Source organism: Carassius carassius, chromosome 48 (genome assembly GCF_963082965.1).
Source record: "Carassius carassius chromosome 48, fCarCar2.1, whole genome shotgun sequence".
NCBI classification, from domain to species: domain Eukaryota; kingdom Metazoa; phylum Chordata; class Actinopteri; order Cypriniformes; family Cyprinidae; genus Carassius; species Carassius carassius.
Window position 1 is genome coordinate 5,366,139 of NC_081802.1, and position 60,948 is coordinate 5,427,086.

General features: G+C 35.8%; 2 protein-coding genes across 2 annotated transcripts; both read right to left on the reverse strand.

Annotated features, from left to right (window-relative positions):
• Positions 1 to 24,803: 24,803 nt before the first annotated feature.
• Positions 24,804 to 26,590, reverse strand: LOC132131630 (mid1-interacting protein 1-B). Its single transcript, XM_059543692.1, has 2 exons — positions 26,434 to 26,590; positions 24,804 to 26,067 (listed from the first exon to the last, which is right to left on the reverse strand). Exon 2 carries the CDS (start codon positions 25,841 to 25,843, stop codon positions 25,400 to 25,402), a length of 444 nt encoding a protein of 147 aa, XP_059399675.1. The 5' UTR covers positions 25,844 to 26,067; positions 26,434 to 26,590; the 3' UTR covers positions 24,804 to 25,399.
• Positions 26,591 to 28,967: 2,377 nt separating this feature from the next.
• LOC132131244 (tetraspanin-7-like) lies at positions 28,968 to 60,746 on the reverse strand. Its single transcript, XM_059543266.1, has 8 exons — positions 60,591 to 60,746; positions 33,556 to 33,744; positions 33,390 to 33,464; positions 33,150 to 33,245; positions 32,606 to 32,761; positions 32,441 to 32,524; positions 30,942 to 31,024; positions 28,968 to 29,874 (listed from the first exon to the last, which is right to left on the reverse strand). The coding sequence occupies exons 1-7, from the start codon at positions 60,669 to 60,671 to the stop codon at positions 30,956 to 30,958; spliced, it is 750 nt and encodes a 249-aa protein (XP_059399249.1). The 5' UTR covers positions 60,672 to 60,746; the 3' UTR covers positions 28,968 to 29,874; positions 30,942 to 30,955.
• Between the last annotated feature and the right edge of the window lie 202 nt (positions 60,747 to 60,948).

Below are 60,948 nucleotides of genomic sequence, written 5' to 3' on the forward strand. Positions count from 1 at the left end.
CCGTATTTTGAGTATTCTGTTCAATTTAACCCCAAGCCCATTAAATAAAATAAACAGAAGTATTAAAAAAATGAATATTAGAATATTGTGAAAATGTTGTGTAACAAATATTTTGACCATGCTGATATTTTTTTTTATTAAAATTACAATTTTATTGAAATTAAATTAAAATGTTAATATTACTTAACATAATTATTTAACATAAATATAAGAACATTATAAAGATGTTATTTAATAAATACTTTATGCATTCAGGTCACTCAACTATGGCCGACAAGCCCATGAAAAAAACTTAAATATATGTATGTATGTATGTGTGTATATATATGTGTATATATATACACACACACACACACACACATACATATATATATACATATATATATATATATATATATATATACATATATATATATATATATATATATATATATAGTTAAAATAAATAGAATATTATGACAATTTAATTCATTTTAATTTGTCAATTAATAAAGCTCATAAAGTAAAATAAAATATTAATTAAAAGAATAATCCCCTCAGAGGACCCCAGATGATGCTAACCCTGAATCAACAAACAGAACTAAAAAATTTTGCATTAATTTTTCTTGTATTAATTTTTCTGAAAAATCCTGTCATACGCACACAAACTGACAGTGACCACTTATAAGCTAATACTAAATATTGTAGAAACGTAATTTTCTGTAAAGTTGCTTTGTAATGATTTGTATTGTAAAAAGTGCCATACAAATTAACTTGAATTGAATTAATCCGTAGTTTCAACCAAGCTCAAAAAGTAATATGAAATCAAGTAGAAATAAAACATTATTCAGATTTATATATTCATAACAAATGTTAGAATATTATAAAAATGTAATTTATCAAATATTTGGAGCATATTCAGGTCACTTAATTTGGCCACAAACCATAAAGCAGAAATAAAGCAAAAATGTAAAATAAAGCAGAAGTAAAATAATTTGTGAAAGGGCTACTTTGATTTACACCTTTAAGAAGCCACCTAGCAACTGCTCCTAATACCCTAGCAACCAGATAGCACAATCTTGGCAGCATCCTATCGTCGAGGCACTTTTGCACAAGCAGAGATCTAGTGTTAATGATCTCTCTTGCGTTGTGTCAGTCTCATTTCTCTCCTCTCGTGTGTTCTCATGGTGTCATTCACACCAGCTCTGCACACACAGATGACACATCTGTACACACACACCGTACAAAACCCCACAGATCTGTGTGTGTTTATGTCAGATCACAATGTTTAATCAGCAATCCAACATGACACATTAAAGTGTGGTGCAAATCTGAGTTTATGTCCTGATCAATGGTATTTACAAAAGAGACAATATTTCCAACTGTTATATATATATATATATATATATATATATATATATACACACACATTTGACATGAAATGTTGCATAGACAATGACAAAACTTGCTTCAGATGAATGCGATACCTTACAACCATGATGTTATGTGACAGACAGAGAGGTGGATTCAGAGACGGAGAGAGGCTGAAGTTTCCTCCAGACTCCTGGATCATGCTCTATTCCTGTGCTGTCTGCGTGTGGGCTCTTGGCGCAGAGGATCAGAGCGTGTCGTGCTGTGGCTCCTGCGAACAGGCAGACAAATAAACAACTGACAAGATCTGGTGTGTGTGTGTGTGTGTGTGAGCACCTGGCAGGACACGCTGCTCGTCCATACCATTAAAGCCTTTCATTTCCTTCCACCCGTGAAGCTCAACATGAAAAAAACCGACCTACTCTCTCCATAAACACCAGATCTGTGTCACTGAATCTATCTAGCCATCTCTACTTACCTGTGTAACTCACTTTTCTGACTGTGTTCATCTATTCACAGGAGAGGCCTAAACTGACTTTAAATGAGAATCTTTCTTTCTTTCTTTCTTTTCTAATCAAGGGCCCCTCGAGTTGACAGACAGCAAGACGGTGTTCGGCTGCTTCCTTTCCTCTGCCTCTGTAGCGCACGAAATCAAAGACATCAGACTTACAAGCAGTGAAAAACTTCCTCAAGGGAAATACCAGGCTTGCGTGTGTCTACTACTGCCGACGAGCACACGTACACACACACACATGCCGCGGTAAACCACACTGGCAAGTGTTATACCAAATTTCATGCAGTACTGGTCTAGAGTTCAACTGACCGAGTTCAACACACAAACAGACTGAGAGAGAGAGACTTTAACTGGACCTGTCGGGCACTTTTGTTCTTCTTTAATGTTCCATCTCCTGATAAAATTAAAAGGCTAATCTCAAACACACAGTGGTGCACTCTTCAGGCAGGAGAGATATAACTCCTCGTGACCGTTCACTACTTGGAATAGCATGCTAGCATATTACTTGTACTATTTTTGCAGTATAATGTGCACAGTCTAGAGATTTATTGAATATCAAGTTGACCCTGCATGTAACCCTGAATTTAGAATGGCATACTACATTAATATTTCTTCCATATAAAGTAGTGTGCTATTATGCCATTCCAAAATAAAAATAAATTAATAATTAAATTACATTTTACTACTAAGTGTGCCGTGTACACTATTTAAATATAATGGTATTAATTAATATGTGAAAGATGCATCATTCTATGCATTATTCTTTGATTTTAAACTGTAGTATGCTGTATACTACATTACACATTTATTTCAGCATGTAGTGTCCAGCATAGAAAAGTCTGCCCAATCAGGTCAAATAGCACGTTAATGATCACTGTTGTTTTTACTGTACTATAACCAGTGTGCTTTGTTGTGTAATGGACGTTTTGGCATTTCTATGCATACAGGAAATTTGCATAATGTGCATAGCAGAATGTTAGTATGCTTTTTTCAAATGAGCGTAGGTCATGTGACAACATTATAGCATACTGTACTTCTGCTTGAAATGTTCGAAGTTACTTAATGCATACGCTTTCAAATACTATATATATAAAAAAAAGAAAATAAAAAAAGTAGTATGCACACTTTTTAAATTTAAAGATTTCAAAAAGGGTTTTGCAGGGATGTCATAAAAGCCATTTTTGAATGCTTCAGTGAACAGTTCTTAAGAGAACCATAATGTGAAGAAAATCTAAAAGACATTTTTCACAATAAAGAACATTTTGTGGAACGGAAAAGCTTTATGAATTTTCAAGATTATTAATTGAACCATTAATGTCAAAAAAATAACCTTTATTTTAAAAAAAGCGTAGTACACAGTATATACTGAACAGAAAGTAGTGCCCATGCAGCCTGTGTTTGTGTGTGGCATAAGGAGATCAGTTCCATTGGCTGGCCAAATTTGACTGACAGGCCAACTCTCCAATAGTGTTTTAGAGTCTAAGTGCCTGCTGTTAGCCTTTAAATGTCAACTAGAGATCAGCACCAGACAGAACGAGAGGGGCACTTATGTGCATTCCAGCACAGAGTGCCATCTGAATTCATATAAACACACACACACACACACACACACACAGTGCGCAGGAATTAAATAGAGCATGAGTGCAGTGATTATAGCATCCAAACACACACAACACAGACAGAAAGTCAGAGAGACGGTGCTGTTCAGTGGTTGATTGGGAAAAAATGCACAATGTGGCTTTTTTGTGTGTGTGTGCTTTTTGTCTATTTTATGTTTCAGACGTCATGACTCGGAAGTTTCCTGAGGAATGAGCCACATGTGCTGCTGATTACAGCGCTGAATGTTAGCGGCTGGTGCGTGTTTACAATCACTTTTTGCGTCTTTATATCCATTGGATTTCTTTTGATGCGTCACTCACAAATCTAAAAAATATGGACAAATTTGCAACAAAGCAACATTTTTAAGTTCACGCTACAACTATAATGTTAATAACAAAGAGGAAGCTGATGAATGATAAAAACATTGAACACCAACCAGAATCCACTTGAGTTTTTGTTTAGATTTAGAGACGACAAAACTGCAGTTCATGCTTTAAATGATATCATCTATTGTTGTGGGAGCTAATATAGTTATTGATTTTGCTTGGGCTTTAATTGTCAAGGATTGATAATTGCGAAATGTTTTTTGGTTTTATTTGATTTAAACTAAACGTGTTTTATAGTATGTAGTATGCTAGTAGTAAGCTAAATACTTTTACATATTAGCTGCATTTGGAATAGTGTACTAGCACACTATACAGTATATTATGGAAGTTTTTTCCTCCCACAGAATTAAAAGAAAGGTATTTGTGACTTTTTATCTCACAATTCAGATTTTTTTCACTCAATTTTAAGTTAGATTTTTTTTTTTTTTACTTTTCCCTCGCAATTAAAATAAAAGTGAGAATTGCGAGATATAAACGCAGAATTGTCAGATATAAACTCACAATTGTGAGAAAAAAGTGAGAATTGTGAAATAAAGTCAAAATTACCTTTACATTTCATGGCTGAATCAACAAAACAGAACTGCAAGATATAAACTCAGAAATTAGAAAAAAATCTGAATTGCGAGATCGGAAATTGGAAAAATTTGTATATCTTGCAATTCTGACTTTTATTCTAAGACCTGCAAGTTTACTCCTCTCAGTTCTGTGTTTCTGTCTCGCAGAAATGCAAGAAACATATTGTCCAAATTCAAAATTTTAATGTAAATAGTCACAATTAACTTTTTTATTTTTTTGCCTGAAAAAACATAGTAAGTACTACTAACAAACTATTTCGGTTGTAAGAAAGTGATGTCCACATGATATCCGCCTCCATTTAGATACTCCAGTCAGGTAGGATACTGTACAATGCTATGCTAACTAGGCTATAGCAACCAACAAAACAGCAACTTGAAAATCTTAAGCATAAAACACATAAATCATGTACAAATGTCACTTTATGTAAATTTTACTTGACATTATAAACTTGTCGTCCCATGCCTGGTTAGGAAACGTGTAGAGACAATGAACCCGCTGCCCTGGCGTGCAGCTCGCTCACAGGGCTTCTTCTGTTTTCTCGAGAACTGTATGGTCCTCTCAGTGGAGCTGCGTGAGGGGGGCCTGTCAGCCAGCGCTCTGGCTGGAGTCCCAGACCACACACACACGCACACACACCACTCTGTGACAGCAGGCAGAGTGCTTAGCACTACCCGTCAGACGGGGGCAGGTCGGAATGTCAGCGGGCGGCAATGGCTGCCACAGTAACAGATCCATCAGTGTTTGCATAGGGAGATTCCATTATCATGATGACGGGTTACATCATCCATCTCCGCTGAGGTCTTGCAGGTTCTGTTCATAAGATGGGAAATATGAACACTCCATAATATTTTACAGTGTTATGTTTTTTAATTCCATATGATAAAATGTTATGAAATATATGCAAGGTGGATGATATTACAATGTACAGATGCTTTTTCTGTGCGGTTTGGCTGTTCATCAACGCGCAAATGCAACACCAGTTCACTGAAACCGAACATTTTTGAAAACTCCTGCCAGGGTGAAGATTTTCAAAAACTCCAGTTGCAGTGTTATTGTGTAGACATAACACTTTAAAGAAATACAGTTTTTGAAGGTCAGAGTGGGCGGAGCCAGCCGTCGCCATCTTAGCAGCGCGTCATCCCCCTCACAGTTGTCATGAAGGGAAAAATTAACTATTTAGACCAAACCCAATTCTTGCACCAGGCTGTAAAAATGTATTTATTTTTCTGCTGTAAAGTTGGGCATTTTAACATGGGATGGGGAGTCTCTGGGACTGACTCCCTTTTGGAACCAGCCTCTAGTGGCCAGTCAATGAATTGCAGATTTAGTCACTTACGTGTTGGTTTCACAACCAAAAGACACTCAAATAAATACAATAAGTCGTTAAACAAACATGTACAAGCAGATAAAAACAATACACGAGGGTTAGTCTGCATCACATAAAACACAGAAGTCATTAGAGGTATAAATTATGAATATTGGAGAATAAGAGCAGCGCTGCTCTCTGCCCGGGTTGATAGATGGTTTTCCGGGAGCGTTATTATCTCGGGAAGCAGGCCGGGCAGGAGCGTGTGTTCAGGGAAAGAGCAGGAGCCTGATTGATGTGTGATTATGGGCAATGAGTGATGCAGGGAAACACACCACAATGTATTATAGACAACACTGACAGCTGTATAATTGTGTTATTATACACTCTTGAGAGCGAGCGCGAGCTCTCCGTCAGTGTGACCCTTTGATCCGATTCGACTACACGCATTAATGGTGTCATAACCAAGCGGCAACCTCCCGCTCTCTCTTGTGAAGCCAACACGGAAATGACTTAAACTGTAATTTTTTTAACTGGCTGCTGGAGGCTGGCTGCAAATCCCATAGACTCTCCATGTTAAAATGCCTAACTTTACACTAAAAATAAAAACATGTTTACAGCCTGGTGCAAAAAATTATTTCGGTCTATATAGCTAATTTTGCCCTTCATGAAAGCTGTGAGGGGGGTGAATTTTTTTTTAGAACTCATCCGTTTAAATTATATTATGCCTTAAAGTTCTGCATAATTAAGGGCGTGGCCACTTGAGTGACAGGTGGATTGCCACTGCTGACACTGCCGTCGAGCTAGGTGGGCGTGGCTTCAGCAACCAGCTCCCGCATTTTTGCCCATTTTCGATTTACCGGGAGCAACGTGGGGTGACGCGCTGCCAAGATGGTGATGGCTGGCTCCGCCCACTTTCGGCTTCAAAACGTTCTTCAGAAAACTACAGATGACGTCACGGACACTACATCCATGTTTTTATACAGTCTATGGTCATTACATGTGTCTGCTGTCAGAGCAGAATTAAAAACTGCGCAGACGCATGCTAAAAGTGCTCTAGCCGCAGACAGGGGTTTCTCTACCATCGAAATAAGTAAATGAATAAAACATAAGAATTTAATTATAATATAAACAAATATATTAAATTTGATGTACTCCCAATTACGAGTTCTGACGTCACATAGCCCGCAAAACAAAAATGGCAGCCCCTACAGATAATATTGTCTATGGATGCAGTGTTTATGCAAGTGGTACATGTAGTAGATTTTGGGAAAATATAACGTTGCAATAAAATTAATAATCTAGCTACAATGGCTTGCGCTCAGGAAGTTTGGCGTGATTTGCCTGGAACGCTACAAAGTTGTGAGTCGTGGCTTTGAAGTCGTGACTTACAGGCTCAAAAACCAGCCTGGAACACAGCATTACATATAAAATATTACTACATTATTATACGATAACCCTCCAAACTAAACTCTTTGAGAATCCATTTAGATTTTTAGTTTTTAATTCAAATATCATATAATGCACCATACCTGAATTTGAAATATTTTTCACATTCATCATTTCCGTGGGGATTAAAAATAAATAAGAAAAAGAAAAATCATTATATTAGAAATTTTGATCCAAAGCAAAAAATTTATTTTAAAAAACTAAAAATATGTAATGTAATATGTAAATTATTTTGGGAGTGAATTAACTACTCACCTCTTCGCAAATAATAATATAAATATATAACAAATAAAAATGGTAATTAGTACTATAGGTATAAATAAAAGTAATATATATCAGTAAAAATATTTAAATTTTAATTTTTTTATTTTAAAATATTGTTTTATAATTTTATTGTTTAATATTTTTATTCTTTTATATTTTATTATTACAAAATAATATCTCTAAGGATTCAGGGAATGTTTTTTCTCTCCTAAACTGTTGCACTCTGTAGTCACTTTATCATGTTTCATTATATTATTTACTTTTATATTTGTGACATTTGTTGCAAACAGCAAAACCTGAACATAACACCCACACCAAGATTCATGACTGTTTTAATTCGTTAAACATTTACTATATCATTCCTCAGAGCTGCATCAATATTCATTATTGTTTATGCTGACGTCAGATCAGTTCAATCACTGCCTGAGGCCAAAGGTTAAAGGTTACAGTCAGGCCTGTGAACCATAACCCTAATTCAGGGACTAAGAAGTGTTCAAATTTAGCTTTTAACCCAACACTCACATGCAAGGCTGAAAAAGTACCCACAATTACTTGTTTTGGGGGACATTTGATGAAATGGCGTTAATAGGTTTTTAATGTGAGTTCCATTGCAGCAACTAACCCCATATCTTGTGACAACATTCACTGTAACAAAACCATAAACGTTCAATCGACTATTTACTGGGCAATAACAGTGGAAAGTTTAATAGTTTAACAAATAAACCCACCTTGAGTTAAATTGGCTCTCACTCTCACATAAGCCATAAGTCTCTCAATCCTCCACCTTTTTTTTTAATTTTTCTTTATTTACCAACGGCCACATATTACACCAATACCACTTGCGTTTTTACAAGGAGAATAAAACATGTTTTGATGTGAAACAGTGTCGAAACTTCACACTGCTCTTGAAGCACAAGTTCATCATCCAATTCGTCAACAATTTCAAGCACCAGGAATGACTCGAGGAAGCCTATATTCCGATTGAAGAGGGATTATCCTCAGGTTAAACGCTGAGTAAAACTTTAAAAGTGGTTAAAATAACAATCTCCATACACTAGTCAGTCATGATCGGAAGATCAGTAACAAATCGTATGTTTCTTCCTCACTAAATAGTCCAATATAGCTATAAACATTACTACAGCAATAAGCCACAAGTTAGGATTTTACCAGATTTATACGGCTGCAATAAACATCTCTTACACCAGGTAATACAGTAGACCCTTTATACTTAAACTACAGCATTTTTGCAACAGATAATTTACATGTAGCTAATCCAGTCAGATTTTATAAATGGAATCGAAAATATACTCAAACATATTTTTTTATTGTACTTCAACAATATATCACATGCACAATAGCCTAATCGTCACTTTGGCTAAAAAAAAAAAAAAACAAAAGAACACATTAGCTTGTACATTAGGTATACGCTTAAAATATTTAACCATGGTGTGAAGTAGTTTTTTTTGCTTGACATTGTTTAACTATAGTAAATAAGTTTTTTTGGTTTCATTTGTAGTTAATACACGTGAGGGTTAAGATGAGGAGCCTACACTAGATGTCGTTAAAACTAAAAATAAGTACAAATGGAAAAACCACACACACAAACCATGTATATCAGTTATAAGTTGCCATATACATTTACAAATAAATCAAAAACAATTGAGCAATGGTTCTTTGAAAAGGTATAGCGCTAACACAGATGCTAACCACATGTAGGCTCAAAGTTCTGTAAAGCTGATAATGCCGTGAATGTCGTGGAAAAGTTAATTTATTTCAGTAATTCAACTCAAAATGTGAAACTTGTGTATTAAATAATTTCACTGCCCACAGACTGAAGTCTTTGGTTCTTTTAACTGTGATGATTTTGCCTCACATTTAACAAAAACCCACCAATTCACTCATCTCAACAAATTAGAATATGGTGACACGCCAATCAGCGAATCAACTCAAAACACCTGCAAAGGTTTCCTGAGCTTTCACAATGTTCTCTCAGTTTGGTTCACTAGGCTACACAATCATGAGGAAGACTGCTGATCTGACAGTTGTCCAGAAGACAATCACTGACACCCTTCACAAGGAGGGTAAGCCACAAACATTCATTGCCAATGAAGCTGGCTGTTCACAGAGTGCTGTATCCAAGCATGTTAACAGAAAGTTGAGTGGAAGGAAAAGGTGTGGAAGAAAAAGATGCACAACCAACCGAGAGAACTGCAGCTTTATGAGGATTGTCAAGCAAAATCTATTCAATAATTTGAGTGAACTTCACAAGGAATGGACTGAGGCTGTGGTCAAGGCATCAAGAGCCACCACACACAGACGTATCGAGGCATTTGCTGAACCACAGACAACGTCAGAGGCGTCTTACCTGGACTAAATAGAAGAAGAACTGGTCTGTTGCCCAGTGAAAACTGCAGGACACATAACATAAAAAAGAAGAAGAAGTTAGAGAAAAACTACAACATTTTAAAACCGACTGAATGCCAAGGAAAAAACCATAACAATCAAAGAACCAACACATTTTACAGAACAAACTACATCATTCAAGTCTAATTCAAAGACACTCAGTGTGTTTCCCTCAATGGAGAGAAATCAAATCACAACCTTGAACGAATTGAAAGTAAATCTTACAAATAAAACCATTTTATACATTTATTTTAGTTTAGCATGCAACTTTCACTGGTTATTGGCAGTTGTTCGCTTGTACACATATCTGAATGACAGCTAACCAATAATTGTTGTAATTTGCAGTAGACCTATTGTTTCTTGTACTGAAGCTGTAAAGACCTATGAGTCTGACAAACAAACACACTAAACCCAAATGAGAACAGTTGTCATATAACAAATAAACACCCACACACTCATAAATCTCAGCCACAAAGTTCTGCTTGAGTGAACTAAAAACAATGAACATTGCTGATGAATGACACACAAAAAATTATTTATTGGTAATGTATATTTGGTTTTATTTATTAATACTTTTTCAACATGTCCCTACAATGAAGTCAGATTTAGTTCACTTCTGGGAACTATTTTATCCCCAAGGTGTAGCTACTTAAACCTACACACATCATAACACTTCAACACCGCATCTTAACTGATAAATCACAGGCCAGCTCAGTCAGCAGCTAACAATAGCCGAACCTTGCAAGAATATAACAACACAAACAAAGAGGATATCCACATAGATGCACATGGTCCACACAATGTTTTCAAACTTGCCTAGAACTTGATGTTGGTCTTTGGTCCAGTGTTTGGGTATGTATAAGGTGCTAAACTGTCATATAACACTATTTACAGTGAGGACCCTCTTTTAGGGAAGTGGGAGTCCAGAAGTCAAAGATAAGCTACACTTGGCCGTAACTTAAAAAAAATAAGTATGAATAATAATAAATGAAATAATATTAAATTACACATTTGGATGGATAAACTTTTCATTTTGTTTATTAATTAATCATTTATATACATTTATAATTAAAAATAGTTTAAAAATTTTTTTTATAATTATTTGTTAAGATCTATAATTATTCCTTAACTCTTTTTTTTTAGTGAGTTCAAATAAATAAATATTTTATTTTCGTGAAAATAAATGATAATAATCTTTTAAAATTAAAGTTTTAAAATTTTAAATATATGTATTTTAAATAAATTATTCCAAATAATTAAGAAATAATTAATAAATTATTTAATAAATATGTATGCATTTAAATATTTATCATTGTATATTATACTATAGATTATAAACTGTTTTAATACATATTTATTTACTATTATTTTCTTTTCAAAAATCTTTAAAAAAATAAAAATAATTTAATAAAAGTATTTATAAAACTTTTACAATTTTGAATATATCTTGTTTATATATTTAATATATAATTGTTTATTATTTTGTTAGATTTATTCCTGTAATTATCTGTGTTAGTATTGTGTTAGCGTGTATTATTTTTCTATACTTTTTCTATATTATTTCATACTTGTTTTTTTCCCCAAACTTTTTAATATTCTTCTGTTTAGCTGTGCATATTTTAATGTGATGTAATGCCATTGTGGAATACAAAAGATTTAAATAAATCTTCTTGCACCTGCAGAGCTCAACTGATTTGATTCGCAAGTTTGTAAAATTTGTACAAGGCCTATACTTCATGTTTTCAAATAAATCGGGTGTGGGACCTCATCGCACACCCAAGATCAGGAAACAGCCTTCAAACCAAACAAAGCCACTAAATTACATTCAATAACTCACGAACTGTCCTGTAAATACCAACAGTAGCTTGAACAGGCTACAGTTCACGACTGACGAACCGAAGTCAAGCTTCTTGTTTTCAGCTCGTTCCTGTAAACACAAGCCGTGCTCCCTCTGGCATGTACAGGACCACTGTCGGATCTATTTATACACTAGACTCAGAGTGAGTCAGAAAAAACCTTGTCTCTGTCTCAGATCTTTCCGTCAGCAAGGCTGTGGAAAAGCCGCTGAGCTTCTCAACAGAGTGTGACATCAGCTCGTCCAGTCAGGGACGATCGGGGAGGGATGAGTGATGGATCAAGTGAAGAAAGGAAGTGTGGAGAGAATGAGCCAGACCACAAACCCAGAGGGAGAAAAGCACCAGGGCTCAGGGCTCGCTCTAATTGAGTTATAAAATATGAGTTTTACCCACCGCAGCCGGTTATATAAGAGCGAGAGAGACGAATGTGTATAGCTCACACCCTTACAATACTATAGTGTTTATTTTGAATGTAAGAACGGGCACAGCCATTTGAATGTGCAAGGAAGATACTGTAGCTTATTTCAATAGAAATAGACAGGTAGATAGATTTAACGTTGCTTTTTAGCCCCGCTGGTCGATTTCTGAAGTCGTATCACGAACTTTGATCTGAAACATCCCACGAACAGCCGAAGAGCAAACGGCTCAGTCACGCTGACCTTTATGTGCTCGATAAGAAACAGGCAGCGACCACACGTGTCTGATAAATGTGTGTGCGTGTGAAATTAACCTTTGCACGCTATTCAAGTCACACATTCACTGATGCATGGTCATAAAATAAGCACGAGAGATAGCGATTGCTACCGTTTTTGCAGAGATAATAAGCAGGGGTGAAATAAACTTCCCCAGTTTCCAGTAATTAGGCCGTTGACCTGGTGGCAGTAAAACCTGATTTATATTTTCAGTAAATACCCTGTTCTTGGCAATCAGTGCAGCAAGGCCCTCATGTAATTGATACAGCTGCAAAAAGGAACTAAATAATTAACAGAAATCAGCAGACCCATGAAATAGAAGAGAGACAGAGAGCTAGACAGATAGATAGGTTTTTTTAGATATAGAAAACATTTCTAATGTAAAGTCATCTGTCACTGCATCAGTATTAATAATAATTAGTGCTGTCAATGCATGAAAGTATTTTTAAAATAATCATTTGAAACAAGATAAATTGTCAGTGCTTAATTTCATCAAGTGTGAGATTTAAAAAGGTTGTGATTAATTTGATTAAAATGTCTAAACTATTGACAGCCCTGATAATAATACATTTTAATAATATTTACATTATTAACAGATAATATTATTATATTATTAAATTAATATGAATTGATTTTTAGTTTAAGTTAAGTTTAAAATTAAGTAAAAAAATATTTCAACAACTTATTTTAAATAAATTAGGTACAATGTACAGTCAGCCATCCCTGTAGTAATAAAAATAATATTAATAATACATTTGAATAATATGTACAATATTAGATTATATTAGTACATTATTCAAATAATATTACTTATAATTAAAATATTTAATTTAACAGTTTGTTATAAAGAATATTATTGTATTATTGCACAAAACGTTTATAAATTAGGCATAATGTACAATCAGCTGTCAGTGTAATAATAATAATAATAATAATTTTTAATAATATATACTTTACTAGACATATACATTATCAGATAATATTAGAACATTATAAAAATAATTTTAATTATTGAATTCTTAAATTATTTAATTCAACAGTTAATTATGAATAACATGCATTGCCATTAGATAATATTATTGTATTACCATTTAATATTATTAATCATTTATTAATAAATATATAAATATGCATTTTAACATACAAGTGGTCTTTATCACAACTGTTTTATTTATTTAACACTACTACTGTAGATGTAATTATTAATTGCATCAGTTTTATAGAGTTTTAAACTAGTCAGTACTTCATTAGCACTATACTGTTGTTTTCTAGAAGTCTCAGCTGCACAAACAGGCATACGTAAACACTCTGGGACACTTGCAATGTCTTAAAATCACACACATGCACCGTAATGATGTAAACAAGGGATCTCCTGGAGCTGAGCATGGACCTGCAACAACAGCATGTGATGGCATCAGCTGTATGCAGAAAATGCTGTTATTCGAAACTTAAGTGTGTGTGCGCGTGTTTTGCACTGCCAGTAAACAGCTTGTTTTTGTATGCTGTTTTTACCTAGGTGTATACATACAGTAGTGTGTTTTGTCTGTACAAAGACCTTTGAAGGAACAAAGACTCTTTTAACTGGCAAAATAAACACATTTCACACTTCTTAAAATGCTTAACTTATGAACACAGTTAATTCACAAATTTTTGATTAGACACATTGGAGATGTACTTGAAGTTTTGCTATTACAACTGTATTGGGAAATCTGACAAGTGATGCCATGTCATCACAATGCAGGTCAACACGCATCAAATTAATGTACTACCAGGAAACTTGGTGTGCAGTTGACAGTAATAACAGTGCCACGTTTTGACACAAAGATGTGGGTGTGTTTGGCAGTATCTCCACAGAAACCAAGATCGCAAAGAGAAAGAGCGAGAAACAACAGAGCGTTAATTGAGATGATAACATATATAAATATTAAAAATTTTAAATATTTCAAATAAAAATATTATTCACTTATTTACATATATATGCATACTGTTTTTTACTATTACAATATTTTATTGACTTCTTTTTCAATAAAAAGTAGTGTAAAAGGAGTGTATATTATCAGTCAGTGGTAATATTATACCGCTGTTTTATCTTTTGTTACTCAGGAGCCCAACGGCGTTGTTCATCAGCTAGTTTGTGTATTTTGTCTTGTTGCTCTGTTTGTTCTCAAGCTATTGTTGAGTCGTGCATTTATGTGTGCTGTCATGGTGAAGGCCATGCACGTATGTTTGTGCTGCTCATGAAAACAAATGAGAGAGAAAACAAAACAAAAGCACAGCACTTACACACCCATGGAAAAAATAATTACACTGGAAAATAAGTTCATGCGATGTGCACACGTGCATACTTTGTCTTTCACACAGACAAGCACCATGCAAACATGATGTAGGAAAATATACTCACCATCGCTCACCGTCCGTCACACACACACACACAGAGCTCTGATAACAGCGTGTGTGTGTGCACTCAGATGGGTTATTAACTATTGTGCAGTAACCACAGCGACCGGAGAGATCGACGTAACATGATCTATTAACTACTGCCAGGAGCCACAGAGGGGGAAAAAGCTTGTCTGTCGCACTCTCTGCCTTTGTGTTTACAGAACTCTGTTGCAACTTCCAAAATGCCGGTCTCTCTGCCTCTGTCTGTCTCTTTCTTACTTTGTGGACCCTGGCCTGTCTCTCTGCCTCTGTCTGTCTCTTTCTTACTTTGTGGACCCTGGCCTGTCTCTCTGCCTCTGTCTGTCTCTTTCTTACTTTGTGGACCCTGGCCTGTCTCTCTGCCTCTGTCTGTCTCTTTCTTACTTTGTGGACCCTGGCCTGTCTCTCTGCCTCTGTCTGTCTCTTTCTTACTTTGTGGACCCTGGCCTGTCTCTCTGCCTCTGTCTGTCTCTTTCTTACTTTGTGGACCCTGGCCTGTCTCTCTGCCTCTGTCTGTCTCTTTCTTACTTTGTGGACCCTGGCCGGTCTCCTCTGCCTCCATCTATCTCTTTCTTCTTTGTGGACCCTGGCCTGTCTCTCTGCCTCTGTCTGTCTCTATCTTACTTTGTGGACCCTGGCCTGTCTCTCTGCCTCGGTCTGTCTCTTTCTTACTTTGTGGACCCTGGCCTGTCTCCTCTGCCTCCATCTATCTCTTTCTTCTTTGTGGACCCTGGCCTGTCTCTCTGCCTCTGTGTCTGTCTCTTTCTTACTTTGTGGACCCTGGCCTGTCTCTCTGCCTCTGTCTGTCTGTCTCTATCTTACTTTGTGGACCCTGGCCTGTCTCCTCTGCCTCCGCCTGTCTCTTTCTTACTTTGTGGACCCTGGCCTGTCTCTCTGCCTCCATCTGTCTCTTTCTTACTTTGTGGACCCTGGCCTGTCTCTCTGCCTCTGTCTGTCTGTCTCTATCTTACTTTGTGGACCCTGGCCTGTCTCCTCTGCCTCCATCTGTCTCTTTCTTACTTTGTGGACCCTGGCCTGTCTCTCTGCCTCTGTCGGTCTCTTTCTTACTTTGTGGACCCTGGCCGGTCTCCTCTGCCTCCATCTGTCTCTTTCTTACTTTGTGGACCCTGGCCGGTCTCCTCTGCCTCCATCTGTCTCTTTCTTACTTTGTGGACCCTGGCCTGTCTCTCTGCCTCTGTGTCTGTCTCTTTCTTACTTTGTGGACCCTGGCCTGTCTCTCTGCCTCTGTCTGTCTGTCACTTTCAGCTTGTCCATCTGTCAGTCCATGCCTGTCTCGCTCTTTATTTTTTTTCTGTATCTCTCTCTGCCTGTCTGTCTCTCACATTGTGGTCTTGTGGCCTGTCTCTCTCATTGTCTGTCTGTCTGCCTGCCTCCGCCAGTGTCTCTCTATCTTTCTCTCTCTAAGCCTGTCAAATTCAGCTTCAAGAGCATGTCTTTCTGCTTAACGGACATGATGTTATATGCACTATACCCTCAGATTAGCATGCTACCAGCCTCCTTCAACCAACTCAACCATTATACACACGTACCCACAGTTTCTGTTTATTTTTACTGTTACAGATTCACAACAAGGTGAGTTATTTTATTGAGTCTATTTAGAAAAGTAAGAAATTCGCCTTTAGCATCTCCCATAGTTTATGTGCATTTATCTCATTGGTAATATCTTTAACTCTCAAGGGACAAGGTTTGTTTAGTGACCACATTTCTTACTAGAGACTTACAGTCAAATGATAAACAAATCTTTAATTGGAGTTTCATAGCATTCGTTTTTACAGTGGGACGGAGGAATACATGTACCACAGCACCAACAGATATCAGAAACATCAACATTTGAGAATGAACACCAACATTTAGACTATATACAGATGTCTGTGGGAAACACTGAACACAGGTTGCATTGGGACAGGGTAAAGGGTTAAGAACCTTAGAACAGATACCCCCTTATCTCCTCTTGTCTCATACTCCCGTCCATCTCTTCTCTGAATCAATTAGCATTTGTCCTGACATGCAGCTCTTCCGTGGAGAGCTGATAGCATGCTGATAAATGGTTGGGGAGAGAAAGGGCATTGCTCTCAAATTGACATCCTGTATTAACCAACCAATAACCACACACCGGGTTCCGGGGGGAGCCCTGCTCACCCAATCATTTGCATTGGCCAGACTGCTATAAAGGAGACAGAGAAGAGAAAGAAATCAGTTTAAGAGTTTGTACAGTGGGTGGAAGCAGAATGGTGTCATAGGCGTTAAAGATGGCGAGAAAAGAAAAGGGAGATGGAGACGTTTTTTTTCCACAGCGGTTCAGCACAGACAGAAGCACAGAAACCCAATCTAACACAAACACACACATTTATCTAGCTGTCTAAAGACGACTAACCCCAGAGTGCAGTTACTACCTAAAGACTGCCCATTGACTTCTATTGTTTTTACATGAATCCAAATATAATTACCAGTGCACTGATACACACATTTTGGCATTTTTAGAAACTAATATTAATATTTTTCAATCTTATTATTTGGTTTTTATTTCCAGGATGCCCATAAAGTTGCCTTTTAGATTTGAGAATATTTTTGGCACTAATATGATTCCACAATATATTAATATGGTAATCGTAAAAAATACTATAGTATATTTTAAAAGACCATAGTAATACGCTCTGATGTTTACTGTACCACAGCAATATTTTTTAAGGGCCCCTGCAGGAAAAATCACTTGCCATGGTGCCACATTCATGTACTGTTTATTTACTTATATTACAAAAGAAGTACTGTGGTGGATTCAATTTACGTTTGCCAAAGCATTTTTACAGGATCGCCACAGGATACCATAGTAGCCATTTCATAGGTATTGCAATAGAATTAACTTATAAAGTATTTCAAATAATAAATGTCTAAAATAGGTAGTAATACATGGTAGTACTTTTTGTATTGTTTGAGAAGACATTGTTATATTGATTAAAAAACCCACAAACACACTAATGGAGACTTACAAGAATATTCACACACAACAGGCTAATGCAAGTTTCTCGACTACTCAATATCCGTTTATAAAGCAGTCTACGAACTCTCTGTGTGCACGCCCTCGCAACAAGGACGTCTATAAGGTTAGTAACGCAGCATTGGAGCGCGGCGGGGTGTGTGTTTTGTGTGTGTCCGCAAGCAAGGACGCTTCCATTCATCTCTGCTCTAAAAAGCTGATGCTGCAGATGAGAGAAACCTAAACTCATAAACAAAGTAAAGCAAAAACTCAGGGGAGCCAAAGCTCGGGAATCCGACGGTCGTACACACGTTCCTCGTGTGCGTGCGGACGTGTGGCGGTAATGAGTCTGCGTGTGGAGGCCATCAGAATGGGCTGTGTATTCCCCTGCTTGTCGAGCTAAAGGGGTAATCAAAATTTAATTGAAATGAAAATGAAGGGCAAAATCCCACGATCCGGGATCACACAAACGACCGCTGATTGGTGGATGACAGATACTTTTTAGAGAGAGAGAGCGGGAAATTAAAGAGGTCTTATGACGTTGCTAAAAAAAATAAAAAATATGGCATAATGTAATTTTCACAGTTTAAGGTTTAAAAATTTTTAAAACATTATTTTCCAGATACTGTAGCTACATTATTGTTTGCTATGCCCCGCCTTTCTGAAACGCATGGAATTTCACAAAGCTAATTGTTCGGAAAAGCGCAGTGTGCTCTGATTGGCCAGCTATCTAACGCGTTGTGATTGGCCGAATACCTTAAACATGTGACCGAAATATTACGCCCCTTACCAGGTTCAGGAAACTTTCCCCCCTAAAATGTGCTGCACACACTCAGATATTTGGGTTGTACTGTTCTGGAACAGTGTGGTTAATAAAACTTAACCACTGATTTCTTGTTATGTCCTAGAAGGGCAAACAAAGTAGTAGTAGTTTTAATTTAAAGTATAATAAATTTAAAAACAATTATTTTAAATTGCAATAATATATCACAATATTAAATTTTTTTCTGTATTTTTGATCAAATAAATGCAGGCTTGATGAGCAGAAGAAACTTCTTTCAAAAACATTAAAAATAGTAATGTTTCCAAACTTTTGGTCTGTACTGTATATAATAAAATCTAGTTATTTACTTCAGTAAATAGTAGGATTTACTTAATATTTTGATAAATGCAATGTTCGCGTCTATATAATAATAAATAAACTTTACTTAATTTAAATAAACACAACTTTTAAATTAAAACCAATTAAGTAATATTTACTTAAAATGTAAAAAATACTTAATTAGGGTGCAATTAGATTTAGAATTATATCCTTTGTCTTTGGAGTGTTACAAGCTGTTCGTGAATAGATAAGATCCCTAAAGATGCAAAGACTAAAGTCTCAAACCCAGAGAGATATTCTACATAAAAGTTAAGACGCACTGGATAGCTGGCCAATCAGAGCACACCTCACTTTTTAGAACGATGAGCTTCGTAAAAATCGACGTGTTTCAGAGGGCGGGGCATAGAGGAGAAACAATAATGCACAGTATCAAATAATGAGGTTTTTTTTTACCTTAAACCACAAACACATTGCATTACACCAAATACACAAAATAATGTTCTTTTTTACAATGTCATATGACCCCTTTAATTTCTTCATGAATGTTAAGTTTTGTAAGTAAATTTTACTTTATAATACTTGAATGTAAGTTTGTACTTGATATTAGAGCAGTAAAACTTACTTAAAACGTGTTCGTGCAATTTGCTACGAGGATTTTTTAAGTTATTTTTTTCAGTGTATGTGGGGGCGTGTTTGAACGAGGCGTTTTAGGGGGGCATGGCTGAGCGTTAACTTTTATAAAGAATATCTCTTTGGGTTTGAGACTTTAATCTTTGCGACTTTACGGATCTTCTGTATGCACGAACAGCTTTTAACACTCCAAAGACAAAGGAAAACATGAAATCGCATCACATCATATGACCCCTTTAAATTCAAAGAAGATAGCAATCACTTCCTTCCACAGGATCTTTAACAGATGACTATGTCTGTGTCAACAACATTACTCAAAGCACATGCTCCATCTTTGCACGGACCAAGCTTCTTCAACAAAAAATTGGTTTATCCCTGCTACAAAAAGCATATGACTATGAGATAATTCCCCAGTGGTGAACACAGCACAGGTTAAAACACAGATACCCAGTTACTCCTAAAAAAAATTTGGCTACTTTTTTTTAACCTAATAATAAGTACTGGGGTTTTTCTATTGAAATCAAACTAAAACAGCATTTAACATTCAGTTTACACTGCCTCACCGTCTTGTCACAGCATCCTGCTGGCTCAGGTTGTCTGCAGAGTTTAAGAGCGTGACATGGCTTCTCCTGACCTTCAACCCTCGTTTATCGGCTGCTGCCTGCCTGGCCGTCTAACTCACTTAATGCTTGGCTCTCTGCTCTTATCAACGGCTTCACTGACAGACTATGAAGACACCGGAGAATAACTGCCTCACGTTGTCACCGACAGAACAGAGAGAGAGAGAAACAAGGAGAGGGAATTGTCGAACGTGGCAGCCTCAACACCCTACAGACTTTGATGGCCCTGAGCACTGAGATGAAATTTCAAAGCGTTGTCTTTCTCGCACTCTCTCTCCTCATCTTGAAGTCTCGCTGCAGAAGGCAATTACGAGTCCCTGGTCTCCGTGGCCACCCACCTTCCCTGCCGTCTATTCTTTGCATTCCTCTTTTTTTCTTCTTTCCTTCCTTCCTTCATTACCCACTTTCCCACTCTCTGCTTTTCTCTCTCTCTCTTCGCTGTAAGTCAGGCAAATCAGCAACGGGTTTGCATGGAACATATATTGGAAACATTCATTTTGGGGCAAATTTCAAAAAGGTAGAGAGGATGCTTTGGAAAAATGGCAGGAAGGCAGAGAGGGGCCATTTAAATGGAAAGGAAGTAGTCATAGCGGGCCATTGGAGATTAAACGCCGCAGAATCCTTTGACGACTAAATAACGACGTGCTGCACAGAGGATCCCCTTGAGCACCGATCCAAGGTCGGCTTTTCTGTATTTAATTGTTGCATGAGATCAAGCAAAACCTGATCTCAGATCAGCACCAGAGGGCACCTTGCAGCCGCTTATTTCAATAACCAAATCCACAATGACGGGGAACCTGATCTCTCGCAGAGCACAGGCCTGACCAGATCATGTTTTGCTTTCCCTGGTAATGCGAGATGGTATCTGAGGCAAGGTTTTAAGAATAAAGGTTTCAAATAGAAGCAAAATGGATTTTACAGGCACAAAGAACTTTCTAGCTTTAGAAAACAGGTACTTGTGCTTTGAAGAGCCAAGAAACAAACTGATCTGAAGAACTTTTAACATCTCAGTTTTCACTTATGAGAAACTATATCCTCTTCAATGATTTGTTGCAACAATGATCCTGAATCATTGTTGTAGAAAAATAAGTAGAAAGCAACCAATGAAACAACAAAATCTTTTTGAAAACTTCTTTATAAGTGAATGCGATGGATTCAGTATAAGTTAAGTTCTGTTGACAGTATCTGTGACAATGTCGATCACAACAGAAAATAATATTGACTTGTCTCTCAGTTCATAAAATCAAGCAAAAATCTTGTATTGTAATACACTTACAATGGAAGTTTACGGAAGCCATTTCTGCCACTAATTAAAAATTCTAATTCAGACTTTTTTCCTCGCAATTGCAAGTTTCCATATAAACAACTGCAAGTTTACACTTTGCCATTTTGACTTCTAACACACAATTGCGACTTTACATCACACAGTTTTTAACTCATAATTGTTTATTATAACCTCACAATTTTGTGAAAAAAAATTAATTGCAAGGAGAAAAAAAAGTCAGAATTGCGAGATGTAAACTGCAGTCACAAGGAAAAAATTCAGAATTGTGAGATAAAAAGTTGCAATTACCTTTTTTTTATTCAGTGGCAGAGACAGGCTTCAATAAAAGTTTATTAGGCAAGACATAATACCTGGATGAACATGAAAATATACACTATTTCTCAACATAATTGTAAGTAATTTGCTTAACTCCAAAAACTTTTTTGTTGTTGTTGCATATGATATTTAAACTCTAGAGAATGTCTTGCCCTTTAGTCTTGTACATTAGTGTAAACACAAATTTTGTTTGTTTTCACAACCTGTCAAACTTGAAATTATTTTCTATGGTGGTGCATTCTGGGATTGCAATAGTCAGCTTTGCTAAACGAAGAATTTTTGAAATGAATCTGCAACTAATAATGCGTACAGACTGGTTATGACATAAATTACCACCTCATAACACATTATACAATCCCTTGTGTGAGTTAAGGCTTATAAGTGAAAGTAGCTGTCTAATACGCACTGTTATCCTTAAATCTGCGGTTGCAAAAATAATTACCATGTCAAGATGATTTGCAATATAACTGAGCCATTTATTCGTTTTAATTACGTTTGAAGCACTGTTGCATTTGTCACGCTTAATTAAAATAATCTACTGTAACCGTAATACTTTAGCACAAAGGTGGTGCCGTAAATCATTAGCTCAGATGTTTTAAAACGAATTTTCAACACAGAAAAATCATTTAAACACACTGGAGAGTTTTTTTTTACTTTTCAACAAAAGCCTCGAGGGTGTTTAAATGTTTGGTTCCTTCGTGTTCACGTTATTAAAGTCAGTGTCCTGTAAATCAATTCCCTAACTGAATTACGCAGTGTCTTATTTTGTTACGCAGGAATCTTGTCATCTCGTCTTCATAGTAACTTCGCAACAGATTTTTGACACCCACCATTGTACAGCACTTGCACATCATTGGCTGCGCTTGTACACAGCTTGTCTTGTTATTGTCACTAGAGGAATAGGATGTCTTTCCCAACATTTCTGAAGGGTTGCATTCTGGGAAATTCCAGACTGTAACAGATGACCAAAAGCGAGACTGCTGAGGAACTTGACAAGCTGGCACTGAAATAGTTCACAGAGCGAGACGTCAAATACTCGAAAGAGCAAGAGACTGTAACAAGACAGATATTTTCTTGCGCTCAGAGACTAGACACAATCCTCTTGACAAAATGGCTTTTAGCATGTCCTGCTATTTTGTAACTCACTTTTCTACTCTTAGGCAGCCATGTTTTAAGATAACTTAAAATTAGCCGTTTGACGAATTCTGAGTAATATCAACTCTCCCAATTTCCCCTCATTTTCTGTCCTTGGAGTTTTTGCACCACAAGCTTTTTGGCCTTGATTCTCTGCAAAGGAAAGCAATTGTGTGCGCTGTTGAGTTGCACCTGATCCCAGATCTCCTTTGTGCACCCAGAGGACATGTTGCATCATACCTCATATCCTACACCAGAGGTCTTAAGATCCTCCAAAACTCCATCATACTGCCTGGAAGTTTCAGTATGTCACACCACGGGCTGGTCTTACATCAGCTAGATAGCAGACAAACAGCCGGAGTAGGAGGAATGCTAGATCAGCAAATCCAACTGATGGCCTTCTTTCCTGTGTAGTTCTCCCAGCATCCCTAATTAAGGTGCGAAAAGGAAGACAAGAGAAAAATGTCAACCGGGAGGGTTTATACTATGAATAATACAGGAAATAAAAAGGAAAGTCGACAAACGTGATACTCACCTCAAATCAACATTTATACTGTGTAATGTTTTATTGTGGCACAACTAATATGGATCCATCAGTACTAAAGGTCAGTTTGTCTAATATTCTGACTAGCACCACGACACATGACGTTCAAAGAGCAAATTGTAGATTGTTTGGATTTTAGATAACAAAGGTGAAGTGTATAAAACATTTTTTTTTACCATAAAACATTTCAGGAAATGCAAGAACTTTGCAGAACTTTGGGTCTATAATGAATTGTGTAATGCAAAGTCCATTTACCTCTGCATCCAATGCTTTAGCCAAATGGTTTAACAATAAATTTGTTTAGACTCAGTAATGACTATATTTAGAACAACTTCAGATAGCAATGAACTAGTATGTCAGCAATATTTATCATGCATTGATTTATTAAGTACATAACAACTAGGCAAGTGACCTTTCTTAGTGGTGACAGCTGCTGAGCTCAGCATGTTTCCTTAGATTATGTTTGTTTTACTTTTATGATACTTCAAAACCAAACAACGTGGAAGGTCATGTAAAAGATTTGATGTACAGTATCATGTTTTGATGTCAAAACCAGACAAAAATGTATGTAAAAATGTAAGAATCAATCTTGTGCACATGGCTGTTTATTTTGTTTAAATAACTTAAATGTATATTTGTCTCGTGTGCATGCGTTTTTACATTGTTTACACTTTACACTTAAAGATCATTATCAGTTTAAGTCAAACCTGATTTGTTTAAATTCTGATGTCAAAACATCAATTTGTCTTCTGTGCATGTTTGCTTTTTTGTTTTGTTTCACATGAATCAGTATAACAATTAACCATTAAAGCAAAATCATTTTTTATTTTACTTCAAAACATGATCAAACCTTAAGTGTAAATTTGTTTTGTCTTCAATTGCGCATGTCTGTTTCCATTTTTCATTAACAGTTTAAAACCTGATTCAATAGTGGTTTATCTTTATACCTTGAAAATCTCTAAAGAGCATTACAATTACATCTCAGTAATTTTAATTTGACAGAATGCCTGAGACAGGAATCAACAAACCAATCCTTCAGTTTATAAGGCTTGTTGTCTATTGGTATAGCGCCAGGGTTATTAAAATAGTGTCTGAGGCTTAAATTAGAGATGTCCGTCATTAAGTGCTGCTCAAGCAGCGACTCAGCAGTACGAATTGGAAAAATGCACTGCAGGTGCCTGGCTCTTTCAGATGTTGCCATGTCTTAATATAATACGCCTGCTCCCTTTGTGGACCTCAGCAGCAGCTGTGCACGTACACTAGGTGTATACTGTAAAGTGATATTTTGCAAGGACCTCCTAGAGGAAAATGATTCCTTGTTAATCAAGAGTTGAACACTATCAGTAGAGTAAAGAGTCACATCAGTGGGGTTGCATTTACAAAATGTTTATTTATTTTCCCAAACCTTCTTTGTGATAGAAAAAATACATGATAACTTTTCTTTTAGACAATGACCAACAGTAAAGTGACGTAATTTTCTGGAATCTGTCAACATCCTAAGAACCGTCATGCAATTCCCTCATCAATTGTGACGTCATAAAGTACCAGCGGCGTTTTAGTGTAGAAATGTGCATTTTATACATAAGTGTTTTTAGTTCTCAGCCCAGCCTGTTATAATCTACATGAATGCACCGCCAAAACTACAGTATCGGCCAATGATATGTCTTTTGCATATCTTTTTATTTTTATGTTGGCTTGTTTGCTTAAATAAATTGCGTTAAATTTCAAAAGCCTGTTTCCAAGCCAGCATCCAGTTTGTGCAAACAATTTCAAGGGATTTAAGCAGGGGAATTAAGGGTGCTTGTAAACTGGCATCGAGTAGTAGTCTTTTTTTCCAATCCGGGGAATTAAAGATGCACGGGAGCCGCCAGGGGCCCATTTGGCTTCAACCCCTGCTGCACCCTCTTTTGAACTTTTTTTTGCGGTCCACCAGCGATGGATGGAGCAAATTCTAGTTCTTTTCAGTTCCCACAGCCACCGATACCAATTTCTTGCTTGTACCGGTTTGTTAAAGTGTTCGCTTTTCGGGTGAGTTTCGCCAGTACCGTGTGCAGTCCGTTTAGGTGAAAATGAAACAGCTTCTCCAAATCCTCATCGTTCGGCTCGATGCAAGACATCTCCAGGGCCGTCGTCATGCCATGCTTTTCCTTGCGCCTCTCATCGGCTTGAAGCACACCCCATTCGATATCGGTTTTAATTGATTTGAGGAGCACATAAGAGCCATACATGTCTCCATCCTGGAAGGAGTTCACCTCTTTCTCCCCCTCCTGGTCTAATGGGACATCCCTCAGCAAACTAGGCACCATGATCGTCTGGTCCATGTTGTTCACAGCACCAATAAACCGGTTCATGGAATTGAAAAGGGAGTTTTTTTGGTTGTAGGAATCGCAGATTTGCATCATCATTGCTGTCCTATCCACCTGGATGTTTTTGATCAAATGTAGAACGAGAAGAAGCAATAGTCGTAGGGCTGGATGGTCCAGATAGATATAACGGAGAGTTTATCAATTATTATTTTTAGAGCGCTTCACTAAATAGAGTTTCTGAAAGCGCAGGTGGATTTAAAGCAAGGGCGTGGCTTTCACACGTCAATGGAACGTGTAACCAGGTCGTAACCGGATAATGTGACCTGAAATAACACACAACCTTGAAAGATTAATGGGGATGCACACAATATTATATAATCAAAATAAATATCAGTGTGAAATTTATAAAATGAGGTAGAGAAGGCAAGAAGTATAAAGAATATGCTACTAATCTTATTTTCTTCTTCTTTAGAATATGTACAAGCATGGCTTAAAATACATAAATATACAAATTAAGTATTTAAAGTAAAACTAAATCAGATCTAATTTAAATTTGTATTAAAAACTGTATTCTAAACGCGCATTATATGCTTCCCGACACTCCTTGATTTCATAAAGGAAAAGCCGGCCGGCAAACTAAGCGTCAATCTATCGAGCCTGACAAATAACACAGGCTTCTAAATACCCACCTTTGCTGATATAGGTCTTCCCTTAAATCCGAAAACGTCCGGCAAAGTGCAAAGAAACCGGTGATAAAGTCGCTGAAAGATAACAGACTCGTCTAGCAACCGACTGAGGGTGAGGCCGCGTGTAGCTCTATGGCGCTTATGAATATTCATGAGATGAAGCATCAGCCCACAACCGCTCAGCCGCTCTAGGCCAATCAGAAGCCAGTCGCCAGGAGGACGGCGCCTCTCGACAGCCAATCAGAGGTCAGTAAGGAATCCGGCAACGTGCCAAGGCTGCAGCTCACGGTCAAAGAGACGACAGTGAACTAGAATAGAGTACGGGGGAACTACCGGATTGATGATAGTAGCCTACATTGACAGTGCCAGAACGGTTTCTTCTTTCGATTTTATTTTCACTTCCCATTCTTAGATGTCCCCCCCCCCCCCCAAAAAAAAGAGACTAAAAACATAACACAGTAGTATATAATTTACATATAGTTATACTTTCATAAAAAAAATTAACGTTCAAAGGTTATTTCTAAAGAGAATGTATGCCAAGCCTGCACAGTTCAGTGGAATTATGCAAATTATATAAACTTGCAAATATGCAAGATATATATATATCGTAATGACATCAGGCGAACGTGTGAATGTCATAAATCAAATACAGATAGCCTACAGCCTCACCAAAATGTTTATTCACTCGAGTTGCTTTTTCAGTCATTGCTTTGAATAATAGCTTATGAAGGAAAATGCATTTTTATCATAAATACAGCACAAGAACACTTTATGCAAAACATGTCTCAAAAATGGGGTTCATTTGGGTTTTAAATGATAAAATGAGGATAATGTATCGGACACTTCACTATCTAATGTTAGTGGAACATGTCCATGTACGTAGACGCCACTTGTTTTGATGCTTCAGAGCATTTTTAATACATTGGATAGTAGGGAATTAGGCATACATTTCGAGGGGGGGCATTATATAGAGATATATGTGTGCTTTATGAGCTTCTCATTTTCAGATGACACGATTTCTTTATTAAAATCCATGTCTGCATGATTATTTGCATGGGCTTTCCCCATGTACAGAAGAGACCTCCGTTCGTTACGTTTTTCAACAACATCGTTGTGCCATCTAGCGGTCACAAAGTGAACAGCATCCTGCCTTCAAGACAGGTGAGGCAATTTTCACACATTAGGTTAACCATGTGTTCTCTTTACACCGGTCATGTCCTAAACATCATAAACATTCTATAGACATATTGCAGATGAACAAACACGAAACAATACGTCTTGCAGATGTACTAAATGCAGGCGGCACATACAGTAGATGTCTCTGTGATCTACGTGTGCAATCAAGGATAAACATCAAATAAAGACAAACCAGAAGCTGATAACGACGAAGAACCATTTTATTCATAGAGATTACGGTTGTTTACAATATCAACGTACATTTTATTGGCATGCTAGCTGGTGATGCATTTTAAAAAGTTTTCTTTTTATTAAACAAAGTATATTATTACTCCGCTCGACTATCTGGAGATGTGTAGTTCATCACGTGTGTTCAGACTATGAATTCTGGACTCTAATACTTAATGACCCATCAACACTAGGGGCAGCTGCAGAAATTATGGTTTAACATATAATAATATAACAGCTATGTGTCTTAAATTAAATTAAATGTAAAAAGAGAAATGCACATTGACATGTAAATATGAAATTCAGTTGACAGTACTTCACGATTCAAAAGAAAAAGTAAAGAAAGCCAAAGACTGCAGTGATTTCTACCACATGCAAATAAATAAACAATAAATAAACAGCAGCGGTGTCTAAAGCCTGGTTGATTTTTACCAAAAACTGTGAACCAATAAAGCGTTTTATTATGCAAAGTACAAATGATCCTAGAATTCCTCTGACCTCCAGAAAACCTGCGATTATTCCAATTCATATAGAGTCGTAAATAAACAAATTTCCAGCATTTGAACTATCCAACTGTTTTTAAGAGCGGCTAGCACAATCATATTATAGATCAATTTAACAAAGTGTTTTGACAAATGGTAACCTTTCGAGAAAAAAAAAAAACACTAACACTCTTATTTTTTCAAACAATATAGCATTCTTAGAAATATTTTTAATCATACCGAAATTATATTTATCCTTCATTTATCTCATGCATATATTCATCTGCTTGAAAACAATTGTTAAGCATGAACATCCTCAACACTGAGGTGTGATTACATTCCTACAGTAAAAAGCCACTAAATAATAGAAAATACAGAGCGTCTCAAGGTAGATATGGTGTTAAACCGTAACTACAACTCATAAAATTCATAATTACCCATTAAACAGTGTTCAGTTAGTACTCTAATATATCTGCTTGTCTTACAACAACGTAAAAGCCACTAGTTTTAAATGCTCATGTTAAGACTTCAGTCTAAATGGAAGTTCTGGCTATATGTGGCAGAAACTTGCTTGTTTTTGGCTTTCACGACAAGACTAATTGACGGTTTTGACTCTGTACGTGTATTGTGTTTAATCTTTTTTCAAACCAGCGCTGAGATGTGGAGCAAAAAATGAAATCCAAATGATATAAGACAAAAAAAAAGCAATTTCTGAGATAAACCCCTTTGCCAAAGATTTTACAACAGCAACAACAACAACAAAAACATCTTGTCATCTGCATTGTTTTTTTTCTTCATTTTTAATAGATTTCCTCTTGAAAAATCAATTAACTAACAAATCTCACTTTCTAGGGGTTAAGTAACACCGTGTCCTAAATAGCCAATAGCCAATGTCCGAAATAGCCAATCAGAACGTCTGATGTGTAATATACATCTATCTGGACCAATGAGAATTCACTGTGGGCGAAGCTATACCAACTGCAATGTGGCAAATAGAAACAAAGAAAAAACTGCTTTTAAATCTTTTTTCTTCTGAAAAAAAGGGATAAATATCTAACAGATCACACTTAAGTTGCATTCATGTCCCAAGCATTAAGTAATTTCTCTGTCTAAAAATAGAAAAAGCCTAAAAACCAAAGCTAACCTGAACATATTTGATATGCAGCTAGAGAGAGATTGTGATATCGATTGGCTTTTGTGTGACTGGATAGGACGCAGTGTTACAAAAACACTGTTGACTTTAGTTTTAGTGTGTGTTTGTGTGTGTGTAAGATGGTTTTCGCATGCAAGGTTTTTGTACAGAGTAAAGTACGCGTGCGCAGGAGTGCATCTTAAAACCATTTCCTTTTCCTCGCTAACGCTGACGTTTTGAAAGGAGAGGCTTTGGTCATGGCACAACTGCATGATTAAGGAATGACGGAAAGGAGAAAAAAGAAGAAAGGAAATACAGAATGAAAGATAAAAGGAGAGAAAGAATAAAAAAGAGATGAGAAAGAATGGATTGTGCTAGCATTTTTGGGTTGCTTTCCCTTTCCAAGGTGTTGTACGTCTTCTGTGCCTGTAGAAACGGGAAAAAGAGGTTTCAAATTTGAAGTGCATAATTCATGGATGCTTTGGAAGACAGGCCTAAGCTTGGACTCTTTTTTTTTTTTTTTTTTTTTAAATGGAATCATATAAAAATATTAAAGTATCAAAAAGTTAAAGAAGTTTAAATTTACTGTTTTATTATTTTTCAAAATATTTTTGAATCTGAAATTGCTATCAAATGAAAGCCTTATGTCTAAATAAGGTATCTTCCAAATTTGAAGTTGATATTAAAAACAATTGAGGTCCCTGAGTGTTTTTATTTAGGGCGTTATACCACAAACATCCACCGAGTGCCAACAAAACGACACTGATTTTTTAAAATGCATTTTTCTGTCACAAATGTCTAAATATCTCTGTGAATATTCAATCTATCACAAAATAGACTCAGACCTTTCTGACGAAATGTATTTTGTCAATATTATAAAAAGTTTTGATTGTAATATGACACCTGACTCAACCCACTAAGGGGAACGAAACTGCCAAAAGATATTAAAGTACCAATTTTATGTTAACCCAATGTCCGATTTCAAAATGGTTTTCACAGGATGAATTTTGAGGTTTAAAATTTTCAAACGATATGTATCATACTGCATGTGTGTTTTTGTTCAGGAGGTTTTGTACTCATTCAGAAAATGTGTAATAGCGCCTCCGAGTGTATTACAGTGAAAACACAAAAAGCCGTAAAAACTCGTGAATGAGTTAATAATAAAAAAAATGTATACTATAGTAAAAAAAAATCTATATTTATTTAATCTATATATATTTGCCTGTTCATAATGGGAACAGCAAATTAATTATGCTGCCTTTTAAAAAACACCTATTTCACTAATAGGTATACCAATAGATACCAATAGATTTAATACTTTATCAAATATTTGCATCTTTACGACATGCTAACCCCAAACTCCATTAGAACCAACTGAGAGTCGATTCTTCTGTGAGCTATTTGTGAATCATGAGTTGCAATCCATTTCAAGTGAGACGGCTAAAGCCAGTCATTAGCTAAGGTTTATAATGGACTGTGAGCGCGTGTCTCACCTGTGCACGTGTCGCTACACCATCTCGTACTGATTGGCAGTGATGAATCGCGACAGACAGCAGGCCAACAGCATCCCGATCAGCTGAAAAACACACACGCAAGTGGCCGTTACCATGGCAAACTTGTTTTCCAGGGCTTTTTTGCTTCCTCTTCCAATGTAATTGCTAATTAAATTAAATTGCTATAGTCGTTACTGCCGGCTGCTCTCTCATGGTTTACGGTTCGCTCTCTCTGCGCCAAACCAAATTCTAGTTATAATCATAATGAATGTTTACTGATTCCCATTTAACCGAGCCAAAAGAATTCCACATGTGCGGCGGAAGATTAGTCTCTGAGAGATGTCATTGATTCGGGCCGCCCGTGTGCTCAGGGATTACATTTATAGTTCAAGTAGCATCTCGTGTGCGCGGCGGAGGGGTCGAGGTGTTTCTGCGCGCCCCCTTGGACCCATTAGTACGGATGGAGAGATATCTACATAATGGTCCAGAGGAGGAAGTGTGAGTGACAGAGGGCCTGATTACTTTTGAAGCAGCATGTTTGCTAGCAAACCCCAGCTGTGCCACACGCTCAGCTCCCGCTCGTGTGTCTATATGTGTTTACTAAATGAGGGCTGGGTAAACACAGACAGCCCGGGGTCGGCGTTCACCGCGGGGTTGTCATGGCAGCACGGCTCTCGCTCGAGCTTTTAGACGCGAGCGCACGCAGCATTACACAGTGACTCATTTCGACGGCGTGCACCGCTCCACCTGTGTGAGACAACAACAGCCAGCTGTTCAGCTCGCTTCAGCGGTAAACGGAAAACAGATTGGAGTAAATATTTGCTTGCAAATGATCACCTCAGATGTGATTATGACATCTCAAGCAGAGGAAAAACATTCCTGTTTAAGATTAGATGAAATTAACGCTGTGTGATTGCTTCAGTTAATAAAATCAACCAAATTTGCATGAGATTGGGGCGGGACTTTCTGTTTGTTTGACCAATCAAAAGGTCATTTCCTTGTACATAACAGCAATCATTTACATATGTCTTAAAATATTGATATTAATAAAAGATAAAACAGAATGTTTAAAAAAATAAGTGTACATATATATATATATATATATATATATATATATATATATATATAAATGAAATGTTTGAAATACAAGTCTAGAAAAACTTTTTAATTGTTTAAAATAAAAATGTACAATAATATAAGTGAATAATATAAAATGTACATTGTTAAATTTTTTATGAATATTTTTTAGAATTTACAAATGTATTATTGTTACCATTTATTTATTATTATTAAATATTTGTCTTTAATGAAAAGATTATACAAATATAGTATATTCAAATGTTTTTTATTTTTTTATTTTAAAGTAAACAAATGTAAAAAATAAATTTGTAGAATACATTTAAAATGTTTAAAACAATGTTTTAAATAAAGCAGAAGTTTTTTTAATTGACTTTTTTTTATTTTATTGAGTAAAAGATGGAGTAAGTCTGCATCCTTACCTGCGAGAATGCAATTCCAAACGTTACTCCAGCAATAATGCCCATGTTAGTCTCAATAAAAGTCGTCACTAGCTCATAGCAGCCCTGAACACAACAGAACGATTATAAACACATGAAAAACACAACCAGTGAGTGTTTGTGCGACTGTGCATGTATGTGTGTTACCTGCTGATGGATTTTGGTGGGAGCTATGGTGGCGTTTTGCAGGTCTGAGGAGTTGCAGTCGGAGATGTTAGCGCAGCAGCTCGGAGGAAGTCCATTCACAGGATAATAAACACTGGAGAACCAGCTGGTGTAGTTCAGAACACCACAACAATGCAACTGAACACAGCGAGACAGAGAATCACATTGATGATTAATCTATCTATCTACTTACCAAACCCCTAAAAACTACATGGAATACCTTAGCAATGCCCTAGTAACCACCAAGAACTGCCAAACAACTACCCAGGATATCTTAGCCACTCCCTAGTAACTACCCAGAACACATTCTCAACACACTTGCAACTGCCCAACAATCACCCAGAATGTCCTAGTAACTACTTGGAGCACCACAGCAAGAGCTAACAATCTATCTAAATGACATACAAGCTATAAACTTAAAGCATTTAAAAGTTTGTCTTCATCAAGGTTTTCTAATATTTAATGCCAATTATGACACATCTTTTGTTATGTTTCATTACTGGCGTTAACCACCGTTTGAACATACACTTCTCTGGACGTTGTCCACTGCGATGCTCCTCTCATCTTTGGCATTGTAGTTCTCAACGGCCTCGTTGTACGTCCTCAGAAAGGTGCCTTTGATCTGAGCAAACGTGCGCGCACACACACACACACACACACACACGATTAGATGTCACCAGAACTAGTCCTCCTAGTGTGAGACAGATGGAGATCTCTGAGAAGCATTATGGGTCACCGCCGGAGAGCCCGATTGTGCACATCTCACCTCATGACGGAAAACAAAGCCCGAGATGCCAGCGACCAGCTCTGCCAGGAACACCAGAGACAGGAACATGGCATACTAGAGACAGAAAGAGTGAGAGAGACATGCTAGCTGTCTGTTTTGGGTGCCATTAAATGTCATAAAACGCTCTTCCTGAAGCTAAACTCACCAGTTTGAGCATCCATGGACTCCCGCGGCACGTGGCGAAGCATCCGAACAGCCCGAACACAATGATGGTGATCCCGGTCCCGATGAGCACGTAGGGAGCATTGGTGGAGTTTTCAGCGATCAGAGAGATGTACGGACCCAAAATGAACTTCCCCCATAATCCCACAGCCAGCAAGATCGCCCCCGTGATCTACAGAGAAAGACCAAAAACACCACTTTTGAAGTTGAACCCTTCTTGAAAGTACTTGTACATCTAATGGACAATACTAATATGAATCAATTACTCATTTCTTATTAGCAGTGTTGTAACTGTTAACTAAAATTAAAACTACTCAAAGAAATTATGTAAATGAAATAAATATAAATTTAAGATGAAAACACTTAATTAAAATGAAAATTACTAAATAAAAAAAAAATAAAAAAAATAATATATACATACATATTATATATATATATATATATATATATATATAGTTAAAAAACTACTAGTTGACAAAAGCATAACAAAATTAATAAAGATTAAAACTTAAACTACCAATATAAAAATAAAAGCCAATTCAAAACATGAATAAACTACTATAACAATATATAAAAATAAAAATAACACTGCCTATATGCTATGCTAATTTCACGTCTGTCAAATAATGAAATAGTTCAAATTCAAACCAATATTTGATAATAATATTACAATGCCCTAAAGGCTGTAATATGTTCAATTTTGTTTAGATTCCTTTTTTGTTTTGTATTTTATGTATCATTTACATATTACGTGTACATATTTTGTGCCAAAACCATTCAGATTAGCTTTATTATGTACTAATTATTAGTTTTATATACACCAATTAAATTTCATTGATATATGAAAATAAAACTTATTTTGGTGAGACCGTATCTAAAAGCAAGTATAAATAAGTAGAAAAGTTGTTTTCCAGTTTAAATGAACAAGCTTTTTTTCTTTTTTAACAGAATGAGAAGCAAATCTGGAACATGAACGCATATAAATTCCAAATTTCAGATAATGCTAATACTAACACTACTTATAATAGTTTCTTTTCCAGATTTTATTTACTTAAAGCATTTTATTAACTTACTCAAAGCAAAGACCTCAGTAAATGTCTTAAATGTTTTTCCCCTTATTTTTTAACAGTCTGTTTTTACAGTTTATTCACACACATATGCACCACAAACAAGCAATCAAACGTGAGTTTAGTGTGTTGACCAGAAGAGGGTGCCTGTGTATTTATTCATCACTGGACTCGTGTCACGAAATAGAGGATCTAACGTTACATGACTGGCCTCACAGAGACACCGAATGTTTATCTCCTCTTATGAAATAAAAAAAGCAGTATGAATCTTCCCACAGAAACGGCCAAGAATAAGTGAACCCACATCCCACTCAGTGGCATGATGCCATCATTTTGGCACCTCTGAAGGAGTCATCGCTCTTACGGATGTGATGATGGGGTGAAGATCTGTAGCAGTGCAAGCTAAACTCAAACCTAGTGAGCTGCCTTGGTGCACTGTCACCCACATAGGAAGCTACATATTTAGACAGCATTCTAACTCAACATACAAGTTAATGTTGTCATCAAAAGTACCAAAAAGCAGTATGGAAATGCAACAGAAATACCGCACACTAGTATTGACTGAAATAATCTGTAACTGCATTGAGTTTTTTTGACATAGTACCATAGTTAAACCATTTTACAATACTTTTTTCAAATCATAAGTGATATGCTAAAACCAAATATCAATATAATGTGCAATGGAATTGTAAGTTGGCAGCACAGTTATACCACCACAGTACTTTTTGTCATTCGCATATTGCTAAGCTAACGAGGCACTACTCTGCTTTATCTATCCTGAGCTCAATGGTAGCAGCATGTTGTGATTCAGACCATGTCCAGCACCGTACAGAGGACACAACGTCCCGTCTCCATCTCACAGTGAGACACAGAGAGACCAGAGAGAGAAGGAGGCAGTGCACAGATAGTGTGACTCATCAATGATCCGAGAGAGAGGAAGAAACCACTCTTAACTTCTAGGAACTAAAGTGTAAAGTGTGAAGAACTTTAAAATACCTTGAGACAGATGATACGAGGAGATAGAAAGGGTCATTATGTTTCTCTTTGACAGACAGCTCTACTGTCCTTTAACGCTGTAGATGAGGGATTCTTGCAAAATGACTTGTAATTCTTATTCTCATTACCATAACGCAAATAATCATTACCATTACCAAAATGGCTGTATTACCACAATGTAAAAATAAAAATTGCATTGAAATTTTCATAACATAAGTTAATAATAAATACCATATTATCAATGCAAAAAATTTTTTAAGTACGATAATAAACAAATCAATAAATACCACCATTACCATTATGTTAAAATAAAATAAACATTTTATGATTGTGACGTGAATAAATAAATATCACGATTACCATAATGAAAAAAATAAACAAATCTTTCTAAATAAATAATTAAATGTCATCATTATCACAATAGAAACAAATAATTCTAATTATCATAATTGAAATAAATAAACAAATAACTATAATGTAAACATCATTTTAATTACCATAACGCAAACAAACAAATATCATCATTACCATAATGCAACCAAAAATATCATGCTAATTACATAAGGCAAATAAATACATTAATAAATAGCATTACCATAATGCAGAACTAAGATATAATTATAACATAACACAAACAAATAAATACCATCATTACCATAATTTCAAATAAAAATATCATTCTAATTACCATAATGCAAATAAATAGAAAAACAATTGTCCTAAAAATAGGTTTAATTTTCTTTAAACAAAATATAATTCATTACATAACTTTTCATAGCTTTTTTCTGAGTTTTTAGGATGAAAAATGAGCAATTTGGGAGCTGGATGTTCTGGATGTTCAATACAAAAGAACAGAAAGAAAGTGAAAGAAATGACCAGCCATCCACTATATACACTTCATGATGCAACACTGCACAGAGGACCGGAACTTGTGTTTTCCTTCTGAAGGCTGGCAGAAGAAAAGGTTTTATCAAGCAGAAGAATATTAATTATTCATCAGTACGTCTGTCATCCTCTCTCTCTCTCTGTTAAATAAAGACGCATAAAACCTTTTATCCAAGAAAACCTTTGAGATCACTTCACCAAACTTTCAAAACTACTAATGGACTTTCTTTCAGAGGTTTTATCAGTTCATGTATTCCCTGTGAATCAAACCCATGACCGGATGTTTCTGAACGTCTCAGTTAGGAGACGCTTTCTGTCCCCTGACACACACATTTGTCTGCTAACTCAATGTGAAGTGTTCATTTCTTCAAATGAATCTCAAATTGATGCGGCTTGGCGGCGTTCATCTTTGTTATGTCAGAGACGACTCTTGAGTTACAGACAATTTAGAGCTTAAAAAAGAGAAAAAAATCTATTACAGCTCTCGTCATCCAGGAAATCGCTCCATGAAAGCAGAAGAGGAGGGTGCCATGGCAACTTATACATAGTGACATGTAAATACTCCTGTGGAGTTATCAAATATGCATTTTTTCTGTAAATATTAAGAATCGGGGAGCAACGGCTGGCATAAATCACCAAATGGAGTGAGGATTCACAACAAAGAAACCAAACAACATACTACAAAAATAAAGTATTATATTCTAATTTCTTTTTATATGAAGAACAACGAAAAAAAATTCAATGAAAAACATTTGTATTATATTCTGTTTGTATCTCCTAGTTTGTATTATTTATTTTAATATGAACATCAAAAAACATTCTATTTTATTTTATTTTCATTAAACATATATAAACTTCATATGAACAACTATAATATTATATTAAATTGTTATATTAGTTGCATTAAGTTTTATATAAAAACAAAACAAACAACATACAAAGAAAGTATTATATTCAGACTTTCCTTAATTTAAGTTCTTTAAATGGAAACACATCTGTTGTTCTGTTTTGTGAAAAACTACAATTTTTTTTTTATTCAATATCATCTAATATTTAAAAAGATGAAACAGGTTAGACATTTTAATAATAAGAATATCTTGAAACGTAGGTCGTTTTTTTCCCCCCACCAAGTAACTCAATAGTTTAAAACATTTAAATCATTCATTAAATCATAAATCATTTAAGTCTGAAATGCTAGTTAAAATATTTATATTAATTAGCAGGTTAAAATGTCCAAATATCTGCTTATTACTCAAACTGGTAAGTAATCATCCATTTTTACATCGGACGCATATACAAAACAATTTACCCATCAAGCTAAGAGAGAGAGACAGAAATGTTCTGCAAACAGAAAGAGAGAGAGCGAGAGATACAGAGAGAGACATTTTGATGAAAAGGGGACATGAGAGGAAACAAGAGAGTGCAGGAGAAAAACCATCCTGCTCTTTGCATTTCAAATGCCTGATCAAAACTGCTGTTGTTCTATGGCCTTGAATCTGCTCAAAGGGAACAAGTGTGTGTGTGTGTGTGTGTGTGTGTGTGTGTGTGTGTGTGTGTGTGTGTGTGTGTGTGTGTGTGTGTGTGTGTGTGTGTGTGTGTGTGTGAGTGAGTGAGTGAGTGAGTGAGTGAGAGAGTGAGAGAGTGAGAGAGTGAGAGAGAGAGAGAGATAGAGAGAGAGAGAGTTAACAGTTATAGGCTCTACATCCGTCTCATCTGTGATTTGATATAAAATGAAATTAGTGAGGGGTTTTTAAATTGGGGTATGGGGGATCATAAATAAGTAAATCACAAAGGCAAAATAAATATTTTATAATTTATAAAATAAAATAAAGCCACAGCTCAATCACTCACCCCTAACAGCTAAAGTCTAATAATGTGAGTGCAACTGATACTTCAAAAAATTTAAAATAAAAATTAAAAAAAAAGTGTAAAAAAGGTAATGATATCAAAATAAATATCAGAGTTTTTAATGAAACTTACAGTTTCGACAAATAGGCATTTTATTTCAGTTACAGTTTCGACAAATAGGCATTTTATTTCAGTTACAGTTTCGACAAATAGGCATTTTATTTCAGTTACAGTTTCGACAAATAGGCATTTTATTTCAGTTACAGTTTCGACAAATAGGCATTTTATTTCAGTTACAGTTTCGACAAATAGGTATTTTATTTCAGTTACAGTTTCGACAAATAGGTATTTTATTTCAGTTACAGTTTCGACAAATAGGTATTTTATTTCAGTTACAGTTTCGACAAATAGGCATTTTATTTAAGTTACAGTTTCGACAAATAGGCATTTTATTTCAGTTACAGTTTCGACAAATAGGCATTTTATTTCAGTTACAGTTTCGACAAATAGGCATTTTATTTCAGTTACAGTTTCGACAAATAGGTATTTTATTTCAGTTACAGTTTCGACAAATAGGCATTTTATTTCAGTTACAGTTTCGACAAATAGGCATTTTATTTCAGTTACAGTTTCGACAAATAGGTATTTTATTTCAGTTACAGTTTCGACAAATAGGCATTTTATTTAAGTTACAGTTTCGACAAATAGGTATTTTATTTCAGTTACAGTTTCGACAAATAGGCATTTTATTTAAGTTACAGTTTCGACAAATAGGCATTTTATTTCAGTTACAGTTTCGACAAATAGGTATTTTATTTCAGTTACAGTTTCGACAAATAGGCATTTTATTTCAGTTACAGTTTCGACAAATAGGTATTTTATTTCAGTTACAGTTTCGACAAATAGGCATTTTATTTCAGTTACAGTTTCGACAAATAGGTATTTTATTTCAGTTACAGTTTCGACAAATAGGCATTTTATTTCAGTTACAGTTTCGACAAATAGGTATTTTATTTCAGTTACAGTTTCGACAAATAGGCATTTTATTTCAGTTACAGTTTCGACAAATAGGTATTTTATTTCAGTTACAGTTTCGACAAATAGGCAATTTTATTTCAGTTACAGTTTCGACAAATAGGTATTTTATTTCAGTTACAGTTTCGACAAATAGGCAATTTTATTTCAGTTACAGTTTCGACAAATAGGCATTTTATTTCAGTTACAGTTTCGACAAATAGGTATTTTTTTTCAGTTACAGTTTCGACAAATAGGTTTTTTTTTCAGTTACAGTTTCGACAAATAGGCATTTTTTTTCAGTTACAGTTTCGACAAATAGGTATTTTATTTCAGTTACAGTTTCGACAAATAGGTATTTTTTTTCAGTTACAGTTTCGACAAATAGGTATTTTATTTCAGTTACAGTTTCGACAAATAGGCATTTTATTTCAGTTACAGTTTCGACAAATAGGTATTTTATTTCAGTTACAGTTTCGACAAATAGGCATTTTATTTCAGTTACAGTTTCGACAAATAGGTATTTTTTTTCAGTTGCAGTTTGCGACAAATAGGTATTTTATTTCAGTTACAGTTTGCGACAAATAGGTATTTTATTTCAGTTACAGTTTGTGACAAATACATAGTTTATTTCAGGGGTTTTCAAACTGGGTTTTACAAAAAAAAATGTAACCGGTACAAAAAGGTACATTAAAATCACAAGAGGATCATACATAAATAAAATCAAGAGGATCATAAATAAATGCATATTAAAACAAAATCAATCAATCATAAATCAATCAATCAAATTGATCATAAAGTAATATATTAAGGAGATCATAAATTACTCAAATGAATAAGTTAAAAACAAGGGGATCATAAATTTTATATAAATAAAAAAAATAGAATAATAAATGACTAACTAAAAAATAAAACAAAGGGGGTCATAAATAAATTTAAACTAAAATAAAGAGAATAATAAACAAATATATAAATGGATCATAGCCAACTAAATAAATAAATACAATTAAGAGGATCATAAACAAATAAAGAACTAAAATCAGTGAGATCACAAAAATTATTGAAACTAAAATCAATGGGATCATAAATAAACAGTATATGAATGAATAAAACTAAAACAAAGAGATTGACAAGAATTAAGAATCAGAAATAAATCAAAATAAAATCAGTTGGTTTATAAATAGCAAAATAACTAAAATAAAAATAAAACCAAGGGGACATAAATAAATAAATAAATAAAATAAAAAAACAGGACCACAGCTATCTAAATAAAATGTAAACACAACATTAATATCAGAACTACCAAAAATAAACCACAATTTCAAAAGCACACTAGGTGATATTTTCAATATGCCGTCCTCATTACTCATAGTAAGTTACAGTACATAGTGTGTGAAGCACTGTTGACATCTTCCTCTCTGACTCCTAGATGTCTGGCTGATGCACAATGCTTTTTTCCCCCACTATATAACAGGTTGTGAGAATTTGACACGTAAACGGCACGCACAAGCACAACAACAGGTGACAGCACACTCATGCTAGTCCTTTATGTGACTCTCTCTCTCTCACACACACACACTTTGTGTTCTCACAGGACACAGCTGAGTGTCACGTCACAGTTTGCTGCTGTGGCACTTTCTCTCATATGGTCAAGCTGGGAAAAGCATCTGGTCACACAGGGGCCCCAGGACAACAAACACAGAGAGACCCCAGAACAACAAATCACACAGTCTGACACTTCCTGCATGACGTCCATCTATGAGAAAAGATCCAAAGATTGTCATCTTTGCCATATTGAAGCATTTCATCAGATGTGTCTTAACTGTTATTCCGTTCTTCATATAAAAATATATATCTAAATGTTTCATTTATTAACAAAACTAAAAGAAATTATTATAATTGTTGAAATGATGTTGTTTTCTTAATGTTTAACATCTAAAATATAATTTATACTACTATTGATTATGATGATTAGGTCTTTAAAAAAAGGTAGTTTTTTTTTCACTTAAAAACTAAGCTCATTTGTAAGTGCAGGCACCCTTTTATTAAATTATATATATATGGGTGAAAGACGAAAAAGTGTTTAAGCATAAAAAAAGTGTAATACTGCTTTAAACTGTTGTAGTTTTCCTGCCCAAAAAAATGCAAAAAGTTTTCTGTTTTATTTAATTGCAATTTTGGTTTTGTTTTTCTGAGCAAAAAATAAATATCATACATTTTCCCCTGATTTACAGAAGACAACGAGTAAAATGTCATTCAGTGTAACAATCTTGTCAGGCATATTTACAACAAAAATCAATTTATGACATATTAAAAGACTAATTACTTTCACCCCAAATACTAATGAGTTGTAATTTTACATTTTAACATTTGCCACTATCCTAGGTTTTGCCCATTTGTCAGTAAGAATTTTTTACTAATTTAAAACACAATAAAATTTAGTATGCTCCATTATTCTTTTAGATATTTTAATATGTACACGTCAGAATAAGCATGTTGTTTGAATTTTTGCATAAATATTGTGTTACACTGAATGACAATGTAACATTATTTCAACCAAATTTTGACATCTTATTCTCCAAAAACTTATTTGAAACCTTAAGAGTAGACATTTACTTACATTTAATGTGCTTTCTATGGACACAAAATCACTTTTGTACATTTCTTTTGATGCAGACATCTTAACGTCTTTGACCCATATATACAATTTTGTGAATCCTATGGGGTCCTCACAAATTCAAAAACCCCTTTCATTAAAAACAATTTTTTAAAAGTGGTTCCCTTTTGAACCTCTAATCGAAATCACTTTTTATTAAATAATAAAAACAATTGTTGATCCTATCTATTGTTTGTAAACACCTTTCATTAATGAATACATTAATAAATAAAAAAAATCCTAAAAAAGGTACATTTTGTAAATCCCACTTATTTGAAAAATCTTTTATTAAATAAGATTAAAGTAAAATATTTTTGTGAACAGCAAACCTGTTTGAAAACATTTTTTATTAAATAACAACAAAAAAAGAATTTAATATCTATGAGGCCTTTGCGGCCCAGTTTGATATCCTCTTCCATGCACAATGCACAGTAGTTGTCATCAAAGTCACTGATTTTCGCTCACGTTCCCTATATAGTGCAGTTTTACATCTTTCCAGTGCAGTGCTCAATTTTAAACCCCAAAAGATGAACAATGCATAAAGAAAACTAAAATCCCGGCTTATTATCCAGCTTGTTTTGCTTCCCTTCTTCCTAAGGCTGTTGTCATATGTGGTCTTAAATTGTGGCAGCTCAGATTGAGCTGTTAATTTTCCCTTTTCTTCCACTCTATTGCTCTTTCTTTCTCTATCTCGGCCATTAGAGTGCCGTACATCATCGTGATCCACTGCGGCTTGACGATAAGTACTGTTTGCTATGAGTGGGTGGGTTAGACCGTCCGCCGCATGTTTAATGGCCATCTACAGCTGTCAGAAGCACTGGCCTTTCAGCCTCATTCTCTCCAACTCCGTTTCTGAGAAATGTTAAATCAGACTCAACGGAAAACGGCCAGCGAGAGTCAGCGTCTCTATGACACCGTCTCGGGGCTGAAAGGTCCGTCACATTATTCAGTGAGTCAGCTGACGGGGAAATAGAGGCCACCACTGCCTTAAATCAGAGCGATCTGTCCAAGACTAAATTGACTGTGTATTTGATGGTTAGCGGGAAACGACAGATGAATATATGGATAGATAAAACAGAGAAATGGTGGAAAATGAAAGCAAAAACAGACAGAGACAAATAGATCTTTTCTAAATAAAAGACTTTCAACTGCTATTCAAAGAGTGCATCTGTGAAGGATTGAGTGAATCGAACAGAAGTATCGATACATTGATACTGATGCGAGTATCGAACATAACGATACTCAAACAAAAAATATCGATACTAAGGAGTGTTTTATTTACCACTGATTTTGTTTATTTAACAAAAAAATAATGCATTGAATTGGACTAATAAGCTATGTTAGTAAATAATTTTGTAGGATAGCATAAAACCTTTGGGAAAGGCAGCCCTGAACAATGCTTATCAAAGGACAGAAAAAAAACATGTTTGAGTTATTTCATAAAAATTTAATTAACCTAAATAATTTGTGCAATTACATTTATTGAAATTGAACGTTAAAAGATAATACTGATCATATTCTATTTTCTAATGTTAATGTAAATCATACCAAGGGCGTAGATTTGGTTTGAACATTGGGGGGGTTGAACGTTGTATGCTGCCAATTATTTTTTTCAAAAACATTTTTTTTTATGTGTATTGTTATTGGATAATTTATTTCTTCTATCTATCTATCTATCTATCTGGCAACATGCTTTAACTGATTACAAATTCAACATATACAAATATGAAAAAGACAACATTTAGACATTTATTTTAAGATTTTTACATTTCACCTTAATGCATTTTAATTTTTTTTAAAGGGAAACACATCTTTAAAACATTAAAGGCATTAATGTATAGCCTAACTTTACAAAGCTGCTGTTTTTCTATACTGTTTCCCATTTTATTTTATTGATTGAATGGCATCTTCTTTACCTGATCACCTGCTCCTCCTCTCCCTCTGCTGACTTTTCTACCCTGCAGCTATATTTACCTCGAATCTGTTATAAAAACATGTTAAGAGATTATACACCTCATAACGTTATGAAATTTGTGTATAATCATCATTCATAAAATTCTAACAGTAGAGATTATCAAAAGAAAGAAATTAAGTGTTTCACTGTTTTAATGAGTTAGCCACTTAAATCGTTAATTCATCCAATTCGTTCAAAAGTCAGATTAATTTAGTAAGAAAACAAACACCGATGTGAATTCTTTTGTCGTCAGACACTATTGAAAAATATACTAGCAAAACAGACAGCTGCTTTGGTAACTTGTTATACTGATAGTTATAGCTAAATACATTGCAATGGATTAGCTAGCTAAAATATATGTGGTGTGTAACTATTACACAATATTCTCATACCTCATTCTCAGTACATGCTTTATTTTTTTTATTTTTTTTTTTGCATCTCTCTCTGACCAGCAGTTAAATATAGTCCGCTGTGCAGCGCTTCTCTTCATTTTTGGCGTTAACATTTACCGTGTGCTCTCCCATTCAAACACCACTCGCTTGTTTTAGTGAGAGTGCGACTCATTGTTTGGGCGTTACCAATAGGTTCAATGGAGGGGGAGTATTTTTTGTCTGATTTATTATGACATACTCATATTTGATTAGGAACAAAATTATTTTTACAAAATAAATGAATTCTATTTTTTCATATTATATTTTTCATTTGATCTACTGTGATTTTCATGTTGAAATATTGGGGGGGTTGTAACTGATGGATTTGAATATTGGGGGGGAGGGGTTACCCCCCATCCCCCCCATAAACTACGCCCCTGAATCATACACTGTCAAAATAAAGGTTACATATTATGCATTCAACAGTCCCTTATGAAAATTAATCTTGGTTTTACTAAAGTGACCATAGTTCAACTGTAGTATTTGTAGATTCAAATCATGTGAAAATAAAAAAACATATTTGAACCATGTGTAAACAAAAATATAACCTAATAAATTACAATTAAGGCATATCGAATGATAAAATGCGTTTTAAACAAAGTTAAGTGGTTATCATTAGCCATTTTACTCTTAGTAACTTAATAATTTCATAAATTTAAAAACTGAAGAGAATTAAAAATTTAAATTAAGTATTTTATTTACTTTAGAATTTAAAAAAATTGAGTTCAGAAGTATTGTATCAATATCGATATCAATGATACTGCCTTGAAAAATATTGGTATTCTATTGAAAACAAAAATAGTGATCCCTACATCAGTGTTTAACAGAACGGGAAATGAGAACGCTTATGCTAATAGGGAAACAGTTTATTTTGGTTGTCATCTCATTAACACTAACAACCCTTAGTAACAAACTTCGACACTTAACCTTATGTTATGAACACACTATACAAATTTAGTCCCCTATTATTTATGGTTGTTAATTTTCTTAAAACAAGAAAGACTTTGTGAAAAAGAAGTACATGAATAATGAATGTGCAAATCTTAAAACATTTTTTTTTAACTGTACTTGATAGTATTACCGAAATAAAAGGGCACTTAAAAAAAGTTATACTATAATGACTTGTTTATTAACACACTTAAATACACTCATAAGTACACTTTTAAACATATTTTAAAGACAATATAAATAATTACTAAATAACTACTTTTTTAAAAGTACTTTTAAAGGTACAATTTGTAAGATATTTGCAGTAAAATATCCAAAAACCACCAGGCTAATGTTATATATTTTGTCCAGCTGATTAATAACAATATCTTTAATGCTTTCAACTACTTGTAAATCATGAGAAAATGCCCATTCTAAACAGTGACACGGGGCAGTGCAGTCGCCTGTCAATGACGTCAGTTACCCTTTGTTACCGCCTTTACTGACATAGAAACCACATGACAACAGTGTTGTGGACACATGTGGAAGTAGTGTCTAGCGTCCAGCAAACAACTAGCTTGCTTCAAGCTGTTCTTATTTACTTCTTGCACGTTTTATGGTGGATTGTGTTACTTATTTATAGAACATAATTACTGTTTACCGTCTACCGCTGGTTCTGTCGACAAGGACAGCTCCCGTAAACGTAAGCGTATGGGCCAATCAAACGACCCAAGATTTTGGGACAAGAGGAGAGAAAGAGCGAGGATCAATATCGGTGCTACATTTTTTAGATGGAGAGAGCTTCGCGACAATCTTCAACTAGAAAGAGATGCCGATATCGCTTGAGTTGCTTGATTCGTATCTTTACAGAAAATGTATGCTATTATAACGATCAACAAGATTAGTATTATGGGGTATACACGCCAAATGCGGGGCATCGTGTCTCTACACCCACGCGAGGACGCATCTGATCCATAGTGTGATCGCGTCTTTGCATTGACTTTGTATGTAACGTTAATCTACTCGCGCAAATCGTTGAACTCGCATTTTGCCACATATTTGGTTGTTAACCTTCCATTACTCGGGTCTAATTCAATATAATAAAATTATGACATCAAACAACATTTATAAAACTTTACCTCATGCGTTAAATCCATGATTTATCTTTCCGTCTGATTGATGGCCGTCAGCGGTTGGGTAGAAGACAACAAATCCTATCATTCCATGCTCTTTCTTAGCGTCATCAAACCACGCGATTGCTATTGTTTAGGAAGTCCACCCTCTAGTGGCAGGTCCTACAACCTGTACCTTTAAGCTCAAATTATTGCATTTAATATAAATTTAAACTATTACATCTTTACAAATAATTGCAAATAACACAATTCAGTGTCTGAAAACATTACATTCAGTTTGCACCTAAGTATATATTTTAAAGTATTTTATTTCTGCAATAAGTATTTTGTATGCTGAAATATACTTCTTTGTCACAAAGGAAATCTTCATTAGCAAATTGCCTCACTAATTTTTGTTTGATTTATACTTGAAACAAGAGCAACAATGGGAGCAAGTCTCTTTTTGGCTTTGGGCAGTAAACAACCACGTAGCAACCACCCAACACCTTAGCAACTGTTCAGAAATCCCTAGCAACAAGGAAAAAAAAATTCTAAAAATCCTTAAGAAAAATTATGAAAAAGAATAGCGTTTAATTATACTGATTGTGCATTTGTAGTGTACTTCAAATCTTAAAAGTAGCATACATTTCTAAAAAAAAATTAAAACTGTTGTCACAGATCATATTATTGAAACAAAAAGCCACTTAAGTGGAAAAAAAAAAAAAAGAGTATACTATAATTACTGTTTATTAACACACTTAAGTACACACTTAAATATACACGTTTCAAAGCAACATAATTATGAAATTATGAATAAAGATGTACTTAAGTCTTATTTAAGTATGTAAAAAAAATTGCATTTAGATATATTCTCATAAAGTATATTATTTTCATAATAAGCGTATTTTTTAAGTATGTAAAAGGGCACTTCAATAATCACAAGAGAAAGCTTCATTAGCAAAAGCGTTACAAACTTTTGTTCAATTTATGGTTAAAACAAGAACAGCTGGATTAGTCAGTTCAATTCATCAGAAATCATAAAAATCCAGATTAAATCCAGGATGAGGAAATAGACTCAAAAGGTTCAACATGTCAGAAAACGCATGCTAACAGCTAGTCTACAACTCAGGAGTTCCTAGCATGCTTAAAGTTACACAACATAACAACTAATATAAAATGAATAATTTTAAAGTTAAAAATGATTTTTGCACAAAAAAGAAACCTGTGCTACATGCTGATATCTTATGAAAAAGCATACCTAAAATCACCATGTCAAAACAAAGCAAACACAAGCATCTAGCACCACGACTCAAGCTAGCGGCTAATAATAGCACCTCTTTCATTAGCAGGCCTGTGTAAAACTGTTCATGGTTTCATTCCAGGACCTTAAGACAGCAATTCCAGCCACCTTTAAATTCCACAGCCGGGAACTAATTGGGAATATTCCAGGAATGCAGATGAGAGAGACTTTCCAAATAGCTGTTTTCTATTGCATATAATTTATAATGTAATTTATTCCAAAGCTCATCATTACTTCAATCTTCAGTGTTACATGATCCTTCAGAAATCATTCAAATATGCCGATTTGCTACTCAGGAAACATTTCTCATTATAAGCAATGTTGAAAACAGTTGTGCTGCTTTATATGATTTTTTAATAAATAGAAAGTTCAAAAGAAACACCTTTTGTAACATTAAACCATATTTCTTTTACTATAACTTTTGGACAATTGAATGCGTCCTTGCTGAAGGACACATTTGCTTTCTTGGTAGGTTGACAGGAGCAACATTTAACAGTTATGATTTCACACATAATCACTGTATAGTTCAAACATCCAGACAAGGAATAACCTTAAAAAGCTCTCATCCACCATTAAACACCCTCAACACACTATTAAACCCATGACACGCACACAAACGGGACGTTACAGTTGAACACTCTCACCTTTCATAATCAACATCTGAATGCATTGCTCACATTAACTCCCAATCAAGAATGGGATATTTGGCCTTTGCAATCCTCTATCTATTTTCCTTCCCAACAAAGTCACTCAGAACCAATCAGATCTCAATTCAATTTAATTGTGTCCCTGAACTTAGAGAAGGGACACAGAGCTGTAAAGATTTAACTGGATGAGTCCTATCACTAAAGGATTCTTAAAGGAACAGCTCATCCAAAATTGAAAAATTGCTGAAGATTTATTCACCCTCAGGCCATTCAATAGGTGTATATGTGTCTTTTTTCATTGCAATAGATTTGGAAAATTTTAGACTCCCATCACTTGTTCGCCAATGGATCCTCTGCAGTGAATGGGTGCCGTCAGAATTAGAGTCCAAATATCTGACATAAACATCACAATAATCCACAATAATAAAAGTGTTTTTAAGTCACTTTTTTTTTTTTTTTTATTTCAAAACATTGCTTCTAGCTAAAATCTGAGTCTAAAATATTGCTTCTCTCAGTGACAGTCATCTCGTCTGACTCAGGAGAGAAAGATGCACTGCAAACATAGTTTACAAGGGATATAAAAAAAATGCGAGTGGTCAATAGACTTTTTTACTGGAGGAAGTGTTATTATGGATTATGGTTTAATCATCTGGCCGGAAGTGACGGTTTAAAGTTAAAATGCTTTAATAATGGATTTGTTTCTTATAAACCTGCAGCTTTTCTCTTCACAAGATGTTAATTGATGGACTGGAGTGGTGTGGATTACTTATGTTGTTTTTATCAGCTGTTCAGACTCTAATTCTGACGACACCCATTCACTGCAGATTATCCATTGGTGAGCAAGTGACGTGATGCTGAATTTCTCCAAATCTGTTCTGATGAAAAAAGAAACTCCATCAGTAACTGATTTAATGCTGTTTTATATGTCTGCAAAAAATTAAAAAATAACACTGGACAAAAAAAATGTCACTTTAAAGTACAGGTACAATGTAAACTCAAAGAAAACTATGTTTTTGTCTAAATGGTTCACGTTTGGGTTAAAGAGGTGAACAATAAAACACAGTTAAACCATGACTTAATTTGTGTACAATATGAAAGATCAAATGTTTCCCAGTTCCTTCAGTTTTGATGGTGAAGTTCTATCTGAATAAATCTCTGTTTGATCACGCCACCTCTGCCCTCCAAAGGGATCAATTACGCAGAAAAGTAAACACAAGATAAAATATTAACAAGCTTAAGGAGAAACAAACAGAGCATCGGCGCTAAGCATCATAGCCTCCGCACATGAAAAGACAGAATATATCAGTGGCACTGTGGTGCTCAACACTCATTTCCATGATAACACCAAAGGCTACTGGGTCAACCGGACCAGATGAGCCCTTAATTGTCTGTATGTAATTAACAAGACTGGCAGTGCTAATAACACTGGCCAAATAGGTCTAGTAGCACCCTTTAATAACTTGCATATCACATCAACAGTATATGAACAGTTTATGTCATGAAATAGGCTACCTAAAGAAACTTTACACTCTGCAAATGCTTGGTAAACTGGGTTTATTTGTTTGCATTTTCCATTTTGATAGAGAAAAACGATGCTAATGCTAACATTATGAAGGTATACAGTACCTTAATCTGTCTTAATATATATCATTTTCACCTCATGTACCCAAAAAATAGGCCTAGACTTTTTTAAATAAGAAAAATAAATAATTATAAAAAAAATCAAGTCCATAAGACCAGTAATCTTATGACACAACAACAGTCGATATCTTAAGCGTAACATCACTACATTGCATCATTATGCTGTGTTCACACCAAAAGCGAATAGACCGTCTGGCACGAATGATTTCAATATTAAGTCAATGTAAAGATGCGTTTACGCATGTCTGGAGGTCTCTCGCGCGGAATAAGTCGTTTGCTCCAATGACGCGAATTGAGCATCTGGCGCGAATGGTGCTTTTTGTGCATTTAGCGTTTGATGCAAATGCGCGTCTGCCGCCCGAGTTGAAAAGTGTGAACTTTGGCGTCAATTCGCGTTGCGTTAACTAATGTTGTCACGGTACCAAAATTTCAGTATTCGGTACCGATACCATTGAAAATCCACGGTTCTCGGTATCAATTTCGGTATCAAAGCAAAACACAAAAATATTCTAATTAAAAAAAGAAAAAACACTTTTTATCAATAAAAATAAAACCAATGCCATTCTTTATACTTATTTACAATTATGTTTTTTAATTTTTTTTTTTTTTTTTTATAAATTTGTCAATTAAATGTAAACATTTTTTTTGATAAATAACGGGGATTTTCTATTAAAATTTAAACATGGAAGAAATATTGTGTGATTTATTTCTTTAAAAAATAAAACAGTAGTAGCAGTATCAGATACATTCTATTAAATAATAGTAATATTTCTAGCACAATGCCTTTATGTAAAAATGAACTTATTTTGACGGGCTACTTTTATTTTGACACTGGTTTTACTCAAATTAAACGGTAAAATATTTGTGAAGTGACTCAGAACAATTTTGGTGATGTTGTTTATGTATTTATGCTGAAATTACTGCAAGCATCACGCGCTTCAGTCTATGTAGTAAACAAACCCGCACGTCTCTGCCATTCATTCACACAGAGACGCGCAGAACATGCAGGATTCATATTTCAACCAACTTTTGTGGCTTAACATTACAGCTACTGATCCATACGGAGATTTGATTTGATTAATTTATGCTAACTTTGACAAATTCCGTGACTGTCCATATTAAGATGTTTCATTTTCATAACTGGATTTTGAGATTCCGTCTGCGTTTTCTGCTTCTTTGAAATCATAGCGCTGTATGTGTCAAGAACTGGGTTGACTGGGTCCTCGGTACCACCGGTACTTAAAGAAACCTGGTACCGTCACATTTTCATTTTTTTTGTACCGACTTTGAACCGAAGTACCGGGTCTTTTGACAACACTAGCGTTAACCAATCAGGAGCCTGCTCAGGAGTCACTCATTCAACATGGAGGAACGACTGATGATGTCAGTGAGCAGTCAACCGGAGCTACATGACACAAGTATCACACACAAGTTCATATTTCAGGAATAAAAAGGACCTCGCTTGGAAGAGTGTGTTGTAAATACACATTTAACGTTTGAGTCACTTACACGTTTATCGACCCATGGCCTTCCCGCCATCTTGCAAACAGACAACCGCCTAGCACTTGTCCCTCCCACAAGAAGCGGATTTTGCCTTGGACGCGCAGCAATTTCGCATCAAACTTATGCTTTCTATGCGCGTCTATTTTGCTCTAGACGCGCGAATGCATTCAAAATGTATAAGCGGCAAACTAGACGCGAATTTGATGCTCTTCGCGTTTGGTGTGAACACAGCATTAGACATTTGATTGATTGATGTATTGATCCATTTTATTTATATATATATATGAGTATATATATATATATATAAGGTAGGGGTGCACCGAAATTTCGGCCGCCGAAAATCTTCGGCCGAAATGGCATTATCGGTTTCGGGCCGATATAAAAAAAACAGCCGAAAACGTAAACCAAAAATGAATGTCACCCGCCCCTCCCATCCGTGAGCAAGCGCTTAGGTTTCACTCACAGTCGAGCTGTTATCACGCGTCTGCCTGTCAAAGATTAAGCATGTCAAAGGGCTGTCACAATCAAAAAAAGCTTGTCACAAAAGCTGCACAATCGATCGGACCAACCAACACAAGTTTCGAAAACGAAAACAGGGAATCGATTTTAACGGCCTTCTCTCGGAGCGCGTCCAGCTCGTCACTATATGCTCGCAGCGAACGCGCGTCACACAGCAACTGCAGGTTCTGACACACACACACACACACACACACAAACACACACAGTCTATTAGTGCATAATATCAATGTAGCCTTCAGTAATGTTTTTCATTGATGTTATGGCAGTCCACATTGCTGACTTATGCGCGTCTCAAGCGCCCTCTTTAGGTTTGCCCTAATGCCTGTTTAGTTGTCGGTGGATTTGCCTATATTTGGCGTTGAAAAACGGATCAACGCCAAATATAGGCAATTTACTAACGATTCAATGAACACTTTGCCTATGTCTCAAAAATCGAACAGGATTTTTTTTTCACAAAAGTGACAGCCCTATACGAGAGGACACCAAAGTTGCAATATGTAACATTTGTTCTGCAAAAATCTCCAAAATTGTGGATTTTTTTGCACAATTTTTAAAAAACTATTTTATTTGATGGAACATAAAACTTGAAGAATAATTATTATTTATATTTATTGTAAACAAAAAAATTATGTTTTGTTATGTAACTGTTAATAAAAGTTTGATTATTATATTGTGATTTTTCAATTCAGATCCATTAAATCCAAGCTATATAATTATATGTTTTTAAAAGAAGCCATTTTCGGCTTCAGTTTCGGTTTTCGGCCAAGTGCATCCTAAATTTTCGGTTTCGGCGCAGAATTTTCATTTCGGTGCATCACTAATATAAGGAATTGCAGGAATTGTATGGTGGGGGGAGTGCATGTACAGTTCTCTCTCCACCTTCAATACCACGACTTAGGTGACCTTGAGCAAGGCATCGAACCCCCAACTGCTCCCCGGGCGCCGCAGCATAAATGGCTGCCCACTGCTCTGGGTGTGTGTTCACAGTGTGTGTGTGTGTTCACTGCTCTGTGTGTGTGCACTTCGGATGGGTTAAATGCAGAGCACGAATTCTGAGTATGGGTCACCATACTTGGCTGAATGTCACGTCACTATTTTTTTTTTTTTTTTTTTTTTTTTTTTTTTTGGGAAGTCATGGCCTAGTGGTTAGAGAGTCGGACTCCCAATCAAAGGGTTGTGAGTTCGAGTCTCGGGCCGGCAGGAATTGTGGGTGGGGGGAGTGTATGTACAGTTCTCTCTTCACCTTCGATACCACGACTTAGGTGCCCTTGAGCAAGGCATCGAACCCCCAACTGCTCCCCGGGCGCCGCAACATAAATGGCTGCCCACTGCTCTGGGTGTGTGTTCACAGTGTGTGTGTGTGTTCACTGCTCTGTGTGTGTGCACTTCGGATGGGTTAAATGCAGAGCACGAATTCTGAGTATAGGTCACCATACTTGGCTGATTGTCACGTCACTTTCACTTTCGCTTTCAGTAAATACTCAGCTGTACGAATTGAGATTGGGAGGTCAATCCACCAGCTGGCCACAGTCCAGGAAAAGGTCAGTGAGAGTGATTTTGAACTTCTTTGGGATGGCACCACAAGGCGTCGTTCACTTGCAGAGCGCAAACTTCTGGAGGGCACATAAGATTTAACCAGTGGGTTTAGGTATGTTGGTGCCGTGCCAGTGGTCGTCTTGTAGGCAAGCATCAGTACCTTGAATTTGATGCGGGCGGCTATTGGTAGCCAGTGTAACCTGATGAGGAGAGGAGTGACATGAGCTTTTTTTTGGCTCATTGAAGACAACCCTCGCTGCTGCATTCTAGATCAATTGTAGAGCCTTGACAGTACATGCAGGAAGGCCCGTCAGGAGAGCATTACTATAGTCCAGTCTGGAGAGAACAAGAGCTTGGACAAGAAGTTGGGTGGCTTGCTCTGACAGGAAGGGTCTAATCTTCCTAATGTTGTATAAGGCAAACCTGCAGGAGCGGGTCGTTGTAGCAATGTGGTCTGTGAAGCTTAACTGATTATCCATCACAACTCCTAGAGAAGTTGTGATGAAGCAATGGGTTAGCTGGAAACACCAGGAGTTCTGTCTTCGTAAGGTTAAGCTGAAGGTGATGGTCATTCATCCAGCTAGAAATGTCACTCAGACAGGCTGAAATGCGAGCAGCTACCGTCGGGTCATCTGGCTGGAATGAGAAGTAGAGTTGGGTGTCATCAGCGTAGCAGTGATAAGAAAAGCCATGCTTCTGAATGACAGATCCTAATGACGTCATGTAGATGGAGAAGAGAAGTGGTCCAAGTACTGAGCCTTGAGGAACCTCAGTAGCAAGGTGTTGTGACTTAGAAACATCACCCCTCCAAGACAAACTGAAGGATCTGTCAGAGAGGTAGGACTTAACCCACAGGAGTGCAGTTCCAGAGATGCCCATCTTTCTGAGGGTGGACAGGAGAATCTGGTGATTAACAGTGTCAAAAGCAGCAGACAGGTCCAGTAAGATGAGTACTGAGGATTTTGAAGCTGCTATTGCTAGTCGCAGGGCTTCAGTAACCGAGAGCAGAGCAGTCTCAGTTGAGTGGCCACTTTTAAGATGCTGGGAACTCTGGGATCACACACAGACACATGCCATTGGTATGTATCAGTTACACAGACACTGCAAAGTCATACTGTCACATCCCGAGCTGATGAAACCTACGGGAACAACATTACACGCTCAAACAATCAAATGTCAATCATCATGAATCCCAAATCATGACTTGTCAATAAAAAGCTACCCAAGATTCAGCACTGGGTGATTCAATAAAGAGCATTTATTGCAGCAAACCTGCCAATGATCTATCTTTAAAGAATATTCATTACCAATTATTAGTATGCATTGGGAATTTCCCAGGTTTTCAGGGAAAAACAAGGCATTCTTACCATCACAGGGTCTTTTCCAATCAAAGGTACATAGAGAAAAGGTGGCATGAGGTGTTACCTTACATCCTAAGCTTTCATAATGTCTACTGCATTGAAATCTGAACTGAATGAATGTACTGTACTGCAATCCTGATGCTAATTTAAGATCTAGAGATCCAGATTTCTATCAATGGGAACACATTACTTTTTTTCTGTATCTCTAGATAATATCAGTGTTTAAACCAGGGATTAGAAAAGGTTTGAATTATTTTTGTACAGACTGTAGTAGAAACATCCACTTGGAAGATGAGCAGAAATGCATTTACCAGTTTTAAGGGGGAAACATTATGAATGAAAGGGAACAGAATTTCTTCAGATAGATCTTTTGACATTTTCGTTTGTATTTCCATCCAGCACGTGCTTTTAGCCTTGATCAGACTGTCAGCCCAAATCTGATTTTTGTGCATATCCAATCTAGATTACTGACTGTCCACACTGTGTAAATGCAATGGTTCAAATCTGATTCATGTGTTGTGCAATGCTCTTTAATTTGATTGAATATCTGCATTGGATTCTATGACAATGCCATTGCAATGTTATGCCTACGCTAAAAATAACAATACAGTTTGCAATTCAGATGTTGTCTTATGTCATGAAAATGTGTTGCTGTTTAGACTACCTAAATATGATCGGATTTCAATCAGATTTGCAGAAAAATGGGATTTGGGCTGACAGTCTGAACGAGGAGAGATAGAGAGAGAGAGCGATCGGCCGCACGCTCACAGTCTTCAAACAACACGAGGGCTGTCTTGCTCTCTCTCCCTCGCGCATATTAATCAATTCACACGATGGTGTCGATGTTTAAATCATTTAAAATGAGAATGTAAGTGTGCTCACCCCAATTTTTGTTTGTAAATTATTATCACCCCAATTTTTGTTTGTAAATTGTCTAAAAAATTTGATTAGATTTCATATCGCAATATATATCGCAGAAAAATAAAATATCGCAATGTCATTTTTTCCCAATATCGTGCAGCCCTAGCGCAAATCCAAGTTCATCATCAGCGTTTATTTGCGCAACTAGTCAGTTAAAAACTAGTCAGTAGTAACAGCGGCTCTATGTGAAATTACGCACCTGAGGGAATTTACCGCTGATTAGAGAACCGGCTTTACTGACGAGATGCGCATTAACGATCGGCCGATCTCGATCGGTGCACCCCTAGTTCTAAGTGAATTAAAACATCCTGTAAAGTTTTAATTATGAAAGTACACCGTGTATAAGTATATACACGGATACAAATCGTTTTTTAAAACTAATCCCAAGCCTTTTCATGTTGACGTCAACATGAAACATTAGCATATTGCCCGCCCACTTGTTGGTCTTTCCACGTTGGTCTGAATGAAAATGCGAATTCATTCTTTGCCAATAGGTGCTGTTTTTAGAGCAGTAAAATAGCGGTTTCCAAGATCAAATGAAAATTAGACCAATCGGACCCATCACAGCAGATTAGCATCATGCAAAGGAGGGGTTTGGAAAAACTAATCGTTGAGCGAATCATTTGGGAGTCGTTGAGCAAGTAAGGTAAAAATAAACACATATTATTAGACAATGAAAGTGGTTTTAGACCTTGCATGCATGTCAACCTGTTGTTGGGGACTCTCATAACCAAAATGTGAACCTTTCATTACCCATATTATGGGCACTTTAAATTTCCTTCACTGAACCATCAATGCCAATGAAGAACCTTAACCTTTTCATGTTTTTAACAGTGTACACCACTAAATACAGTTTACAGCAACAAGTGACATCAATTTGTGATTTTATTGTTAATTGCAAGCTTCGCACACTTAAAAATCACTTTGGTCCAAATTCCAACTTCACATAATAAATACACCAAGAAAACACAACATATGATGTTGCCTATAATGAACCAACATATTTAGCCAATAACTACCTCTAACTTGCCTTTCAACTTGTAATCATGATTTTGACATAATAGGTTTTTACTAGTTGGAAACTAGCAATTACGTTAATTCCAACATGACGTGAACAGACGTGATTTGCTTTGATGTACTGGAGGACCCCCTCGAAAACGAGATGTTTCATCCCAAGGGGTTAATCCTCGCAATAAAGATATGTTAATAAATAAATAAATAAATAAACAGATCATTACCATCAAACATGGTATGATTAGCTGTGCCACTTTAAAGCAGTTTCGCTTTCAGTGAGGACACAAAAATGACCTGACGCTGGAAACGTGTTGCGTCTTTCCACAAATAGCAGCATGTTAACAAGTGAAACACAATCTGGCCCAACGTGTGAAATGCACTAGTTGTTTCGTTCAAAGCAACAGGCCTATCAGCAATATCTTTTCTCAGGCCAGTTGATCTGTTCCCATCTGCCTCTGGGAGAGCAGAGAGTGTGAATGTGTTTGTGAGGGTCAATAGCAGGACACACACTGCTCCATCTGTCTGTGTTCAGATGAACAGAATGAACCCAACAGGTCCAGAACAGCTAATTGGTGAACCAAGAAATGACACCAACTCCATTTTCATTTGTCACTCACATGCTCTCGTTCTAATTTTCTCCATGTTCACATCTCGCTTCAATTACGCCCTCACTAGCTCCCTCTTTCCACATGAATTTCAAAGCTCATTTGTAACTTTTGTGTTCAGCAAGTGTCCAATTCAGTTTAGTGATGCTAATAACACAGAAACTGCTCACCTGAAATGTTTTCAAATGTTCTTTTGCATAATTATTCCATTTCAATGTCATTTCAAAGAATGAACATAAATGCTTATGAAATGTACCCATTAAATTATAGCTACAAGATGCTTTGGATAAAAGTACAACAAACAGGAGTGAATCAAACAACCAGCCAAAACATCTAACCAAACTATACGGATTCAAATCAGTATCGTTTGGTTAGATACTCAAAATGTATTCCAGATAGCTCATTTGATGAATTACTGCTAACATAAGTAATAGGAAATGTACAATAATGTTAAAAAGGATTTCTTTACCCAAATTGTGCAATTACATATCATTTGTTTTGGTTGCACCAGATTCGTCTCTTTAAAAAGCCAAAGTACACTGAAATATTTGCATCTTTTCCAAATATATATGTGAGAGAACACTCTTCTACATAACTTGACGAATTACTAGGAAATGTATATAGTCTAAATGTCTCTTTTAAAGAAAAACATTAATGCCTCAGCCAAATTGTGCAATTATATAGTGTAAAAATGAGGCATTTTCGTGCAAAAAATAAACATTTGCTTAATAAAAGTGTTATTTTACTGCAGAGGTAAACTGATTTGAGAGTCGTTTGTAAATAAGAGACAAGGGTTTGCGCAGAAATTCTACTTGCGAAAGTGCTGAATTTGTAGTGAACTCGCTCCTCGATTAAACAGTTCAAATTTTTGTCATAATAGACGTTTGAGATCATACTTAAGACATTTAATGCTATAATGAGTAAATGTACATAAATGTCCAAAATTATTGCAAATTAAACAATAATATAAAAAAAACAAGGAGGCGTATTTGTGATGAAAAATTATTGCACAATAAAAACATGCTATTTTAGGTAATCAGAAAATCTCAGAATGCAAAAAACTCACAATTCAGTTTATGTCTGTTTAAAATGGTGCAAGCCATATACTACTTGCGAAAGTGCTAAATTGTTTTCCTACGAGTTCGATTCTAGCTTAAAGGTTCAGACTGTACAAACTTTAATCATATTAGACCATTTGGATTTCATTTTAATGGAAACAAGGCTATGAGAGGAAGATCTTAACATACAACGTAACTGACACTTATGTAAAATGACACTTACTTCATAAAAAATATGCCATTTCAGGACATTTACCACAGAGATAGCCTGAGTTGTGAGTCATTCGTAAATAATACAAATAGGTTTGCGCTGAAATGCTACTTGTGTAACTTCAAAAAAATGTAACTCATATGAGTCTGATTATTGATTAAATAGTTTTATAAATTTTTGATCATATAACCTGAATGAAAACAAGGCTATGAGAGGCAGAACTCAACGTATTGTTTTTCTCAAATAAATATGGCATCTACTCTGAGGTGTTTCGGTCCAGACGGCCTAGATTATGGTCAGGCACTGAATCATTGTACCGAATGAGATTAAACATGGACAGAGAGCTAAACAGCCGCTGGTTGGTGGCGAATGTGCCACACTGCATTACTGATGCTCCAGAGAGCACAGAAGGAAATGTGAAGGAGACGGTTACCTAACACAAACCCCGAGTGTTTAGAGATGAGATCTACATGAGATCTGAAGCCCAGACTCTTGTGAAGAAACACGGCTTTAGTATTCTTAAATATTTGGTTGTATTCTTAGTTAAAAATCAAATGAGATTTAAATTGACATCTGAGGACAAATCCGTATGGCAGAAGATTTTAATGAATCGTGTTGATTGTACAATAAAGAATCGCTTACTAATCACATCAAATCGAACATGTGCTCAATTATTTGGCCAGTTTTGTTCCATTCTCCTATTTCTTTTGAATAATTAATGATAAAATGGAATATTTATCTAATTCTTAACTATTTCCTCAGGCTACTGCATTTCTTCACCCACAAAACTACTGCGAAAACACTTTACAATATAATGCATTCGCCATTAACAAACATTACATAATGTTGAAAAGATTCAACTTACAAATATGTAGCCTACATATGCAAATGTACAGCCTTAGTCTTGTCATTGGATTTGCCAAAGTTTGCCGGGTTAATAGTATCAAATCTGGGAAAGCTGGTCTTTAATTGTTGCATTACATATTTAACGGAGAAGAAAAACTAAACAAACTGTGATTGGATGCTTCACATGTCAGTCAGACCAGTGCCATGTCACAGTTGACTGTTACAATATCCAAATGACTTCCAACAGACAGAAACCATCATGTTCATTACTAAAAAATGAGGATGCAAATGATATGATGAAGGTCATTTCAACTCTAATGAACCTGTTAAATGTCTAGAAGCTGTCCAATTTTGGACATTAATACTTTATTTACAATGTAAATGTCTGTGGGTTCAGATTTGGTCAATTATATTCAATAAATGTCCATGTTTGGACATTAACATTCAATTTATGATCCATCATATTCTGCTTATGTCCATATTTGGGCATTCATAGTTAAATTATAATTAATAATGTCCATAATATGGCAATTTTTATATTCAATTAACAAATTAGAATGTTGTGCATATGTCCATTTTTGGACAATAATATTCAATCAATGAGTAAAAATGTTCTGCAAATGACCTTATTTGATCATCAATATTAATTCATTATGAATAATGGCCAACATCATCATGACAATCAACATAATCAAAAACCATCGTTTTTTTTTTTTTCATCGTTTACCTTGAAATGCACATTGTCAATCATATTCTTGATCAGAATCAGTGACATACTTGATCATATTTGTGTTTCTAATGGCCTCAGAGGGGTCCAGCCCTGCCATGATGGAGATGCACTTGTTTTCCAGTGGCGCAATGTTGCAACAAACGCCTTATTATGATAATAAATCACTTTAAATGTTCCACAACATGCCGCAAAAAACATTAAACGCTCGAAAACGCAAATGAATGAGGTCCACTCACCCAGAACACGAAGGAATAGACGACGAGGAGTGTTTTGAGGCAGGTAATGACTGGTTTGGTCTCCATTCTCCTTGGTGCCATGAGCGCAGTGGGTTTGTGCTGCTTTGATTCTCCGTCGCTGCGCTCCAGTCACTCTAGAGCCGCCTGTCCAATCAGAGGGCGAGATACCCCGCGAAGGACCCGCCCCGCTCCGTCAGGTTCCTTGCTGGCCAATCAAAGAAAGAGAAGAGGACGTTCAGTCCCCGCACTCGAGACGCGACGCCCTCTGCTGGACGTCACATGACAGTGACGACAGTTGCGCTAAAGGTGAGGTAGGTGCCTTTGCGTCAATGAATTGTAATGAAAAAATGAAAACAAT

Coding starts and splice junctions, on each gene's coding strand:
- LOC132131244 (XM_059543266.1), bottom strand. CDS start 60,671: ATGGCACCAAGGAGAATGGAGACCAAACCAGTCATTACCTGCCTCAAA. Junction 33,246..33,389: donor GCTTTGTTTTCCGTCATGAG/GTGAGATGTGCA, acceptor ACGTTTGCTCAG/ATCAAAGGCACCTTTCTGAG. Junction 32,525..32,605: donor CCACCAAAATCCATCAGCAG/GTAACACACATA, acceptor TGTTGTGTTCAG/GGCTGCTATGAGCTAGTGAC.
- LOC132131630 (XM_059543692.1), bottom strand. CDS start 25,843: ATGATGATGCAAATCTGCGATTCCTACAACCAAAAAAACTCCCTTTTC.